Genomic DNA, 72,089 nt, shown 5'->3' with positions numbered 1-72,089 from the left:
ATGAAGGAAATGATACTAATCAATCTGAATATATTCTTATTTCTGCCTTATCTAGTTCATCTTCTATTGATTCTTGGGATAGTTGGTTGGTTGATAGTTGGGCCTCTCATCACTTCTCTAGATATAAGGAGGTTCTCTCTAATTTGGTAGAGAGGGAGATCAATTTGAACAATAATCTTAGTGACAATACCACTCATTCCGTAAAGGGCTTTGGGTCTATCAAATTTCATTTGAACTCTGGGGAATCTGTCTTGCTTCAAAATGTATTATATGTGTCGGGATTAAAGAAGAATTTGGTATTTTCTTTGGAAGATAAAGGAATGAGGGTTTCATTCATTAAATAAAAAGTACTTACTTTCCCTATTGAATCCTACATGAGAAATGCCTTCACATTGGGAACTAGGTTTGAAGGACTCTATAGATTTACGGGAAGACCCCTTCTAGCTATGGTCTATACTACAAATCTTCAAAGTGAATTATGGCACGGAAGGTTGGCCATCTACATTATGATGCTCTTCCAAAATTAAAGAAGTTGGTCTCCAGGATCCCTGATGTTCAAGCTCATCATGATGGAGTATGCCCTAGGTGTGCTAGTGGAAAGAAGATAAGGGGACCATTCCCCTCTAGCGAAAACAAGATGGAAGACATCCTTCATCTTATTCATTATGATATATGTGGTCCAAGGCTTTTCCAAAAGGGAAGTTCTTGGTCTTCATAGAGCAGCTTGGACTAGTTGAGATGACCCTTTCAAATAAGGGTTTGAGTTGATCAAGAACATTGAGTAGTGATCTTCCCCCTGGTTGAGCTCTCAGGGTGTGGAATGGAGCTATAGGGATACTAAGGATGAGAGGCCTTTGATCGATATGATGTTGAGACCTCGAATCTCCCCTAGTCAGAGTATGTCGCAGTTAGTGTCTCTCCCACTCTGTGGGACAATCTCTCCCATCTGACCAATGGGTTGAGGCACTTGGGATAGAGTGTGATTCCTACCCCTTGCAGTAGGTTGATCTTGCCTAAGTTGATGGATTCATGTGTTCTACCATCTGACTCTTTAGGGTTAATATGGTTGGTTAGGGACAATAGGGTAGAGTGTGATCCTTACCTCTAGTAAGTCGATCTCACCTATTGTCAGGGACTTTGGGATAGATTGTGATCGCTATGCTTGGGGTAGGTTGGTGTTACCCATTATCTTTGGCTCTAGGTGGTAGATATGGCTCCCTGATGATGATGATGATTATGGGTGGTAGCAGAATCTCCCCATTGGTGATAGAGTTAGGGTGGTAGTTCGAGCTCCCCTGCAACATTTCTTCTTCTTTAGATTCGATAATATTCAACATGAGATGAGGAAAGACGACCAGAGATGGTACATGATGACAGGATAACATGATGATCGATGGACATATATTGACAGGTTGAATTCTCCCTAGTTGAGAGGGAGTGTTAAATTATGAAACTATGGTCAAATTCCACTTTGGACATCTCATTTGATGGAGATAATTATTACATTGAATTCCTCTTTTTGAGAGGACCAAAATTGACCTAAATATCACTCAAATACGACAAGGAGAAGTGTATTTTTGAATTAAAAGCCACTCATATGTAAATTATCAAGGTCGGTTTCAACATCATGTAGGCTCATGAAGCCCAAATGACATGTCTTTTCACCCTCATCGATTCATATAAATACAAGAGACCTTCATCCTCAATTAGCACTTCATCACCTCATCTCACATCTTCTCTCTCCTATTCCTATTGATTTGTCTAGCTCAGATTGGAAGGATTTCTCTCTCATGCAAAGGGCAGGTGGTTGTTTATGATTGGGCTAAGTTGCAGGAAAATTACAGGTTTGTTGCATGGAGTTGACCAATGTTGACCAGGGTGAAATTGGCATCATTTGAGTTCAGTTTTGGGTGGAAATTTTCGATTTTTTCAATCTGCATTGAAGGACACACAAATCGAGGAATTCAGATAAGTTTCATTGATGTTGACTTTCTGGTTTGACCACAAAAAATTGCAGACTGTGACAACAGATTTTCTATCTCCATTGACTGAGTTTTATCGAAGTTTAGGGAGTTATTTTGATTGATCCTTGACCATCAAAAGAGGTCACATTGACTAGGAATTGATCGAATTAAATTGGAATAGATTTTACCTTGATTTGACTATTGTTGACTTGACTTGTTAGGGAAATCAACTGCGGTTGACTTTTTGTAGAATTGACAATTGAAAATATTTGGCTCTTCCTCATCATCTTTGAGATTGGTATATTGATTTGATTGTTAAGATATTGGATATTGACATTGGATATTGGCTAGTCAAAGTTTGAATTTGACTCTTGGATGATGTACTCTCTCTACTGTACATTTGAGGACAATCTAATAGAAGAAGATTTGCAAGGGTTTCCCCCCTAGTGGGGTTTTTCCCTGGTCATTGACCAAATATTGTTTCTCTTGTCTCTTGGTTGTATTTCATTGTGAATTTGTCTAATCGTTATATATATTATTCCTCTATTGTCATTGGATAATTGAAGAAGTGAAATTGTTAGATTGGATGTTATTGGATATTTTTGAAGTAATAGTTGCAACATAGAACAAATTGATGAAAAATTAACACAAAGAACTCAAACAACTTATTCTATTCCATCATGGTTTGGAATTGTGCTCTAAGAGTCCTCCTTCCCTTGGAATGGAGATGGCACTCCCTTTTATACATAAACTTGCTTGAAACTAAAAACCCACTTGAGGATAAGAGATTCTCAAGTGGTTAAAACAATTTGCTAAATATAGATCCACTAGAGAATATCCTCGAATGATTAAAACAAATATCTAAATATAGATCCACTTGAGGATAAAATATTCTCAAATAGTTACAAAAACTAGAATAGTTCCAAGATTCTTGCTAACTTCACACATATTTTGGGATGCCACTAGTCAAATTTGAAATAATTCATGTAACAACATGCTCAAAATATGTTCAAAAATAATTATTAATGGTGTTGGGCTCCCTAGATCCATGGTATATATGGGGGATCTTTAAATTCATAATAAAAGTGGATATGCACACTTAAGAACATAAAAATCTTCCCTTCAATAATTAAATTTATGAAATATGTATTTTATTATCTTCCCTAAGTAGTTGTACTATTGGTGATTCATCTCGCTGTAGCACATTGTTTATGATGCATTTGAACCTCCTCTGAAATTCCTTCAATTGTTGCAATTATTATCCATATGCAAAGGTGAAAATCATATTATGCAATAGGTTGTTATAGGTCTAATTTAACGGCAGGATGCTATAGGTTTGATTCCGCAACAAGCTACTACAGGATTAATTTCATAGCAAGCTGCTACAACTCTGATTACGCAACAACTATTTTAAACATATGAGAACACTATAGTTGTAGTAGCCAACAAAAATAAATCTATGGCAAGGGATATGCAACAATCGTGATGGAAAACATGATTTTGTAGCATGTGAAACAAAATCCTATAACAACTTGTCAACACATGAGTTGTCACTTCAAAATTAAATATATACTATAGTAATTCTTCCTAATGCTAATCAGAAATCAAATGAAATACTAAGAAATGTATTAAAAAACACATTGAGCCTAAATCCCGCATGTTAAGCATTAACTGGGATAATAATGGTTATGGGTAAATTAAAAATGGATAAAAGGAAGGAAATGAAGGTACCACATGATGGTAATTTTGTTACTCACCACAAACCAACCTCAAAGCTCAAAAACATAACATAAGTGCCATAAAATCTCACACATGTAGGAATAAATGCTCCTAAAGTGTGACATCATCCTCCAAATGAGCTCAATAAGCCACTAGAAGGTGTGAAAAGGGATAATGAGTGCTCCATACTCCTAGATGCATCTTAGGGATCATGTACAAGCCATCCAAAGTCACTCGATGCCAACATGTAATGTCCAACGTGCCCTACGTCACCCTTAAAGGAGGAAAAGGGTTGATGTGGCACTAAATAGCTCCAGTATTAGGGCTCAAAGGTGATGTGCAAGCCCTCATCATCTCAAGGATGACCATCATCATCTAGGCTCTAGAACAAGTGATGCGCATCAAACAGTGTCAAGGCTAGCCCCGAGGCATCCTAGGTCCACTAGCCACATCATTAAAATATCCAACACCAAACTTCATGGGTTGAGCATTCCAGCATCTAAGGGTCCCTCAAGGTGTCAAGCATCACATGAAGTCATCAAATAGCCCAACGCTCTACTTTGGGTAGGCAATGTTGCATCATCAAAGTCAATATATCTCTTTGCAATGGATAGTACGACCTTTTTTGCTCTGTTGAAGAGGTTGGACAATCACCTCAAGAAGCCATCTGCTAATGTGATGCAAACCACCTACTAAAACACTCTCAATATCAAGTGTAAATCAACAATCATTAGGTAACAAAAACCATATATGCATCATAGTGGAAAATACTTAATGTTTGGGGCACAACCAATACTTCACACAAAGATCACATTCAAATATCTAACCAGACCAAGTTCCATATAAGTGTTCTCTCTCTTATCTTGGGGATGGCTAGATGGATAACCCTAGTAGGTGTTTCCAACTCCCAATGGGAATTGACAAGTTTCAAGTTAACCCATCAATCCATAGGTGCAAGTGAAGATGGTGGCAATGGAGTGGACATGACTTCAGGGCTAGGTGCGATAGCCAAGTGACCAACTAATGGTGGTACAACGTCCTAAGTGTATAAATGTAAGGAGGGAATAATCATGGAGGCATGAGTTACCCCTTTCATCAGCCTACTTTTTCCACCCCTATGGTGTGCGTTTTACTTATTTATGATAATGCTTTGAATTGGGTGCAGAGCTCACGAGCCCAAGCTTGCATTTGAGAGATTTAACATTCATGACCCTTTAATGATGAGGCAATTTATCGCTCATCAAGGTTGATAAAATTGAAGGGTTCATTTTTATGGATGGAGCATCGAGTGCTCTAGGAATCAGGTGATGGATAATGAGGGTGGTAGAGCTCATGCTTGGATTTTTTCCATCTTTTGCATTTTATCTTTCTCTTTCATTGTGGATTTCTTTTGCTTTTACCTTTCTTTTAGTTGCACCAACATCCATAGCAAAAGTACCATGTAAAACTTCATATTGATTGTACTTGTTTGACAACTATTGGATATGTATTATGTGATGATAGGTTAAAAATATGGGTTTAAAGGATAAGTTATGTCCAATCTTCATAGTTGCTCCACTTGAAATTCAATATCCCATTAAGTGCATGTGCAAGGGAGCAATTGAAAAGATTAACTACCTTGTTTGTTGTTCCCCTTTTTTAATTAATCATAAGGTGAAATTGTTGTAGCTAGGATTCCCATTTCATATGGCAATGTTCTTGGATTTTTAATTGGAAGTTGAGGAACTGCAAAGGTTGGTGATTTGTATGCAGGTCGACTTCTTTATCAAGAAGGAAGTGTCATTAGTTTCTGAGTACTTAAACGAGTGTGTACACTTCATAATCATAGTTTTTTTATTTAACTTGGTGTGTGACAAAGTCTCTGAGCGATATGTGACTCGAGGATCTTACTGCATAGAAGACTGCTTATGAAAATTGAAAAGTGTTTGTATCTAATTCAAAAAGTAGTTGCATATCAAGGAGGGAAAAGTCATGCTGAGAGCGGATAACATCTTTGAAATGTCCAAATCATTCTTTTGCTTTGATCGCCCGTTAGAATGCTAATGACTTTTCTAAGCTAATTGATCTGGAATTTATCCAGTGTAAAGAATTAAAGGTATTATAGATTCATGTGCATGGATGTGCCTATGTTACTTTATGCAATTGATCGATAAGATTGCAAGCATACATAGACACTGAGGCCATTAGAGAAAAACATAACAGTCAAACATGTAGACACAACAAGTGTAATAAGGAGTTCACCTAATGCTCCTGGGCTACGTATCCTGTTCTAGCCGTCAGTGGTGGCCTCTCTATTATGTTTTCAAGCAGAGCTTTACAACAGTGAGCGCCATTCGAGTCTCACTAAACAGATAAACACCAGTAGGAATGGAGTGCACAGATTCTCCTTACTAAAACTCGACCTCTGATGGTCACAGTAGTATGATAGGCCTATGTCGAGGAGTTTGCTTGAACCTCTCAAGCCTTCTATGGAGTACACAGACTCTCTGACTCTCTCTGGCACTATCTGGCTCGATGTCGCCTTCAGGTTAGCTCGGCTCTAATCTCTATTTTCTGCTTTTATCTTTCTGCGTCTAGCTAACTCTTGTCACTGCCTCTTTGTGTTTCCCCCTATGTGTTCTGTCAGGTCATGGCTTTAAATCCAGTCTGTTCTTTGACTATTCATTTTCGCTTCCCGGCCTTCTGGTTTCCCTACCTCTGTCCATTCGAATTCCTCTGCTTTGTGTCATCATCACTGGGTAATGCCTTGTAGGGAGGTGGCCACCTGTTTCCTCACGAACTGGGTGTCAGATTCCTTGAATCATATTTGAATGGCTGTTAATTCCGTTTGCTTCAAGATTGCCCATGAAACACGAATCATTTGCCAACTCATCATCCACGACGAACTTCAAATCCCCTGTCATCTTGCTTTTTGACTTGTCAAATTCGGTCAGTCATCGAGATGCATCTCCACTGTTGATATGGGCCCCCTAGATCCTACGGTCGTCCTTCATATCGGGTAGACAAGTTGCCTGATGTTTACCAGTCCAATGCGGGCAGTTTTCTCTCTCATCCATAAGACGCATGTCGCTTGATGTGTGGCATCAGGTGGGACTCAGTCAAAACTTCTTACCACCTCGAGGCCTTCCGATATACTGTCGATTTGTGGAATCCCATGCTACAGAACCAAATGCATTACTTTTCTGAATTTTATAGCGATTCCGAGTCTGGGCGCTTCAGGGATTTCCTTCACTGAGGGGGACACCTTGCGATACGCGATTAGCGCTTTAGTGCTAATCACATATCAGAAATCACCCCTGTTTCTTGATTTGGCGTCTGGTTTTGCCAGTTTGCGCCAGCGTGCATTACCATGGGCCAACAGTTTGCGCGCTTGACCGAGGGTCCTCGTTGCTCCGCACTGACCACAACTGCAACTTTTATGAGGATTCCTTCTGATAGCTTGATATTTCTAAGACTTGAAATTTTTTTTGGCATAATTTGAAATAGTCATGAAAACTGAGAGTGTGTTTTAGGATCTAATTCAAATCACAGCCTTCCCACTAAAAAAACTTTTGGACCACCAAAAGTTGGTTTTATTTTAAGCATCAATCAAGTGAGGGTATAGCTTCCTCGCTTGCTCAATTTCTATCCATTTTTCACTGCTTGGCTTTGAACCTTTGAGTCCAATCCTGAGGTACTCAATATTCCCTCTGTGTGTGGTTCTCACCTTCCTGTCCAGAACTGTATCTTTCTGCAATTCATTAAGACACTCAGGTAACATATCATCAATAGAAGGCAATTGACTCTTCTCTTCAGGATCTTCAATTAATGAAGGTTCAAATAGTCTCAAGTTGTTTGCATTAACAACTGAGTAGATGTGTATGTAGGCTGGTAGATCAAGGCGAAAAGCATTCTCAGCACTTTTCTCAAGTATCTTGAAAGGTCCATGCCTTATTGGCTTTAGCATCTCACCTTCACCTTGCATTCTGTCTTTCCTGATATACAGCCAGACTTGATCACCAACTTGAAAACTATGCTCCATCTGATGCTTGTCATGCCTTGTCTTATACTTGGCTTGGCTCTTTTCCAGTTGTTCCTGTACTGCTTGGTGAATCTCTTAGATTTTTTCAATGAACTTGGTTGCCTTGTCCACATCATTGTGTCCATCAACTGCTATGTCTTTAACAAAGACAAAATCTAAGGGAGACCTTGGTGTGAAACCAAAACAGGTCTCAAAAGGAGATCTTTGTGTAGAATAATGTTTATATCGATTGTAAGCATGCTGCACATAACATAAGTGTTCATATCAAAGCTTGGGATGCTTGCTGAAATAGCCTCTGAGCAACTGGACCATTTTCCTGTTGACCACTTCTGTTTGGCCATCTATTTGAGGATGAAAAACTGTACTCTTTTTCAGTTTGGTGTCCATCAATTCCCATAGACTTGACCAAAATTTCCCAACAAATCGGGTATCTCAGTCAAATATAATGGAAGTGGGTAATCCAAAATGAACCCATACATGCTGAAAGAACAACTTTGCAGTTTGTTCAGCTGTAATCTGTTTGTTACAAGGTATTAAAATACAAATTTTGCTGAACCTATCCATAACAACATATAAATAGTCATGACCTTTCCTAGATTTAGGCAGTCCTCCAATAAATTCCATGGAGACACTTTCCTAAGGATGAGAAGGAACTGGTAGTGGAGTGTACAAGCCTAGTTTTCTATTGCTGGGCTTGCTTTTAGCACACATGGTACACCCTCTTACATATCTAGAAACTGTCTCATTCATTTTTGGCCAATAACAAAATCTTTGCAGCTATGAAACTGTTTCACTTACACCAAAGTGACCTGATATTAGAGAAGTGTGTGCTTCTCAAATTATCTTTACTCTTTTCAGTTTTTGGAATGCATAGCTTCCCAAAATGATACAAGAGTTGGTCCTTAACATGATAATCTAATTCTCCTACTTGTTTGCCTTGACTTGAAGTTGCATATACATCTTTAAAATCTATATCTTGAGCATATTGTTCAATGCATCTTTCATGCAATACTGAATTATGCTTAAGTATAGTAGATGCATTTATAATTGGTTTGGACAACATGTCTGCAACTTTATTATGTATGCCCTTTTCATATCTGATGACAAGATGAAACTGTTGTAGAAAAACCATCCACCTATAGTGTATTGATTGCTGCAACTTAGTTTGGGAGTGTAAATATTGAAGTGGCTGATGGTCAGTGTCTATAACTGTCTCTTTACCCAATAAGTAATGTTTCCACTTTTTCACACTCTATACTAATGCATACAATTATTTATCATATGTGGGAGAGTTAACTACTGCCGAATTAAATGTCTCAAAATGATAGCATATGGGTTTACCGTGCTGCATCAACACTACTCCCATGGCATAGTCACTGGCATCGGTTTCAATCTCAAATGGTCTTTGAAGATTGGTCAGTGCTAGTACTGGTGTTGTACTAATATTTTCTTTCAAGGTGTTGAAGGCCTTCTGCTGTTTGCCTCCCCACTGAAACACCTTTTTCAATCTTGTTAAAGCATGTAAGGGAGCTACAATTAAGGAAAAGTTAGAAATAAACTTTTTCCAATATTGTGCTGCTCCTGAGAAGATTCTAACTTCTGTAGCAGATTTGGGCTTAGGCCAGTTCATAATGACTGCAACCTTAGAGGGATCTATCTTCAATTCACCACCCCCTACTATGTGACCCAAATAATTCAAATATGTTTTTCCAAATTCACATTTTGAGAGTTTAACATAAAGGTTTTCTCTTTTCAAAACATCTAGAGTCTGCTTAACATGCTTTAAATGTTTTTCCCACATCTTGCTAAATATAAGAATGTCATCCAAATATAAAATAACAAAATCACCAAGAAAAGGTCTGAGTACATCATTCATTACTCTCATGAAAGAAGCAGGAGCATTAGTTAAGCCAGAAGGCATAACCAACCACTCATACAATCCCTGCTTTATTTTGAAAGCAGTCTTCCATGCATCTTGCTCTGCAACTCTGACCTGAAGATATCCACTATGCAAGTCTAACTTGGAAAAATAAACAACTTCTTTCAATTGATCTAATAGATCATCTATGCGAGGAAGAGGATAACGATTTTTTATCGTTATTTTATTTAGTGCTCGATAATCAATGCACATTCTCCATGAGCCATCTTTCTTTCTCACCAAGACGATTGGAGGCCCACATGGTGATGTGCTAGGTCTTATGAACCCTTTCTTGAGCAGCTCCTGTACCTGCTTGTTGATTTCTGCATTCTTTAGAGAGGACAACCTATACATTCCGATTTAAGGCAATGGATCATCTTGCTACAAATTAATATCATGTAATATTTCTTTTTTGGGTGGTAGACCTTTAGGTTCTTGAAATAATATATCATATTCTGAAACAACTTTTTCTAAATCAGCTTGTTGTTTAGCATCACAGCCCTCAAATACATCGATTTTATCAGGTTTATTTTCCTTTACAACCATTAGTAAAAATTGTTTGCATGAATTTACAATCCTCTTCATTTGCCCTGAGTTTATGAGAGTGTAATTATTCTTGAGTTTATGAGCCCTTACAATATATTCGATTCCATATTTAACAAGTAGATACTTGTTCTCAGCTCTATAGAAAATAGCTTTTCTATCATATGAGTAAGGACTTCCTAAAACAATTCCACATATATCCAAAGGAAATATATCTAACTCAACATCATCTACAAATTCTAACCCAAAAGAAAACTTAAGTTTACATTGTCTAGTCACTTGTAGCTTTGATTTATCACATAACCAACCTAATGGATATGGTTTCTTATGAGGTGTGGTCAGTAATCCCAACTTCTTTACAATTGCTTCAGAAATTAAATTTACTTGTGAGCCACTATCAAACAAAGTATCAATCTTTTGATGATTGGAAATAACTCGAATATGAAAAAGCTCATGTCTTTTCCTCTCATTTTCTTCATTATTAGTAGCAGAATTACTAATAAATGCTTTAGAATTTTTACCTCTTATACCTGTGATTGCAATCGTTGTTTCATCCCCCGAGTCTGACCCCAAATACTTTTGAATAGCTACAACAGTCTTCTTCTTTTTGCCCTCGTTTTTCTTGGGTTTCAGCTCCAGATGCAGAATCCAGCAGTGTTCATCATCATGCCCATCCTTCTTACAATGAGTGCATGAAGACTTGCTCTTCTGTACAGTATTTGTCTTCCTCTCTTTCCATTTCTATTTTCTTTTCACCTTATTCTTGCTTGCAGTGGGTTTGGAAGATCCTCCAACTTCTGGGTTTCCATTCTTACCTTTGGCTTCCAGATGTGTAGCCTGAATGGATACCTCATCTATACTAGTGGGATTAAACATGAGGATAGGTTGCCTCATGTAGCTGTGTAGACCACCTATATACTTCAACAGAGTTTTAGGTGAGTCTAAAGAAATTCCTAGAATCAACGCTCTTTTCCTAAATTCTTGGGTGTAACCTTGTACACTTTGCCTTTTCAATTGGCGAAGAGTTTGCCAGCTTATCATGGCTTGCTGCATATAGGCTAGTGGATAGAATTTCTTTTTAATTGCAGAAACAAATTCACTCCAGACAGAAAGAATCTTACCATGTTTCTTCATGTCAGTTTGTGTCCTGCCTTCCCACCATACCAAGGCAGTGCCCCGAAGGCGTAGGCTGGCTAGCTGAATCTTACTCTTGTCTGAATCAATGCTCTGCACTCTACAATAAACATCAATCTGTTTGATCCAATTATCCAGTTTCTCTGCATTCAACTCTCCATCATATATTGGCAAATCAAATTTAACATCTAATTTAATCAAAGATGCTTTCTTTTTATTTTTAGGGCTATTAGGAGGTGTGAGAAAATTTTCTTCTTTCCCTTTTCCTTTAGAATGGTCATGGAGGAGAGATTCTTCTACTCATTTGTCTTGTTTGGAGTTTGATGAATCTTCATCCTTGCTTTTCCTAAATTCTCTATACATTTCCTCAACCATGGATTTCATCGTCATAAAACTATCCATGAACTGAGAGTATGATTCCAAGGGACTTTCTTCTGACATTTTCCTCTTAGGATAGATTCTTCCAATTTCTGGGTTAGCTTCAACCAACTCTCCTTCTCCTAATTTAAGCTTTGATCTAGTTAGCATTCAACAACAAAATCTAGCACAAGCTTGTCTAACCTTAATAACCTTAAGCTCTGATACCACTTGATCTGGAATTTATCCAGTGTAAAGAATTAAAGGTATTACAGACTCATGTGCATGGATGTGCCTATGTTACTTTATGCAATGGATCGATAAGATTGTGAGCATACATAGACACTGAGGCTATTAGAGGAAAACATAATAGTCAAACATGTAGACACAACAAGTTTAATAAGGAGTTCACCCAGTGCTCCTGGGCTATGTCTCCTGGTCCGGCCTTCAGTGGTGGCCTCTCTATTATGTTTTCAAGTAGAGTTTTACAACAATGAGCTCCATTCGAGTCTCACTAAACAGATAAACATCAGTAGGAATGGAGTGCACAAACTCTCCTTATTGAAACTCGACCTCTGATGGTCACAATAGTATGACAGGCTTATGCCGAGAAGTTTGCTTGAACCTCTCAAGCCTTCTATGGAGTACACAAACTCTCTGATTCTCTCTGGCTCTGTCTAGCTCGATGTTGCCTTCAGGTCAGCTTGGCTCTACTCTCTATTTTCTGCTTTTAGCTTTCTGTGTCTAGCTAACTCTTGTTACTGCCTCTCTATGTTGCCCACTCTGTGTTCTATCAGGTCATGGCTTTAAAGCCAGTTTGTTCTTTGACTGTTCATTTCCACTTCTCGCCCTTCTGGTTTCCCTGCCTCTGTCCATTCAAATTCCTCTGCTCTACGTCATCATCACTGGGTAACGCCTTGCAGGGAGGTGGCCACCTATTTCCTCACGAACTGGGTGTCAAATTCCTTGAATCATATTTGAATGGCCGTTAATTCCGTTTGCTTCAAGATTGCCCGCGAAACACAAATCATTTGCCAACTCATCATCTACGTCGAACTTCAAATCCCCTGTCATCTTGCTTTTTGACTTGTCAAATCTAGTCAGTCATTGGGACGCATCTTCGCCATTGATCTAGGCCCCCCAGATCCTACGGTTGTCCTTCATATCGAGCAAACAAGTTGCCTGATGTTTACCCGTTCGATGCAGGCGGTTTTCTCTATCATCCGCAGGACGCATGTCGCTCGATGTGTGGCATCGGGCAGGACTCAGTCAAAACTGCTTACCGCCTTGAGGCCTTCCGATATACTGTCGGTTTGTGGAATCCCGCGCTACGGAACCGAATGCGTTACTTTTCCGAATTTTATAGCGATTTCGGGTCCGAGTGCTTTGGGGCTTTCCTTCACTAAGGGGGACGCCCTGCGATACACGATTACCACTTTAGCGCTAATCGCATATCAAAAACCACCCCCGTTTCTTGATTTGGCCTTCGGTTTTGCCAGTTTGCGCCAGCGCGCATTACCATGGGGCCAACGGTCTGTGCAATTGACCGAGGGTCCTTGTTTCTCCGCACTGACTACAACTGCAACTGTTACAAGGATTCCTTTTGATAGCTTGATTTTTCTAAGACTTGAATTTTTTTTGGCATAATTTGAAACAGTCATGAAAACTGAGAGAGTGTTTTAGGATCCAATTCGGATCACTAATTAAGAAGAGGATGAAACATATCTTGCTCCAATCCATTATTTTTAAGAGTCAACCAGCTTAAAAACAAATCACAAGAAAATAATGAAACAATCATGGCTTTTGAAATATTTGACTTTAGTCACAAGATGATAAAAAATGTTTAGAAGGGTTAAAGCTTACACAAGCAGGAAATTGGGAGTGAACCTCAAGTATGGACTTTGTACAATGTTTCCCAAAATACCAGCTCAAACAGATAGTATAGCGTCTTTCTTTGTAAGTGAATTTTAGCTTGATTTGTAGGTTAATTGTTTATGTTCATGTACTTAACAACAATCCTTTTAGATTGTGGGACCTGTTGGTTGTCTTGGCCTTACTATACAATCTATGTGGTTAGACTCTTTGTGGACATATGTGTTCCACGACAACAATCCCAAATACACTATGTCTCTCTTTGAGAAGTTAGAACTAACGACTATAATTTATCGTATAGAAGTTCAAACATTTGGATGGCAATAATCTCATTAAACACTTCTTCTTCGTCTTCGATGTTAGAAAAAATTAAGTTTGACACCTTTGCTGGTTATAGGCTTCTTCCTTGTTTGACACAAGATAGAATGAGACACATAGATAGATGGTCGAGGAAAGTCTTCCTTCCTACTGTAACAAAATTTATGGCAACTTTTAATATTATAGTGGTGTTTTTGTCACTGTTATGCTACTACATGATGTATAATTTCATGGGCATCTCTTATCATATATAGTTTCCTTGTGGCCTTTCAATTTTTCGAATAAAACAATTAATATAACAAATATAAAGGCCAAAAAATCTAAATGGAGAAATGAGTAATAAAGAACAAATTCTTAAAAAACTCAAAACAATATCGATCCACAAATCTCAATAAAATCCCAATATTGTGATAATGCAAAATGTTAAGTAAACCCAAAAAAAACTCAAAAAATTATGATAACTAAAAAACAGTAATGGAAATTGGACAAACACTCAAATAAAAAGCTATAAAAAAAACTAGTAGAAAAAAACAACCAAATACCTTTTTAGTGTTTATGAGAAACAAATATACCTCTAAAGTGTTTATAAACAAAAATGTAGAGAAAAACATACCGAGAAAACCTGCCTAACAATTTGATATAATTTGGTTACTTATAAATTGAAAATACCATAAAACAATTTACTTAAAAAAAATGAAAACAACCCATTAACCTTCCAAAATAAATAAAATTAATTTATACTAACGACTAGAAATAAAATATTTGTCAAAACCAGACCATTCAAAAACAATAAAAGTCTTGTTTGAAATCTTGTTGATGCGTAATATCTGAATAACACAACATAATAAAAATAAAAGTTTTACTACAACATAACAAATTTAACACACTGGTTTTGTATGTATGTTTCTTATTTGAGAGGAAATTTTGAGACCGCAAAATGGGGCCAGCCCCTTTGAATTTTGAATTTTCATATGGTTATACGCTCACCAATGACCAGACAACAATATATGGTTATCGATTGTTAATTGAGTTCGAAACACGTGATTCCATTGGGATAATGTGAATAGTTAAGAAATGTAAATTAGTAAAGGATGAAAAAGTATTAACGAGGTTAAAGTTGTTTTTATTTTTTATTAATTAAATGTTGGTAAAGTTGTATTTTTATTGGATAGGGATAAAGTTATATTAATTTAGATTATTATTAGTTAAAACATTAAGTTGGAATATTAATTAGAAAAAGGATAATACTAAATAAGAAAGGGGATATAAAAACCATTCAAAAACCAATATTTAAAAGTAAAGATTATGTCTCTTTATATATAGAGAGTGTTTTGGTATATATTAATGAGCCAAAAGATAATTATAAATTTTGCATTTGGTATACATTTTACATTAAAGAATTTTTTCCCCTTAGGAATTGTATTGTATTGCCTTTTTGTGATAGTGAAAATGATCAGTAATTTTATCACTTAAATATTTATTTTATATTTTATACTTTTTGTAGGTTGCGTGCGTGAAGATAGAAGGACCGAAGCCATACACAAATTACTCAGAAATTCAGAAAAGGCATTTAAAGAACTTATGTACTTAGATAAACAAATATGGGCAAGCATTAAATCAACAACCTTGCCCACACTCCAAGAACACCTGCGCGACTCTGATCACACTCAACAACAACATCAAAATGAATTTCGCTGTCATGAATTAAATGTAAAAATTGTGTGTTGATCTATATATGAATGTAAAATTCATTTTGAAACAAGAGCGTAGAAGAGTAAGATGATGTGGAGAGGTTAAAGAGCAAGTAGAAAAAGAACACAAGTCTCTGTGGAGAAAATTGTGGAGCATTTTTTGGTGGGAGCATAAAACAATAGTTTTATTGTGTAGTGTTGCGCGTAAGTTTAAATCACTGTAATTTTTATTTTACTTGATGAATGAGCGACAGTCTCATGTAAATGTATTTCATGTTTTAGAATTCAATACTAAGTTTATTGTATTGCTCCAAAACCTACTTCCTCATTTTGTCATGAGCAAATATTATTCATAAGTCTCTGAAATAGCTGCGCGGTTGTGCGATATTCAACCCTGGAAAATAGTCTCGCGGTGCGCGAAGGTAGCTCCGCGAAATCAGCCTCACGGTGCGCGAACCTAGTTTCGCGAAAATAGCTTCGCGAAAGTCACAACTCTCTGCCTCTCCCCTCCGCAAAAACGAAAATCAAATTCGCGAAATATATTTTTAACACGATACATTTCTCATTATGTTGAATACAACAACTGTTTAGTAGATAAGTGTTGTTTTAATTTTGAAGCATCCTCTCAGATAGACTATTTCTTTTTAGAAAATTCATTACCATTATCAGAGTCTCGGGCGCGTGTCGAGAGGAGATGAAGATTGATCTGCGACCAACCAGAGCTTCTCTGCATTGCCAGCCACTTGAAGCTTACCAATCCACGACTTTCAGGTATTTTCAGCTTCCTATGCATGAGGAGCATTAGTTTTCCATGCACGCCATCTCGTCACGACATCTCTTTCCTTTTTCGTTGCCATCTCTGTTTACCATTTGGCAATCATGCGCTCCACTATCACCTATCCCTTGATAAATCTAGTTTCTGTGAAGCGTGATGGTCTTTTAACCATCTCCTGGTTCTCTTGACCCCTCAAGAGAGCCTCTCTCCCTATTTTTTACTCCTATCTCCTTTTCGAAGCTTTAAACGTCCATTCTCCTTTTGTTATGCGGGTCGTGTTGCTGGTGTACTAACGCTCTCCTTTTGACATGCGCCTGGAGCAAGGTTAGTAATCTATTTCCTTTACAATTTTTCTTTTGGGTTATCTCTGTAATTCTACCTTTCTTTTTCTGGATGTAGTTGTAAGCTATAATTTGTAGAGATTTCGCGATAAGCGTGATTCTGTTGTTTTTCAACTCTTTCCTATGTAGTTAAGGATATAACTTATTTTTGTTATCACCAGTATGCTTCCCTAAGTTTTCATAAAAAAATTTCTGGTTATTTCAAAATGGTCTGGGCTATCTTCCATATGGTGAAGAGGTTTATAGTCATACAAAAGCCTTGCTCTGATATCTGTTTTAAAATTGGAGGGTGGTGGTGTATCATGGAAATATACTGCTGCTGCCTGGTTTGCTGTGAATCCTCTTCCAGCTAACTACCCTCAGAAAACTCCCTCTCCATCTCTTGTCACCATCTGAAAGAACACACATTATCCTTATCCTCCACTGTGAACTTCCGACTTCCAGGTTTCTGCAACCAGGCAGCCTCCTTCCCTCTTGCTGGTTTTCTCCCTTTCCCGGGACCGGAATTTACCCTCGGGATCGCTTTCTTCCTGCCTAGGCTGGATAGATTTTTCAAAATTTCATTGGGATTGGAAGAGTGTCCTTGGGGTGATGTGTTTTCTGTCCTTGAGCTATCAATCTCTACAAGAACATCCTTTCTGAGTTATTTCACTCTTTGCAGTGGCGGCTCCCTTCAGTTATTACCTTCTCGATCATGCCTCGATAGCTGGCATCCTCCTTCTCGAGCCTTCTGGCTTTCATATCCCATGTCAGAATTGTTCAATCTCCAGGCTTTACATCCTGAATTTGGTCAGATTTCCATAAATAGCTGGTATTTATCATAAGCTGAAAATCTTTTTTAGGATAGCCAATCCTGATAAGTTCTGGGGCATTTACTGAGGTCAGAAAGCGGGTGGTGCATGGCTGGTGACTCGGATGCCTCGGCCATGGAGGCCATGGTCGAGGCCACGATTCAGGCCACGATTCAGGCCGAGAAAGCATGGAAAACCACGCCGTTTCCTACTGAATGGCAATCGACTCTCGATGACGTAGTAGTTAGACCATCATGCTATGATGCTAACAGGGAAGGGATAAGATTCCATAGAGCACAGTCATCCCGAGAGGCTTATAGAAAAGAGGCTTCTATCTGACCGGAAAAGCTATAAGATGAACACGCTAATAGCTATAACAAGCTTCGGAACCCCATTAAAACGTCTCCCCCGCCAGCTGCCTTAAAGCTTGAAAGCTCTCACTTGTCGGATAGAATAGATAGCTTGTAGAACCTCGCTTTGGTGGGTAAGTGGCGCTTCCCAGAAATGGAGGACGCCGAGATGAGAAGGTGGATCAAGTCACAGTGGAAACAAGTGATTGGATATACTCCCATCATATCTAATCTTATGAAAGGGTGGTACTTCTTTCATTTTCTAAAGTCCAGCGATGTTGAGTCTATCCTGAAATGCCCATGGGTCCATAATAGGAGTTTTCTTGCTCTCTATAGATGGTACATTGGATACGATCCTCTTAAGAATACTCCTTCAAATAATTTAATTTGGGTGAAGCTCCCAAATCTCCCCCTGGAGATGTGGTCTAAAGAAACCCTAGCAGAGATTGGCAATTCTATCGATCGCTTTGTCTATGTTGACACATGGTGCCTTGGTGCAAAGGACAAGAGAATAGCTTGGATTCTCATTGAAAAAGCCTATAGGGGGGTTTTCCATAACATATTGAGATTGCTTGGTGTGATTTGAAAATTAAGCAACGACTGGATTTTTGGGGCATCCCCTTCCGATGCTCTGCATGACATCGAATAGGTCACCTGATTAAAAATTGCCACCGACTCTCAAAGCCTAAAGCCAGAAATGCACATCGGAAAATCAGGATTTGCCCGCCTCATTGCAAAGGAAGGGAGATTCCACCTCATTCAGATAGCCTCTCCCCAACAGATCTGGTGGATGACTAGAATAACAATGTTATATTATCTCCGCAATTTTTATCACAGGATTTCTCCTGCAAGCTGGAATCCAAGCCCGAAAGCTCTGATAAGCTTGCAATCTCGGCAAATGTCACATCCTCCTTTATGCATTGCTCGCCTATTCCCGAACCGATCGATGACACTGTTGTTCCGTCCCCTCTTCCCGTCCAACTCAAAGATATTATAGTGGGCTCCCACCCCATCCTCATATCCTCGTCATCGCTGACGCCAAAAAGGCCCTCGTCCCCCCTCTCGAAAGGTAAGGAGCCATTGGCAGCTATCACCCCTCTAAATTCTCTGTATTCATCTCCGCAAACCCATATGATTGTGATTTAGATTTCCTCTTAAGCAGAAAATCCCTGGAGCTCGAGCCGCTGACCATTCACAAACCTGCAAATCCACCCATGCCTTTCATTAGCCCGAACTCAGCGAAGAACATTACAGTGAGGAAGAAGCACGAAGGTGGTAGCAGACACTTCAGAGGGAGAACAACGGTTGATAACAGCGGGATAAGGAACCTATCCCTGATCGATATTCCCATCTATGAAATTCCTGAATCTCAGCCCCTTAGAGCATGTTTGGCTGGCGAATATTCCAAATGACCTTCATGATCTCCATGAACATCCGAGGTCTGGGCGCAGACCTCAAAGGCGTTGAAGGATCTCTTTTCCTCAACTCAGCCAAAAATCATTTTAATTCAAGAAACCATGCATAGTAATCAAGTGTCTATAGCTTATTTTAGGAAAATGTTTCCTTCATGGTTCCTCGTAGCATCAGAAGCAAAGGGTCTTTCGGGTGGTCTGGCAGTATGTTGGGACCCAAACTGGATTAGAGCAAAAGCGTACAAATGCTTTGCTGACATCCTCATTTCGGCCTATATCAGAGGGACGGAATGCCCTATCTACATATTGAACACCTATGCACCTTATAAGAATAGGTCCCTCTTTTGGGAAAAAAAAATTGTTTCAAAAATTCTTGATATAGAATCTTTGATTATTGCAGGGGATCTAAATCTTACTCTAAGCTCTGAGGAGCAATGGGGAAATTGCAGGAGACATGATCCGCTAGCTGATCACATAAAAAATGAATTCTTGCTCAGAAATCTTGTTGATATACTTCCATCGAAAATGCTTCCGACCTGGGACAATGGAAGATCTGGGGAGGCGTATATTGCAAAAAGAATCGACCGTTTCATTGTACGGGGCTGCATTATTGATAAGCTGGGTATGCCATAGTTTTCCATTGGGCAGGCTTTCATTTCCGATCATAGACCTATATATCTCAGCTGGAAGCAAGGCAGATTCAGAAAAGGTTACTCTTTTAAATTCAATAGGGCATGCCTGGAAGATTCGGAATTCAACGAAGTCATCAACAAAACCTGGAACGAACTGTCTGCAAATGATAAGATCCCCCATTTTTTGACTTTCAGGGATAAGCTATCAGCTACGAGGAAAGTGGTCAAGGACTGGAAAATTAAAAAGAGACAGAGGGATAGAGCCTCCTATCAAGAAATTTAGATGGAGATTGACAGGATCACAAGGGATCTGGATGCAAATTCCCTCTCCTTTAGCACAAGATGCCGAATCAAATACTTGGAAAGGAAAAAACAAAGCATCCTTAAGCAAGAGGAAGCCTTCTGGAAGCTCAAAAGCAGGATAACCTGGTTGCACGAAGGTGACAGGAATACCAAGTTTTTCCATAAATTTGCAAATTCTAGGCGAGAGAAAAATACAATATGGAAAATAAGCGATGGTCAAGGGGGTTTCTTTACCTCACAGCAAGACATATCTAAAGAAGCTGTACGATATTTTAAAAATCAATACAACAGAAAAGAAGGATGCAGCTTCCTGGACATTCTTTGGGGTATCGACCTATTTCCTAAAATTTTTGATGATGAAAAGAATGCAAGTTTTCTTCAGCCTATAACAGAAAATGAACTCCTGGATGTCATAAGGGCTTTTAAAAAAGACAAATGTCCTGGCCCTGACGGCTGGACAATTGAATTCTTCCTTCACTTCTTTGATATTATCAAACAAGACTTGCTAAGGATGGTAGAGGCCTCCAGAATCTCGAGGAGCATACACCAGATTACAACTTCAACTCAAATTGCGCTAATCCCAAAGAAAGTAGAGGCAGATTCTTTTCAGGACTTCAGGCCAATTTCCTTATGCAACATCTCCTTTAAAATCATCACAAAGATCATTGCTGAAAGGATTAAAGGGACTTTAGCCACCTTTATTACAAAGGACCAACATGCTTTTCTGAAGGGCAAAAATATCCTGGATGCCATCGCCAATACTCAGGAATGTCTTTTCTCTATGCTCTCATATAAGTCCAATGCCGCCATTCTTAAAATTGACTTGCAGAAAGCTTTCGATTGCTTAGACTGGGGCTTTGTAAGGTGCTTACTAGCAAAGATTGGAGATCTATTAGCTAGATCATGGCATGCGTGGAAAACGTGAATTATGTTGTCATTATCAATGGTATGCTTACTCCTTTTTTCCTGGCTGAAAGAGGACTTCGCGAGAGCTTCCCCCTCTCACCTCTTATGTTCATCTTGGCTATGAATTCTCTAAGCCTTCACATTAACAAGGCGGTCTCAGAAAATAGATGCATGTCAGTAAAGATCTGTATGAATAACTTCATCTCTCACAATCTCTTTGTAGATGATGTTTTAGTTTTTGCAATGCTTTGCAGAATGTCGTGGATCTGCTTTCAAGACATTTTATTCAGATTCCAAAAAGCCACAGGGTTATATATTAATAAGGCAAAATCCACCCTTTATCACAATGACAACAATTTGGAAACGATGCTTTGGATTTTTTCCATTTTTGGAATCGAGCCGAAACCGATCTCAGATGGTTTTAAGTACTTGGGATTTCAGTTGAAAGCAAATAATTACTCCAGAGCTGACTGGCAGTGTTTGACGGACAGATATTATAAAAAAGTCTTGTCTTGGGAATTCAAGTTTTTATCCTTAGCAGGAAGGGTTATCTTAACGCAAGCTGTGCTAACACAGATGGCCGTTTACTGGGCTCATATTTTTCACCTCCCTGCAAGTATCATCCTCAAAATGAATCAGATTTCGGCTAACTTTATTTGGGGTGGCAGATCTAAACAACAAAAATATCACCTTGTCAAACTGGAAATGCTCTCCTTGCCCAAGCACATGGGAGGATGGGGATTGCTGGACATGAGAACTTTTGGAAAAGCTCTCCTCTGCAAATCTCAGTGGAGAGGAGTTTTTGGGGAAGGCCCGTGGAGCTCCACCATCAAACTCAAATACATGAAAGGGCGAGGCATAAAATATTGGTATAGAAGAGGCAGGATTGGAGCCAAATATGGCTCGGCCATTTGGCTCAGTTTTCGCAAGATTGAGAATTATTTCTTAAAGCATTTGATGTGGAGTTTACAATCAGGTAACAGTATCCTTATAGGTATTGATCCTATTATGGGTGGCCAGCAAGGCATAGCTATGCCACGGGAGCTCATTATGTTTTTCCACAGACTTGGCTTTTTTACCTGGGACAAGATCATTTCTGAGTGGCATGGTCCTATCCCTATCTGGAAAGAATCCTCCGATTTTGGCATGCCTGCGTCCTTGGCTAATCTGTGGCTTTCATTTAAGGCGTCGCTGTCTGCACACGGCTTTCACCGTTCCTCCACGGCTGACTATTTTTCATTGGCTATTCCAAATTCTTGTATGCCAGTCCAAGTGAAAGATATTTACAAGGATATGATGGTTTTACAGCATCCTTCCGCTGGATCAATTTTTCCTCTGCTGTTATGGAAGTCAGGGTGCCCTCCAAAGCTCATTTTGTTCTCACGGTTGGTGTTTCAGAATAAAAACTTAACATGGGGCAATCTGAAGAAAAGGAGTTGGCACGGCCCGAGTAGATGTGCTATGTGCGAGTTCATGAAGAATCCAATCTCCATATGTTTTTTAAATACAAATCCTCGCTGCTAATTTGGAGAGCCTTGACAAACATATACGGTTTCCCCCTCACTGATTTCGATTCAACACAGGAAGCTTATTTTTGGTAGAGCGGTCAAAAGGACAAATGGAGATCTATGATTATTCTTGTCCCATGATTATTTTTGTCCCATGGTTTTATTAGAATATATTTCTTATATCATACAGAAAATCAGATATTTACAGAGAAGAGAAAAAGATACAATTTTAACATTTTTGGTTACCTTGAAGAGTATAATTGATTATTTATTAGTTGCATCATGTAAAAAAACTGCATCTAATTATCAACCGACGATTTTTTGTTTAGTAGTGCTTCTTCATATTTGCTCAGCTTGTTTAATGCTTATACAAATTAAGAATAATGCCCACTATAGTTTTTTAAAGTTTATTATTTCCAAATCCAAAATTTATCATAAACATGGTATGTTGTTGGGCTTTTTGCTTTTAAGGTATGTTGGAGTTGCTAATAAATTCAAATGTATCCATGGAATATTACGGCAGTGAGATACGCGTTGTGTCCATAATGTTGAGATTTTCTGTTTTAGTCAAATAGGCAAAAATCTCTGAAGGATGACAACAATAGGGATTCAGTTCCTAGATTAGCTCCAGGTTGTTGGGAGGGAGTTAATGCCTCCTATATTTGATGTGAGGGAGTTAATGCCTCCTATATTTGATGTGAGGGAGTTATGAGGCTGTTAGATTGTCTATGCTATATAACAGGCAGTCATTCAGATGATTTGCCAAGAGAGAGTGTGAGGATTTCATGATGTAATCTCCAAATTTGATTAATATATTCATGATGCCTATGTTTGGTGGACGTAGCCCAGATTGGTTGGGTGAACCACGTTAAAAGCTGTGTCTTATGTGTTTGTTGATTTTATTCTGATGTGTGTTTAATAAATTGTTGTGCACCTGATCCAACAATTGGTATCAGAGCAAGTTGGAGGAGCGGCTGGAAATGCTGGAGGTGGAGCGCGGAGTTGGTTGCTGGAGCTGATCAAAACCTGCGTGGAGAGATACAGTCACCTGGTGAATTTTCGGCGTGAAGAGCTGTTGCGTGGATATTTTTTTTTCATGGATTGAGCACGCTGTCTTACGTTACAGAAATTGGAACACGTTGCTGAGCGCTGGAACTGATGGTGAGTATTACATAAAACCCGCAGTCTCTGCTATCAAAACGCAGTGTGGTTTGATAACAACGGATTTGAATTGTTGTGGTGCGTATTTTGAATTTTTTTTTTTGACTGGTGCGGGAGCAACCATGGAAAAACCGTCAATTCAGCAAAAACCAAACAGCGTGGGTATTGTTTTTTAAAAAACCAGCATGCTGAATATATACCATAATGCATTGTGTTTACAAAGGAAAAAGGTTGAAACAAATGTGGCAATGGTGGATGTGTTTTATAAAAAACCATGGTGGATAGAGTAAATTCAAAACACTTGCGTGGGTATATATATATATTTCCAACGTGTGGGAATATATATTAAAAAACAGCATGTATATATGTTTTTTGAAAACGGTGTGTACAGATTTTATAACCGGCGTGGATATATATGGTTTTACCTTGATACCTGCGTGGCTGTTAAGTTCTACTTTGCTGTGCGTGGATATGGGTTTTGCCAAACAGCATGTATATGTATTTTAATAAACAACATGGAACTGTAACCGGACAGCGTAACCTGTGTGGGAATATTTTGCAAACAGCGTAAATAGTTTTTGGCAACGGCGTTGATATAAAACTGTGGTGTGGTTTAATATATGCGCTGTGTAAATATGTGAAGTTTTTGTTTGGTTTGCTGTGAGCGCCGGTTTCCGGAGGAGCTATATATATAAATTTTTTATATATATTTGCTGGCTGTTTAAACAGTTAAAAATAAAGGCAAATTGAATAAAGACAGTTCTAATATAAATGCAACGGGCAGTTTTTTTTTTAAGAAGAGGCACAGGTATAAAGGCATAGGCAGTTTTTTTTTTTGTGTAAAAACAAAGGCATAGGCAATTTTGTTTTTTAAATTGCTGGTATTTCAAATTGAAATTGGAGATTTTTTGACAAGATGGCCAAAACTAAAAGTGCCCGTTTTGAAATTGAGAAATTTAATGGCAAGAATAATTTTGAGATCTGGAAGGTGAAGATGCACGATCTGCTGGTTCAACACGGTGTGGCGAAAGCATTGTTGGGGAAAAACAAAAGACCTGCTTCCATGACGGAGGATGAATGGGATGAGATGGACGATAGAGCTCTGAGCGCAATTCGGTTATGTCTGGCGGACGATGTTCTGTTTAACATTGTGTCAGAGAAAACCGCCGCAGGCTTGTGGTCGAAGCTTGAGAAGCTCTATATGACGAAATCTTTGACAAACCGAATTCTCCTGAAACGGCAACTTTACAGTTTGCGGATGAAAGAAGGTACCTCAATTGCTGATCACCTGACTGTTTTTAATACCTTGTTGGTGCAATTAAACAGTCTAGATGTGAAATTTGATTCAGAGGATAATGCGATAACTTTATTATGTTCTTTGCCTGAATCCTGGGATCACTTTGTTACTTCCATAAGTTTTAGTACATCAGAAATTCTTGAATTTGACGATGTTGTTGGAGCCTTGTTGGCTGAGGAGACGAGGAAGAGGTCGAATGCAAACACCTCTACATCAGAGGTAATGATGGCCAGAGGTCGCTCACGAGAGAGACACTCCGGGGGAAAGCATAGCGACTCTCGTTCAAAATCCAAAGGAAAGAAGCCCAAGGTGAAGTGCTGGCATTGTGGCAAGGCTGGACATCTGAAAAAGGATTGCTGGAAGCGAAAGCAGGCTGCTAAAGAAGGCTCTTCGACAGAAAAGAAGGAAGCCAACACCACGGATACAGGTTCAGTATCAGGTTCAGGTATGAGTGATGAGGTATTGTCAGTTAATGTTTCAAAACATGATCAACATTGGTTGTTAGATTCTGGGGCATCTAATCACATGTGTATACATAGAGATTGATTTAAAACATATAGATCAATTGATGATGGTGTTGTGTACATGGGTAATGATGTAACATGTAATATTGTTGGGATTGGAAGCATACAACTACAAATGTTTGATGGCACAACCAAAATATTAACCGATGTAAGGCATGTACCAGATTTAAGAAAAAAATTGATTTCATTAGGAGCACTTGATTCAAATGGATATAAAACTGTAATTCAAGGTGGCGTTATGAAAATCTATAAAGGTATCTTACTAGTGATGAAAGCTAAGAAAGTAGGAAATCTATTTCAGTTAGAAGGTAGAACTGGGTCAGATCATGTGTCTGTGTCTGAACATGACAGTAGTTCCATTCACTTATGGCATCAAAGATTGGGGCATATGAGTGAAAGAGGATTGAAAATTTTGGCTGACCGAAAGTTACTTCCTAATCTAAGATCTGGAAAATTGGATTTCTGTAAACATTGTCTGTTTTGTAAACAAAGTAAACAAAAGTTTAAAACAGACAAACATACTAGTAAAGGCATACTTGATTATATCCATTCAGATGTTTGGGGACCAGCCCCTACAGCGTCATATGGTGGTTCGTCTTATTTTGTATCATTCATTGATGATTTTTCTCGGAAAGTTTGGGTCTTCATGTTGAAAAAGAAGTCTGATGTTTTTACAGTTTTCAAGTAGTTTAGAGCATTGGTAGAAAACAGCACTGGTAGAACAATAAAATGTTTAAGAACTGACAATGGTGGTGAGTTTTCCTCCAAGGAGTTTGACAGCTATTGCAAGGATGCAGGGATCGAAAGACATAAGACCACGGTTTATACTCCTCAGCAGAATGGAGTTGCTGAACGCATGAACAGGACTCTTCTAGAGAGAGCAAGGTGTATGCTGAGTAACGCCGGGTTGCCGAAGGAGTTGTGGACAGAAGCGGTAGCAACAGCTTGTTATGTGATAAACCGATCTCCATCAACGACAATAGACTGCAAGGTTCCGCAAGAGGTATGGACAGGACACCCTTGTGACTATTCTAAACTCAGAGTGTTTGGTTGTGATGCATATGCTCTAGTGCCTAAACATCAGCGAACTAAATTAGATCCAAAGTCTAAAAGGTATATCTTTGTTGGGTATGGTGATGGAACAAAGGGATTTAGATTGTGGGATCCTACTACCCGCAAAATCATCATCAACAGAGATGTAAGGTTTAATGAATCCTCTCTTGTACAGTTAGATGTAGATAGAAGATTGAAACAAGATGATGTATCTGATTTCCAGCATATTCAGTTTGACAACATTTCTAATGATAGTCATAACGACCATAGTTCAGATTCTAGTCATGAACAGGTTTCAGAATTAGATTATGAACAGGGTTCAGATGGAGGACATGAACAGGTCTCAGATGGCGATCATGAAGAAGTTCCTTCAGTTGATAGACAACCAGTTGTGGAAGCACCAGAAACATTCTTAAGGAGATCTACAAGGATCAAACGTCGTCCGAGAAGGTATGATGATCATGTTACTTCAGTTGCTTTGATCGCTAATGATGATGAACCTTTGTGTTATCAGGAATATGTAGAAGGTTCAAATAGTGACAAATGGAAAGCAGCCATGAAGGAAGAAATGATGGCCTTAGGTAAGAATGGCACGTGGGATCTGGTTGAACTTCCCAAAGGCAGGAAAACTGTGGGATGCAAGTGGGTCTTCAAGCTGAAACGGGGTGTGAATGATACGGAAGACAGGTACAAAGCTCTGTTGGTTGCAAAAGGGTTTTCTCAGAAAGCTGGCATAGACTTTCATGAGATATTTTCACCAGTGGTTAAAATTGTTTCAATTAGAATTGTGTTAGCATTAGTGGCTTTGTTTGATTTGGAGTTGCAGCAGTTAGATGTTAAGACTGCATTTCTACATGGTGATTTAGATGAGGAAATATATATGGAACAACCGGAAGGGTTTGTTCAGCATCGCAATGCGAAATTTGTCTGCAGGCTCAAGAAGCCATTATATGGCCTGAAGCAATCGCCTCGGCAGTGGTATAAGAAGTTTGATTCTTTCATGTTGAGTCAGAAATATGTAAGAAGTGAATATGATCATTGTGTTTATTTTAAGCAGTTAAATAATGGCATGTTCATTATCTTAGTATTGTATGTTGATGATATGCTTTTAGCAAGCAAAAGCATTGAAGAAATCAACAGGTTGAAGACTCAGATGGCAAGGACGTTTGATATGAAAGATCTAGGAGCCGCAAGACAGATTTTGGGCATGGAGATTTTCAGAGACAGGGGCAATGGTAAGCTGTGGCTATCACAACAGAAATATGTTGAGAAAATACTTTTGAGGTTTGGTATGAACAATGTGAAGCCTGTTTCGATCCCTTTAGCTTCCCATTTTAAGCTTTCTTCGAGTTTATGTCCTAATACAGATGAAGAAAAGGGTTATATGTCTCGAATTCCTTATGCCAATGTAGTAGGATGTTTGATGTATGCGATGGTGTGTACGCGACCAGATATTTCTCATGCAGTTGGGGTTGTCAGCAGGTACATGGAAAATCCGGGTAAAGAACACTGGTCAGCAGTAAAATGGGTGCTTCGGTACTTGAGAGGCACAAGTAGTTATTGTATTTCTTACAATAAGAGTAGTGAATTTGTTTGCGGGTATGTTGATTCCGATTTTGCAGGTGATTTGGATAAGAGAAGATCAACTTCAGGGTACGTCTTTACTCTTGCAGGTGGAGCTATAAGCTGGATGTCAAAGCTACAGAACATTGTTGCTTTGTCCACTACTGAAGCAGAATACATTGTTGCTTCTCATGCTTGCAAAGAGGCAATTTGGTTGAAAGGTTTGCTTGGTGAGTTTGGTAGGTTACAGGATAACATCAGGTTACTTTGTGACAGTCAAAGTGCAATACATTTGGCTAAGAATCCGGCCTATCATAGTAAGTCAAAGCATATTCCAATCAAATATCATTTTGTAAGACAGGTTATCACTGAAATGGGAGTTTCTCTTGAAAAGGTGCATACAAAGGAGAACTGTGCAGACATGTTCACGAAACCAGTTTTGTTGGAGAAGCTACGCTGGTGTTTGGCTTCTCTTGGCTTGCAGAAAAGATAAAATAATAATAACAGGGCATCAGGCGAATTGTTGTCAAGGTGGAGATTGTTGAGATTTTCTGTTTTAGTCAAATAGGCAAAAATCTCTGAAGGATGACAACAATAGGGATTCAGTTCCTAGATTAGCTCCAGGTTGTTGGGAGGGAGTTAATGCCTCCTATATTTGATGTGAGGGAGTTAATGCCTCCTATATTTGATGTGAGGGAGTTATGAGGCTGTTAGATTGTCTATGCTATATAACAGGCAATCATTCGGATGATTTGCCAAGAGAGAATGTGAGGATTTCATGATGTAATCTCCAAATTTGATTAATATATTCCTGATGCCTATGTTTGGTGGACGTAGCCCAGATTGGTTGGGTGAACCACGTTAAAAGCTGTGTCTTATATGTTTGTTGATTTTATTCTGCTGTGTGTTTAATAAATTACTGTGCACCTGATCCAACACATAATCAGTGTCAATGACTAAGACAATATTGTTGAGACTATATGTAAGCCATTAAATAATTTCTGTTATTTTCCATGATAATTAATCATTCTGGCTTTTCAGGTATCCAATAATTATACTTTAAAATATATTTATCGTTTTAGTTAAATAGGATCCTTCTCTTATCCCGTAGCTTTGCGTGGTAGGCATGTCGGTTTATGTGGGTAATTAATATTTACTAGTTTATACATTTATTATTTCCGGTTGCAGCAAGGTAATAACACATACAAAAAGTGTTTGATTTAAGAAAAATAAAATACATTTTTTAATGTAAATATTAAAAAAATTTAGTTAAAAGACATCATATAAATTATTAAACAATGTAAATATTAAAAAAAATTCGTTAAAAGACATTATATAAATCATTAAAAAATTTGAAATATTTAACAAACACATTGGAATTTTTGGTTGTTGGAGTAATAATGACTTTGAGTTGATGAATACAACTAATGGAAAAATTTACGAATGCTAGCTATTTGCTTTTGATTGGGTTCACAGTATAAGAAACAATGAATGTGACCGTAGTATTAGCTCTGCCATTGTAGCAAATTTATAAACGAGCATGCCTTCATTAATTTTTCATTTATGGGCGAGGTTCTCTGCATGAACTGTATCATGAAAATTCAAATTAAAAATCAGTATACATTGAAGTTTATGCTAAACCTCTTTCCAAGCAACTTTCTTTGAAGTGAGGGTCACGTTGATATTAATATATTTTTCATATAAGTATACTGCTCATTTTCAGAAAACACAGGATCACCAAAAGCTTTTTGAAATATGACAAGAGTTGCCCCGTGCTTTATTTCGAACAGTCCTTTCGTCCTGATCCTGTTGGTAATTTTAGCAACTTTCGAAATCTGAACAGTAAAAACCGTGTTGAGTAAAAATGGGAGTGAGTGAGGTCTCAAAAAGCTGGCGGCGTTCAATGAATCTGGTAAGCTGGACTCAAATTTATAGGAGTTGTTTAAAGAGGGGAAGAATTGTTCGGACAACAAAAATTTCAAAAAATCTTGTACAGACAGTTTTGAATCGTGTTTTTATGGTGGAAATGGATTCAACGCCATCAAAAATGTTTAGGACACCTAAAATTTTGAAGTTTAACAATTATAACTTGGATTTACAAAAATCTTTGCCTGAAATATAATAAAAATTTCCATAACTTTCCTAACCACTCCTCCTCTGTCTTATTAGACTACGCGAAATTTATATCTTGCAAGGATTAAAACACCAAATCTATTTATCGATAAACGAAGTATATTAGTTGACATGCCGCGTGTGTAACAATAGAGCTTTCGTCTTTTCGCTGTGTAAAGGGTTTAAGAATGGGAGCACTGCCTTTGTCAAATAATGGCTATTTTTTTTATAATTTTGTTTATTATTTCAATGTAGTTTTTTTTATAATTTTGTTTATTATTTCAATGTAGTTTGATTGTTGTTGGTCATTTTTAAGTATATTTAATTTTTTATAATTTTGTTTATTATTTCGATGTAATTTGATTGTTGTTTTAGGTTTGTATTTTTGTTTAATAAAAATGTATTTTTTAATTATTAAATTATATTTTTAATATATAAACTAATTTAATATATTAGATATCAGTTTTGGGATTCACTTTGTTAAGTAAGTTATTCATTTATGATTATTTGGTCACTAATTTCTCATGATTTTTGAATAGTCCATTTAGCACTCATTGCATCGAGTGATGCTCACAGGGATGAAGAAGTGAGATTGGAACTAGTGAAATGAATCACATAGTGTCAATCCTCATGATTTTTGAATAGTCCACTTAACACTCATTGCATCACGTGATGCTCACAGGGGTGAAGAAGTGGGATTGAAACTAGTGAAATGAATCACATAGCGCCAATCCTTACGATTTTTGAATAGTCCACTTAACACTCATTTTGAAACTAGTGAAATGAATCACATAGCGTCAATCCTCAGGATTTTTGAATAGTCCACTTAGTGATCATTGCATCGGGTGATGCTCATAGGGGTGAAGAAGTGGGATTGAAACTAGTGAAATGAATCACATAGGGTCAATCCTCATGATTTTTGAATATTCCACTTAGCACTCATTGCATCGGGTGATACTCACAGGGGCGAAGAAGTGGGATTGAAGCTAGTGAAATGAATCAGATAGCGTCAATCCTCGTGATTTTTGAATAGTCCACTTAACACTCATTGCATCGGGTGTGAGCTAGCACTCATTGCATCATGAATCACATAGCGTCAATCCTCATGATTTTTGAATAGTCCACTTAACACTCATTGCATTGGGTGTGAGTTAGCACTCATTGCATCAGCACAGGGGTGAAGAAGTGGGATTGAAACTAGTGAAATGAATCAAATAGCGTCAATCCTCATGATTTTTGAATAGTCCACTTAACACTCATTGCATCGGGTGTGAGCTAGCACTCATTGCATCAAGTGATGCTCACAGGGGTGAAGAAGTGGGATTGAAACTAGTGAAATGAATCACATAACATCAATCCTCATGATTTTTCAATAGTCCACTTAACACTCATACTAGTGAAATGAATCACATAGTGTCAATCCTCATGATTTTTCAATAGTCCACTTAACACTCATTGCATCGGGTGATGCTCACATGGGTGAAGAAGTGGGATTGAAACTAGTGAAATGAATCACATAGCGTCAATCCTCATGATTTTTGAATAAGTAGGGGGTGAAGAAGTGAAATGAATCACATAGCGTCAATCATCACTTCCGGGGCTTGCACCTGGCACCCAGGACTTCCCAGGTTGTCACCCATCTCAGATCACCTCTGGCTAAAGCGCACTTAACTATGGAGTTTTCCCATAATCAAATCCACTTAGCTTACTACCCATTTTGCAAAACCTTAGCAAGTATTGTGCCTCATGAACCATTCAAGTAAAGTTCTCTTCACTCTTTTGAGTTAAGTATTGGGGGTTTCCACAATGCATTATATTAAATATCATTTTTGGGATTCAACTGCGTTAAGTAAGTCATTCATCTATGACCATTTCCATGATAGGTAGTCGTAATTAACAAGGGGCTAGGCCTTAGCCCGACCCATGGCCATAGCATCGAAGCTAACACATAATTAGAGCCCAAGTCAAAATCAAAGGCAGAAGTAAGGGGGCCAACCCCAGGTCACAAGGTGGCCATGCGACCAAGAGCGTGGAGGAATGTGGAGGGGCCATCCCCAAGTCCATATGAGGGCCACAGAAGTGGGAGTGAACAAGTAAAGGGGGCCATCCCAAGGTCACTAGGACCCTATATGACTAGGAGCGTGCACCAACCAGAAGACTAAAATTGTTAGCACATAGGCCCTAGAATCTCGGCCCTAAACCCGATCATATGCATGCCACATGACCAAGATTTTCGGAACTATGGGTTTAGTGAGCAGACTAACCGTTCTAAAATTTCATACATTGGGTGGGATTGTAAGCCATAATTCTGCGTTGGTTTCGGGTTTGGGGTGCTCAAGCCAAGTTTAGGCTGAATTGGAGGACGATTAGCTGTAAAATTGAGAAAAAAACTTGAAATAGGCATAACTTACTCAATTTTTGGCCAAATGAGGTGGAAAAATAACCAAAATGGGGGTTTTTGACAATGATGGATCCATTTGAAATATCCGTTTTGTTTTTTCGGCTCTGTGAAATTATGTAAACGCACTTTTGAACGCTTAATGAAAGAGACCCTACATTGGAAGCTGGACCAAGAGATGTAGCCCACGAGAGGGGTGAAATCCTTTATCATTTTTTGTATTGAGTGTTTCAGTTATGATTATTTTGTCTCTATTTGGCTGTAAAATTTGGTTAAATTCACCTATTTTATCTATTTAGTAAAATTGATCCTCTACCCAAGACACATATAATTTTCACTTGAAAATTTTTAAAAATATTCAAGTTTACATATTCAGATCATTATCACTTAGTTTATCTTTAGACATACCACGATAGAGGCCCTTATCATGAACCCAATTATTTGATTTCTCAACATCTACCTCTCCATTGTACATAGACAATTCAAACTTAATATCAAACTTGAACAAAGGAGTTTTACCATGACCCCTTGGGGAATTTGGAGGTGCTTACAAAAGGGTATAAGAGGTTGAAGATGATGATGAGGATGGAGGTGAAGGTGGTGGTTTGTCACCATTCCCTCAATTCCCTTTTGGAGGCTTGCCTCCTTTTCCTCCATCTCCTTTTGGAGGCTTTGAGCTCTCTCCATACAATATGGAATTCCTCTCCTCATAAAGAACCTTAACCATCTTAGACATCTCAAAGAATGTTTTTCTAAAAGTTTTCTCATCCTCAGATGTCCCTTTAGGACCTTCTTCATGTGCCATGACCATTGAAGGTTGAGACGTGTTTGTTCTCCTTGAAACTATTTGAGATCTTGGCTCCACAAGTTATCATTCTCCTCTTTTGAGCTTCAACCTTGTAAGCATCATAAAAACACTTGCAAACAAATAAAATCTTCACAATACCCTGTGCTCTAGTACCAACATGATCCGAATATGTAAAATTGAAGATTTTTAACAATTTTCAAGTGAAAATTACATGTTTTTTGGGTAGAGGATCAATTTACTAAACACATAAAACAAGTGAATTTTAACCAAATTTGACTGTTAAACATAGACAAATAACCATATGTGAAACACAACACAAAAAAATGATAAAGGATTTCACCCCTCTCCTAGGCTACATCTCTTAATCCAACTTCCAATTCAGGGCCTCTTTCATTAAGTGCTCAAAAGTGTGTTTACATGGATCTACAAATCTCAAACAACAAAACTAATGTCTCCAATGGATCCAACACTGTTATTTTGGTTCTTTCTGAATTTAAATAGCCAAATGAATAAAGGATTCAGACGAAGAGAGGTAAATTTTGAAGTTGGGGATCTAGTTTTAGCACATTTGAGGAAGGAAAGATTCCCCCAGTGTAAATACAATAAGTTGAAGTTGAAAAAGATTGGACATGGTAAACTCTTGAGGATGTTTTTAGTGAACGCTTATGAGATCGAATTGCCTCTAAATATAGGGATTTCTCCTATATTTAGTGTTACAGACCTGTGTTTGTATTGGGAACCTGGAGAAGAGACGCAAAATGAAGAAAAACAGAGTCAGTGCAAGACACAATTACCTATTGCACGGAATTTATATATGGAAGTGATTCTTGACTAAAATCTCATTAAAACAATCAAAAATAAAATTTATTATGAGTATTTGGTCAAGTGGAAAGGTCTTCCCGCTGAAGAGGCAGTTTGAATAAGTGAAGCAAAAATTCTGCAACATGGAAACATTGTTGCAGATTTCATGGACACGAGTCTATGAAATCTTTTGTTCCAAGGGAGTTTGAGACAGGAGTATCACTACACTGTGTTGGCACCAAACTCTGTAAATATCTCATAGTTAGTTTTGCTTATGTGTCTCTAGAGGGACGACTATGCTAGTTTTCTTTCTTTACTCTTAGTCGACATGTTCTTTGTATGGGACATCTGTGTGTTTATTAATATTTGGTTTCTAGAAAAATCTCGTTAGCTTCGTTAGCGAGCAGTTGGAAATTTAGTGTATAGTGGACGACAGGCAGAGAAGGCAAGTCGACTCCATGTCGGTTTGACTCACCGACCTGTGCTGTCATATAACACCTCCCAATGGTTGAGCAGTCGGTGAAAGTACAGACTCCTAACTGGTCACGGTGAGTGGTCGTTCCTTTAAAAAGCGAAGTCAAATCCTTGAGAGAATAAGAAGGGATTGTAAATAACATTTCATAAGGTAGGGAAAAAAATTACTTGGGTATCTACTATTAACTGGTGTTCCAGTCCCGTAAAGGATGGAAAAAGGATCACATAACATGATTTCCATGCAGGAATCGTAGGGCGAGAATGTTGAGAGGAATATAGTGGAATTTGGTTTATGTGTTTAATTTTTCAAGAATGAAAGAAATACCACATGCATTAGAAAAATGAGGATTTCCCCAACCCCGGGTCTGAGCGTCTTTGGACACTTCACTAAATTTTCTGGATAATATCTCTAGATGGAAGAGTCACGAAGGAGCAATTTTCTATTTCGATGTCCAATAATGATTTTTCACCTCCTGTATCGAGGCATCCTTGGACTTTTGTGTAAATTTCAATAAACAAAAAAACATGTGGAAGAGATTTTGTATAGATATAAACTACAAAATTTAACATGAAATCAAGGACATCAAAGCTTAATCCATACTATTATGCATAAACAATTCAAGGTGAAAAAAATAAAAGGGCCCCTTTTTTTATAATGTATTGCTTGAATGGAAAGGGAAATGGGGCGCTTGGCTATCAAGTATAGTGAAAGAAAGACACGGGAAGAGAGAACTCACACAGATCTTTATCACTATCCAGTTAAGGTAGACAGTGGTTTTTCTTTGAATTTTTTTTTCATTAAATTTATTCAAATTTTAATATAAATTTATTAGAATTATAAATTTGAATTGGAAACTTTTTATAAATTTCGTAACATATAATAATTAGACAACACCAAAAACAACATCATTTATGACCTCACTGCATAATATCATTCATGTCCTCGCCACATAAATCCTAGTACAGACCTCTTGAATAAGACATTAGATAAATTAGCATGATACTCTACATCAAATGAATATTGTTCTTTAATTATAAATTAAGAAAATGTTCTCTATGAAAATGAACATTGTTATAACTTATAAATGTACATTCATGATGCATTTTGAACCTTTCTAAATTTATCTCCCTAAAGCTAATTTGTACAACGACTCTAAACATGGTTATCCGATGGTTATATATTTTACTCTATGGTTATCAAAGTCATCCTAAGAATATTTTGGAATTGAATATGAACACTAGTTTTTTTTACCTCATTTATGTACATTCTATTCTGAAATATAAGTTGAGCATGATACATTATCCAAATAATGCCTATGTTCAAGAATTTATCTAAAATATAATAAGGGTTTATCTAAAATATAATATTTTTTAATTTAAAATATAATATTTTTTAATTATAAATATATAGAGTTTGATTTAGTTTTTGTTATTTTCAAGAACATGATTATATAATTTTAATAATGTTGAAAAATTTAATTATTTAAAGTGTATAAGTAATTAAGTATTTTTGGAAAATCTTTAAATATATCAATTAAAAATTAGATAGGTAAAATTTACTATTCCAAAAAACTTTAGAAAAATTTAAACAAAATTAGTAAGGAGAGAAAAACTTTAAAACACTACTTAAACTAGCCATAAATATTTATGAATTTGTATTTACGTTATTCATATGTGAACCTTAATTTAAGTATCTAATAACTATTCCACTGCTGGTTTGTTTAGATAAATTCGAATCAATATTTCACTTCAAATATATGTATTTGATTAGATTAACCCCACATAATCATAGTCAACAATTTTATGGCTTTGTCACTTAGTCATGTGGTTCCAAATTCAAGCAATTGACCTAGTGTGGTCAATTATGATGTTAGGATCAGAATTCCACATCAATCAACAAGGAATTGGTCACTTCTGCTGGAATTTTTCGTTGTTGTTGTTAGTATTTGAGGATCAAAATTTCACATCTATCAACAAGGAATGGGCAACTTCTTCTTTTTGTTGTTGTTATTAGTATTTGAAGATCTTATTTAAGATTAAGGTATTTGTAAATTTGCAAGTATGTAATAACTTACTAATTGGTTTATTATCTTTTTATTTTTCTTTATATGAGAATAATACTAAATTTACTGAGTAAAATTAAAGTTATCATAATACTAAATTTAATGAACAAAATTAAAAAGAAAAATATTAAAGTTATCCTTGGATTATTCCACTGTGCTTAACATCCTAAATCGAAATGTTCTTGGATTTGTGGCTAAATTTTCTAGTTGATAGAAAAATCTGCTGAAAAGAAATGTTTGCAAAAACATCGACTCCTCAATTTAATAGACAATGATGTCCTCAAATTTGAATCTCAGCCTTCACTAATTGTTGTATCATTGGAATACATCAAGTGGACTAACCACCACCCTAGGAATATGGGATTGATTGTCTTAGGGTTTGGAAATTTATTAATTAGTGTATTTTTTGGTATAATGGGAAACCTCAATTTGGTATAATAGGTTGGGGTGTTGTACTAACTTAACATTTATGGAGAATCAATCAGTTGAATTAATAGCCACCCTGGAAACATGGAACTAATAGCCCACTTAAAGATTTGGAAATGGCTTTGTTTACCAAGATGATAATGCCTCACAATTTTTCAGTCACAATTTTAATTCTAAAAATAAATTCAGCATCATCAAAAAAACCTGATAAAAAAACTTGAAACACCTATAACATGTTGATTGGTTTTGTTTTTGTTTTTTTTTTCCTAATTCCCACTGACCAAAAATCTGCCATTATCCAAGAAAGATTTAACCGACATTATCCAAGAAAAATTTCGGCTATTAAACTAGGCTTTTGGGAATTTATTAATTCCTACCAATTTTGGTATTACGGCCCACCTCAACTAGTACTGCTATTATGGCACAAACAGTTCTAGGTGAAAAGCAGACACACCTCAACTATTCCTGCTTCCTGCTATCATGACACAAACAATTCGAGGTAAAAAGAAGAAAAACATCGAACATAGCATATTCCTTGAAGCTTAATTAACGAAAGAAGAAATATTGCATATTTACTGAAGTTTAGTTGATAATAGATTATGTACTATGAGCCTGCAAATCGTCCACTGCTCTAGTTGGAAGAACACGAGAATTAGTGAAGCATAATTATGCAGCACTTGTTCTCGGCCATTTGATCTGCCTTTTCTTTTCCTGGAGCAAAGGATAGGCTTTTTGATATTCCACAATGGCCCTCAACAAATGACAGAATCTGAACTCAGGCCACATAATGGGTGTCACATACAGCAACGTGAAGGTATATTGCCACAACAGAAAGTTTCTCAACCTTATCTCCCCAGATGTCCTGATCAACAGTTGGGGTTCTCGAACGTTTTCCGTGTACAGATGGCGCTCAATCTCCTCTGCTGTAATTGATGACTCAAGCTCATGAATTTCTTCAGAGGCCGCGCCCTCACAATTATTAGAAAATTGGCAATTTTCAGTAACTTGAAGTTTCTTTGCAGTTATGACTTCATCGCAGACGTCTTCCACGGCTCTGAAAATTTCGCGAGTAGAAGTGTTTGGAGCGCAAATTTTCAGAAAGACTGTGTCGTTTTCTTTGGTTACAGCCCTGGCTTCCTCTGTCGCTCTCCTCACGCGCTCAGGTAGAAAAGGTTTAGCTCTCCCAGTATCTGCACCGGAATTCAATATTGTCGAACCATATTTCCCTTCTCTATCAAGGCTTCCAGTTTCTCCAACATCAGATTCATCAGTGTCGCCACTTCTTCCTCCGAGCGCTTGAAATTCTCCACGCAGAAGGCGTACACGCTGATGCGCTTGACTCCCTGAGAGATGGGGCTTCTCCCTTCCCCTAAGCCGCTGCACTTTAAGACTCTACCGACCCATTCATGAAAGTCCTGTCAAATTCTGTCGACCCTATCTCAATAACTTTTTCACCCATCTCTTTGACTTCATGTATAGGGTTTCTCACTCAAGGCACCACAATCCTTATTTGATAAGCTCAAATCATCTATTCAGATTCCTTAAATAATACATACCTAATAAGGTCATAACAATCTCTGCGGTGGCCAAAATCAATGGAGTACTCACCAATTTTATTTTACTTTAATCTTAAATTATATAATTAATCATTAATTTTAATGAATTTTGGAATAGGGTTTATAGAATTTTAATTTAATTATCAATAATTATTAAGTAGATGATAGGGATTTAACCTCCACTAAATGTTACATATTATTCTTAGTAGTATACCCAAATCAAAAGTTGAGACTTGTCTCCAAAGTAATTATGCAATTTTTTTTTTTTTTATTAAATTGATTAGTTAAAAAAAATGTTATATGAATAAGTGTGATATGAAGTAGATTATGGTTTTCTGGACATGCGGTATTGATGAGCCATGATATTGTAACTAAGTCTATTTACATAGTAAGAATCAACATGCTAAAGTGGGAGTAAACCTCCATGAAATCTTATTCCATGTTTTTTTAAATATATATATCTTATTATTATTATTATTATTTTAACAATTATTTTAGCACTTTTTTTAACTAGTTTTTATGACTTTTTTATTTTAGCAATGTATATATCATGAAGTAAGTGTTTTGATGTTTTGATGTTTATTATGGATTAGTGGCTATGGGCATTTTACCAATCATTTGATTTATATGATTGCACTGCTCGGGATGTACAAACTTTTGAGAGATCACATGTTTCAAGATACAAACCTCTTTTTGTGTGTAAAATATGCGAAAACTTGTGTACCTAAAAAGATTTGATTTGTAAGTTTGGTAGATTCAGAGCTAAGATAAATGTATGCTCATTGTTAATAATATTATTTTTCTCCCTTTATTAGCTTCTCGTTCTTTGGCCAAATCTAACCTTCTTTATTTTTTTTATGTTTTGATGTTTATTATGGATTAGTGGCTATGGGCATTTTACCAATCATTTGATTTATATGATTGCACTACTCGAGATGTACAAACTTTTGAGAGATCACATGTTTCAAGATACAAACCTCTTTTCGTGTGTAAAATATGCGAAAACTTGTGTACCTAAAAAGATTTGATTTGTAAGTTTGGTAGATTCAGAGCTAAGATAAATGTATGCTCATTCTTAATAATATTATTTTTCTCCCTTTATAACCTTCTCGTTTAAGTTTGGTAGATTCAGAGCTAAGATAAATGTATGCTCATTCTTAATAATATTATTTTTCTCCCTTTATAACCTTCTCGTTCTTTGGCCAAATCTAACCTTCTTTATTTTTTTATTTTTTTCACACAATGAAATCGGCAAAGAAACCACCCCGCTCCTCTCCACAGGGCTTGGTTAGTCTGGGGAATTGAACTCGTGACCTTCAGTACGCAGCCCGCCTTTCTAAGGAACTTCACTGCAGTGTGATTACCAACTTGCCTACCCCGTGGGGCTGGCCAAATCTAACCTAAAAGATACCTTCATCTAATTTAATTTTTAAGTACGAGTATAACCAATAGCCGAAATGAGTTTTTTAGCGTAAATTTAACAATACAATTTTGAGTAAGATTGTTTTGGGTAAACTTGAAGCCACTTCTTCTATTAATTAAAATATGTACTATTAAAATATTCCATAAATAAAAATAAATTCCTAAGATTTATCTATTAATTATTGATAATTAAATTAAAATTCTAAAATAGATAAAATTATCCATTTAAATACTTCGTTAGGCATCCCCCTATTGGAATTGACCACTTTAATCTTTTTGTTAATTAATTTTTTTGATCCGATGTCTAAATTGAAAGATGCTAGTATATTCTCGGCATCCCCCTATTAGAATTGGCCACTTTAATCTTTTTGCTAATTAATTTTTTTGATGTGATGGTCTAAATTGAAAGATGCCACTCTATCAATGAATGAAATTGAAACTGATAACTTCCTTGCATATCTAAATCATGTGTTTAAACCTTGTTTAAATTAATTTTTTACCAAATCATGATTAAAAATTTACTCTTCCTCTTATTTATCTCCATGTATTGGGATTAGAGAAAATGAAATTAAAAATTTAGTTTGAAATATCACTATGAAACAAATGTCCGTTTACATTCTCATATGTTTGCATGCTAAAACGTGGAGTGTCACGCCCCTACACCTGCGGTAATCTTCCAACCGCTTATAGCGAGGTGCGACACCACCGAACACTTCCTTTTCACCAATACTTATGTTCGTGGACTACGCCTACTTTCACTTTAACATTACTTAGCTTCTGTTTCGCAACCAAGTAAACATACATTTATCCTTTATACTAATGAAGCCCATACTCATTCATTATCCATAGCAATTATAACAAGAACAACAACAATTGCAACAGTATAAAGGGGAGGGGCAACTCCCCGTAATGTGAGTCTGCCCGAATCAATATATTATATAATCATCATTTTTACAATATACAGACTAAGTCCTTGGGAAACCCCAAATTTACACTTAGCCAAATTTTCACAACTTCGGCAAGCTCGGTTGCCCAGCTCGTCAGCACCTCCGCACGACTCTCCAACCCATCGTTCACCTCGTCGCACGTCTTCATCGGTTCGCTCTTCGTTTGGTCGCAAATGCCCAAACCGTGTATCCCTGCCCACACTCAGTCCCGCTTGCCAACTCTTAACAAATGCCCAAATCATGTGCACAACAAGTAGTACCGCCTGCCCAACTCAACGACCTCCGGTTCCAACCTCCGTCTCACCTTCATGCACACTTGCACGGTGGGCGGGCGCTCACTCGAGTCACCAAGACACCCACGCCAAGTCGCCGCACAAACGCCTCCGCACAATCACCTCGGGCACGCCTTGCCCAACACATCCACCTCTCACCAAGAGCGCCTTTCACCAAGTGCGAACCCACTAGAGGAGCGCATGAGCTATGCGCTCATCCTCCTCAAAACTGCGCACTAAGGACTCTCTTCCAAGAGCGTAGATGAAGTGCGAAGTTGGATGGATGCTTTGAACACTCTACGCTCAAGCATATATATGAATCTTAGTGCGTGGGTGGGCTGCCCAGCCGACCGCCCATACACCCCTACGCACACCCCTTCGCAATGTTTCAACGCCCACTTCCAAGTCGGCCTGCCCGTCATCGCAAGTCGGCTTTAAGCCAAGCGCTCCATGCTCCAATCGTCATATAAGTGCTATCACACTTCTATTATCATCGCAAGGTTTCGTCGCATTTTCTCCGCACGCCCGGTTCGTCGCACCCACCCGTCGCACCATCGCACGCCCGTCGCGCGCTCGTGCACGGTCACCCGACGCCCAACCGCACCGCAGCTCCAAGGACCTTACATCCTCCTCCACCTGAAATCGTTGTCGTCCTCGACAACATACCATCCTGGTAGCCATCCACCAAGATCATCCATGATGTCAACTCCTCCACATACTGCAACTATCACTGCATCATATGTAGAACCACCGTCTCCACCATGTCTCGCCCCGGCAACCATCTGTCACCAAGATCACCATACCAAGGTATACACCTCATCGGTATGTCATCCATCAGAGATCATCTCAATCCATGATCATCGACCCCTCTGCCACAATCTCCACTGCAACATCTCGTGTCGACCTCATCATGTGTCACCATGTGAACCTCTGTCATGATACTCCAACAAAATGCCAACACATCTCTGCACACTTCGCGACCCCATGTCTGAACTAGTCGGATGGCCAGTCCAACTGTCACGCTCAAACCATGAGAGTGAACATCCTCATGCCACCATCAGTTGTTTCTCAAAACATCCTGCCACATCCTCAACTCGATCAAGAATCCATCTCCATATAAGTAAGCCATGCTCAGGTCCATGAAGTAATCTTCATCTCATCTGCAACATGTTTTCAAAGTAGTTGAGTCTCGGCTCAACCCATGCCCAAGTGTTGCAACCAAGGCATCATCATCGTCGTAACTCCATCACTCCAAAGTGTCTCATATCGATCATCCACATCAAGTCACTTTTCCAAGCCATGCCCATACATGTACTTTGGAAGTATGCATCCCATACTGCATCAAAGTCTCTGACCTCAGCTCCTTAATGCATCGGATCCTGTAAGTCCACCATATATGAAGTCCCTAAAAGTCACAACATTCTCATGTCATCATGAGCTCCATAATCATCTCACAAATCCAACCAAGTCCATGGCCTTGTTGTACAAGAGTGCACAACCTCTCCATCGGCTCATAAGTAAAACATCTTTAAGTCACATCAGCAAATCCATCTGCACAACATCTCTACCTTGGCAGTCCTCATTAGATGCCCATAAGTGACACCTCTATAAGTGCTCCCACATAATGTCCCTGCATAAGACTGCCATGCTCCATGCCTCCAACCTGATGTCCATGACTAAGTTGTCCATGTAGTCCAACCAAGTAGACCCATCACAACAATCAGTCATCCTCATCCAAGCTGCAATCTTCGGTCTAGTGAACTCGGTCACCCAACCATATCATCATGTCATGAGTCCCTCCATCATAGCTCCTCCACCAAAGTGTCCACCAAGACTATCTCTTGGTCTCGGCCATGAGAAGTCCACCCAAGCATCATCATCATACCTCAAGTGTGTGCCCTCCTCAATATGTCCATGAGTCATGCCGGGCACTTAGCCAATCTTCCATATGGCTAAAGCATGACCCATTCCTCCACAACGATCATCATGTTCCTCCCTTGTCAAGGGCCTTTGTACCTTCTACCATAAGGTCACAAACAACCCCAACAAGCCCTGCAATAATCAGCAATCCTTGCTTCTCCATACAAGGTCTCATCCTAGTCATCCATGGCAAGATCCTCCATAGCATAGGCAAACTGGCTTTACCTCTTCCTGCATACGGTCCATCCACCAAATGCCCAAATGAAACACAAGTATCAATACTTACTTCATCATCATGAGGCTCTTCCTCATTCATCCATGTTTGTAAACTGCACGATCCTGGTCCAACTTGATCATCCTCAAGTTCATCCTCCATCATGATCATGTTTGCAACATCTTCAATCATCACGGCTTCCTCTTCTTAGTCAGCACAATCTGCAACTTCATCTTGCTCCATTGTCCAACCAAGTTGAAGAAGTTCATCTTCAACAGTCTTCTCCAAGACTTCAAGTTCCTTTCGGATCCGGGGCTTCTCTTCCTTCAACCTCTTCAACCTGTATAAGGTAAGCAAGAGCTTCCCTTCACCTTCTCCCAAACTTGCCATGTCTTGTAGTTCAGCTTGGTCCAAGCACTAAGCTTCACCTCTGCTAAACCTGCTTCCACTATCACGAGCAACCTTGCTCAAACCAAGTCTTGAAACTACCTTCAAATGCTTCAACACCTGAACCTTGTTCAAGCCTCAATATCACCTATCATCAACTTCCAAGTGTGTGCACACTTGCTTCACCCAGCTTCTTGCAAGACTTCACCAAGTCTTTAGACCTGCTCTGATACCACCTGTCACGCCCCTACACCTGCGGCAGTCTTCCAACCGCTTATAGCGAGGTGCGGCACCACTGAACACTTTCTTTTCACCAATACTTATGTTCGTGGACTACGCCTACTTTCACTTTAACATTACTTAGCTTGTGTTTCGCAACAAAGTAAACATACATTTATCCTTTATACCAATGAAGCTCATACTCATTCATTATCCATAGCAATTATAACAAGAAAAATAACAATTGCAACAGTATAAAGGGGAGGGGCAACTCCCCGTAATGTGAGTCTGCCTGAATCAATATATTATATAATCATCATTTTTACAATGTACAAACTAAGTCCTTGGGAAACCCCAAATTTACACTTAGCCAAATTTTCACAACTTCGTCAAACTCAGTTGCCCAGCTTGTCGGCACCTCCGCACGGTCGCCGCATGACTCTCCAACCCGTCGTTCACCTCGTCGCACGTCTTCGCCAGTTCGCTCTTCGTTTGGTCGCAAACGCCCAAACCGTGTATCCCTGCCCACACGAAGTCCCGCTTGCCAACTCTTGACAAACGCCCAAATCGTGTGCACAACACGTAGTACCGCATGCCCAACTCAACGACCTCCGGTTCCAACCTCCGTCTCACCTTCGTGGGCACTTGCAAGGTGGGCGGGCGCTCACCCGAGTCGCCAAGACACCCACGCTAAGTCGCCGCACAAACGCCTCCGCAGAATCACCTCGGGCACGCCTTGCCCAACACATCCACCTCTCACTAAGAGCGCCTTTCACCAAGTGCGAACCCACTAGAGGAGTGCATGAGCTATGTGCTCATCCTCCTCAAAACTGCGCACTAGGGACTCTCTTCCAAGAGCGTAGATGAAGTGCGAAGTTGGATGGATGCTTTGAACGCTCTACGTTCAAGCATATATATGAATTTTAGTGCGTGGGTGGGCTGCCCAGCCGACTGCCCATACACCCCTACGCACACCCCTTCGCAACGTTTCAACGCCCACTTCCAAGTCGGCCTGCCCGCCATCGCAAGTCGGCTTTAAGCCAAGCGCTCCATGCTCCAAGTGTCATATAAGTGTTATCGCACTTCTATTACCGTCGCAAGGTTTCGTCGCATTTTCTCCGCACGCCCTGTTCGTCGCACCCGCTCGTCGCACCATCGCACGCCCGTCGCGTGCTTGTGCATGGTCACCCGGCGCCCAACCGCACCGCAGCTCCAAGGACCTTACATGGAGGGATAAAGGCAAGATTTCTTCGGTGAGCGTTTCAAATTGTTATTAAATATTTATTGTACCTATTACTCATCACCACGTCGTTGTCAAATTGTGATTAAAAGTTAAAACTTTGCACATTCTCAAACAGTGTTGTCTAGTTCATTAAGTAAGTGTTGTGTAATCACTTTGGCTCCCAAGGTATGCCCACTTGGCAAAACATCTAAGTAAAATGAATTAAAAGTTTATTGTTGTTGGTAGACACATATGTTAATTAATGAGAAAAAAAACAACAATATAGATTGTAACCTGAATTGTAACATTGTCCACTCTCTTTAATTATATATAATTATATAATTTGGCCTATCGATTATCCATGAAAAAAAACCTTTAATCCCAAAGTTGGACACCAAAATATTCTTCAACATGGATAATCATATATTTGAGTCATTGATCTTATTCAACACATTTAACACCCCAAATTGTGTTAGAACAATGAAAAATAATATATTATATTAAGAACAAACAAATATTGAAAAAAATAAAATTGTCATCAACTCAGAAAAAATAAGATTATGATATTGGGTGTTCTCTATTCTAAAAATTATAAGAACATGATGAAATTTAAACATATGTTTTAAAAATTTTAGACTACTAAATTTTATCCAATAAAATATTTTAAATTTATAATTTTCACAAATATCAAATAAATTTTCGATAAAAACACATAAATAATTAAGACTCCAGCAAATAAAAAATACAAGACCCGGAGGTAAGCAATCCCTGCGGAAGAGAACTGCTCGACTTCGGGACTGTTGAGGAGGCCGTTGCCACGCAAAAAATGTGGGTTGCGTGGGCATTCCGGGGAGCTTACTGTACGATGGTAGAATTTCCTCACTTTTCGTTGTTATAAGTGTATAACTAAGAAAATTCAACTGCGTAAATTTTTTTCATGTTTTTTTGTTTTTTTAATAATGGATATTGGTTTATTTTTAGTTTATGTTTTGAATCTTTTTAATATATATATTTTTAGTGTATTATAGTTTATAGTTAGTTATATATTTAAATTTAATTTTTAATTTGTGGTTTTTGTTTGTTTGTTTATTTTTTTTTCCATTTTAAGGGATATTTGTTTATTTTTAATTTATGTTTTGAATTTTTTAATATATATTTTTAGTATATTATAGTTTATAGTTAGTTATATATTTAAATTTAATTTTTAATCTGTGGTTTTGGTTTTTTTTTTTTTTCATTTTAATGGATATTTGTTTATTTTTAGTTTATCTGTTATAGATTTTGAATTTTTTTAATATATTTTTTTAGTATATTATAGTTTATAGTTAGTTATATATTTAAATTTAATTTTTAATTTGTTTTTCTAATAAATGTTAAATAAAATTAATTATATATATATTTTAACATAAATTTATATAAAATAAAAAAAATTATTTTAAATAACAAAAGAAATATAATAATTTAATTAAAAAACATTTTTCATTATTAAATTTATGATTATTTTTTAACATAAATAATCATATATTTGAATCACATTTGAAAGTGCAAATTGTGTTCGAAGGATGAAGAATAATACATTATATTAAGAACATACAAATATTGAAAAATGAGGTAGAATTGTCTTCAACCCTAAAACAAAATTGTTAGAAGTTGATGTATAAAATATATATTCTAATTGTAGGACTATATAATATAAGGATAAATAGAATATTAATATATTTAAAAAAAATAATTAAATATTTAAAGTATAAAATTTGAGGAATAATTATTTTTATGGAAATTTTAAGAATAATAATTTTTTTTTTCTAAATAAATTTTTTTATATGGATGGATTATATATAGAATTTTTCTCAAAATTGAATGTATGGAAAAGATTTCTGAATAGATTTTAAGCATTGAATAGATTTTTATAATTTTACTAGAAATATACAATATGTAAGTGATCTGTTGTGACACAAATGTAAGAGAAATGTATTAATTCCTTATTTTATTTCTTCTAATCTCTTTCATAAAATTTTGTTTTTTTTATTCAATTTTTATTTTATTTTATTTATTGGTGTTGTTTTTGCATCATAAATAAATAGTTGAATTTTTGTTTTTCATTGATTTTTTAATTGAATAGTGTCATTTTTGCACAATAAACAAATAGTTCAATTGATATTTTAATTGAATTTTTTATGGATTGAATAGATTTTAATCAATAATTCTAATGCATTAATATATGAATGTAATAAATCTAATTAAATCTAAGTGAATGAATATAAAGTAAATCTAAATGAACCAAATTTTATTGTAATCTAATGCACTTAAATCTATTGCAATCTATTGAAATACACTCAAGCTAGGCATTCAATCTATACAATTTATTGTTTCATTCAAATCTATTGAAAACATTGATTGCAATCAATTGAATAAAATCAAATTTGTAATCAATGCATTCAACAAATTTTAAATGCATCCAACAGATATGAATTTATCAATAGATTATATAGACTAAATACATTAGATTACAATAGAATTAGGTTCATTGAATAGAATTTTTAGATTTATTACATTCAATTTATTTAATGCATTAGATTTTATGGCCTTAGATTTTATTAAATAGATTTTGTTTTATTCAATTGATAGATTTTTTTAATGGTGGTTTATTAGCACTTTATATGTACAATGTGATAATTCAAAATGTGAAATAAATGATATTGCATAAATTTTATATAAAATCTTTTATATACAATATATAAATCTACCATATAAAAATATATAAATTATATTAGGTATTTTTGTAAGGTACATTTATAAATTCTATATAAAATGTGTTTTTCTATTGAATTGAAATTATTGAGTGAGTAGAATCTACTTAGAAATGTATATAATATATTTTGATTCATTTAGATTTTATCACTAACTTTGTATGCATTGAATAGATTTTATTTTTAGCAATAGAATAAATTTTATGCATTGAATAGTTCTTTATTTTATTTTTATGCAATCAATAGATTTTTAAGCATTGAATAGATTTTAATCAATAAATCTAATGCATTCACTATATGCAATTTATTGATGCATTGAAATTTATTGAAAGCATTAATTGCAATCAATTGAATAAAATAAAATTTGTAATTAATGCATCCAACATATGTTAAATGCTTCCAATAGATTGCAAAAAATGCTTTGAATAGATTTGAATGCATCAATAGATTGTATAGATTGAATGTTGAACAATATAAGTTGACTAAGCATCTTAGTATTAATTTTTAAGTGATGATTTTTGTACAATGTTATTGTTCAAACCATCAATGATAAGACAACTTAATTATTTTTCTTTTTAAGTTTCAAGAATGATTTGCCATCCATCTTTCCCACCAATTTCACTCCCCAATTTATAAAGAAAATTCCATACAATAATTTACTCTGTATAAACTATCATAGACTTTAATTATAATTTACATTTATGTATAAAATATATTTTTTAATTGTAAATAGAATATATATATATATATATATATATATATATATATATATATATATATATATATATTTAAAAAAAACAAATTTAAATATTTGAAATTGAAAATTTGGGGCAAAATTATTTTTATTGAAATTTGAGGAATAATAGTTTTCGTGCTAGATAAACTTTTTTTATATGGATGGAGTATATATAACATTGAATAGATCTTTATTTTATTTTTATTTTTATTTATGCAATCAATAAATTTTTAAGCATTGGATAGATTTTTAAGCATTTTATCAATCTTTTTTTTTATGCATTGAATAGATTTTGTTTTAATCAATGCATTTGTATGCATTCAATGTATTTTAATCAGTGAATCTAATGCATTTAATCTATTCCCTTGGTGGAGTGTTTTAATATTTTGGAATTGGACACATGACATTTCAATAGTGTGGATATTAGGTGTTTTGAAACTTAAAAATAGTTGAAAATCCTTGAAACAATGTTACAGGCACTAGGGGAAAAAAATAAGAATGTTTTATTACACACAATAAATATGTATATAATGAAACCCTATTGTTAACTACAACATTCAATAAACCAAATTTTAACCTAAGCGTTTGATTACAACATCAACTGTAATTTTGTTTATTTAAAAATAACTTGATATATTTAAAAATATTTTATATAATAATAATAATTTAAATTAATTTATAATTAATAATAAATTGCAAAGTCAAATTATGTTAATACAATTGTATTTTAGAAATAAATTATGTTATAGATTTATTTTATGCAATTATCAATGTCATCTATTATATGTATTAGATTTATGTAATTTTTTTTATAGATTTTAAATAATAAAACCTATTTTATAGATTTATGTTAAATATATTTTTATAGATTTTACATAATAAAATATCTTTTATAGATTTATGTTAAATTTAAGCGATAGACTTATTTTATGTAATCAAAAAATTAGAACAATTCAAGAATCAGAACAACAAAAAACATAAAAAAACATTTAGAATTTAGTTTATTTATATTTAAATACAAATATTAAGAATGCATGTAAAAACTGCGTTGATAATAAAACATATAAAATTTCTTATTGATTGAATTTTGTGTTTTGAATATAAACTCTATTATGTAATAGATTTATAAAATACATTTAGTTCATTTTGATTTGATATAAAATATTTATATATTTAAATTTTGTTCATTTAGATTTAAATAAATAAATTGAAAATCTATGCAAAAATCGTTTGGTATACTAAATTATATTAATTTCTCATTAATTGAATTTATTGTATTCGATAAAAAATATGTAGAATTTATTAAGCATCAATATATTAATATATGTTTTATATTAATACTAAACATCAATATCTATATTAATGTTAATTAATATTAATATTATTAATATTAATTAACATTAATATAGATATTGATGTTTAGTATTAATAAGTTTCTCTTTGAAACTTTAGTCACTCCTGTTATCTTATATGGCTGTGAGGTTTGGGGTTGCAGCATCTCCAGAGAATCATGGAGAAAGATTGAGCAAATCTAGAAGCGTTTTATAACTTATAACCTGAAAATTAAAAGTAATACACCCTATCCTATTCTCCTTATAGAAGCAGGTATTTCCCCTATTGAGAGCCTAGCTATGCTTAGGTTTCTGTTGTACAAGCACAAAATCGGTAACATAGACGATCATAGACTTCCTAAGCTAGCTTTAAATTCTAGCCAAAACCACCTAAGGCTCAATCGAGGGTGGCATAAAGACACAAGGGCTTGGTTAAACTATTGGGAGATCAACGAAAATGATGCATTGCAAAACATAAATAACATTAAAGATATTGTTACTTCTAAGTTCAAAGAAAAAATGTTGTGTGAGAAAGACTTAGTGGCTAAAAGAAATTTAAGTTATTATAAGAAGGTCATCAACCCCACCCTAGAAGATCAAAAGTATCTCTCTATTTTAACTAGCTCAAAGAAGAAAATTAATATAGCAAAGATTAGAACGAATTCTCATGAGCTCCATAGTGAAACAGGTCGTTGGGCAGTTCCTAAAACGCCATGGACGGAAAGGATCTGCCATATATGTGAGAATAAGAACATCGAGGATGAAAACCACTTCCTCTTAGAGTGGCCCGCGTATAACCACATTAGATCTCAGTTTCACAATCTTTGTTACAATACTGACCTTCCTAGCCTTTTACAATGTCAAAATTATAGTGAGCTCGGGAGGCTTCTCTCCAAGATTTTTGAGCATAGGAATAAAATCCTAAATCAAAATAGATAATTTGTTTCTTTAGGTCCGATAGACCATTATTTGGTCTCAGCGGACGTTAACCATCATCATCATCATCATCATCATCATCATCATCATCATCATCATCATCATCATCATTTACACATTATTATTATTATGAAATACAGATATTAATATTAAACATAGAAATCTCTATAAAAACATATTTTGCATCTATACATTAATGTGAATAAATTTGTATGTAAATATATTTTTAAAACATTACACTTAATAACTTTAGGTTTATTTAGGTTCAGTGATGTTAGGATTAAAATATTTGGTATTTTTATATCATTTGGTTCATGTAACATTGTGTTAATTTATCATGATAGGTTTTGAAGTTTAGATTTTTTAAAATTAAAAAAAATAATATTAACATTTACACTAAAAAAAATAAAATAAAAAAAATTGATAATATTTAATGTTAATATTTATATTGAAAATAAAATATTATTGAGGCTTATAATATTATTGTTGGACCTTCATGTTCTTGATGTTTATATCAATATTCTTGAGATTTATATTATTAATATATTAATGTATCGATATTAATGTATTTATACTTTAAAATGTATTTAATGTTTATAATGTAGTGATATAAATGTGTTATTATTAATGTATTGATGATTTATCATGTTTTAATGCTTTATATTGTATTATTATTAATGTATTCATATTACTTTTTTGTATTGATGTCTTAATGGTTTACAATGTGGTTCTTATATTTATTGTGGTTTATGTTTACTATTATAGTTTTGTATTATAGCATTGTTTAAGTTTATAATATTGATGACAACGATTTAGGGCTTGGGGGGCTTAAAATATTTAATATGACATATATTCTCTCATTTTCAAAACCAATCATCATGAGCTTGGTCAAAGTTGTGTTATAATGAAGATTGTATTTAGATGAAAACCATAATCAACCATGGTGAATCATGGTCAACCATGGTTCAACATTGCATTGTAACAAAGATTGTCTCACTATGAAAATCAACGATGGTTAAGCATGATTATTGATGTTTAATTTTCGATTTACAATATTTATCTTGGGGTTTAAACAACTTGGGTTTATATTATTAATCCATTGGGGTTTAAATATCAATCCTCTTCATTTTTAATATTGATCCCTTGCATTTATCTATCCCTTAGGTTTATAATATTTTTCTCTTGATTTTATAATATTAAAAGCTTGGGTTTATTTGTTCTTTGAGTTTATAATATTAATAATTCCTTTGATTTATCATTTTATCCCTTGGGTCTATTAATCCCTTGGCTTTAAAATATTAATTGCTAGGGTTTATTAATCATTTAGGTTTTCAATATTAGTTTGTTGGATTTGTGTATTCCTTCAGTTTATTGCTTGCTTGCGTTTATTAATCATTTGTTTTTATAATATTAATGCCTTGGGTTTATAATATTAATAATGCATTGGGTTTATTTATCACTTGTATTTATAATATTAATAAACCCTTGTATTTATAATAATAATAATCCATTCGGTTTATTAAACCCCAATATTAAGGGTTTAATCCGTTAGGTTTATAATGTTCATCCCTTTATTTTATTTCTTCTTCGGGTTAATAATACTACCAATCTCTAAGATTTATTGATCGCTTGGGTTTATAATATTAATAATCATGCAATTTTATCAATCCTTGTGTTTAGAATAGTAATTCCCTAGATTTATTAATCTCTTCTGTTTGTAATATCGATCCCTTGTGCTTCTTGACCCCTTAGGTTTTTAATATTTATCCGTTGGGTTCACTAATTCCTAGGGTTTATAATATTAATAATCCATTTCATTTATTATTCCCTTGAGTTTTAAATATTAATTCTTAGGTTTATTAATCTCTTGGGTTTTTATATTAGTTTGTTGAGTTTATTGATTCCTCGAGTTTAGTAATCCTTCGTGTTTATTAATCCTTTGTGTTTATAATACTATTTGGTTGGGTTTTCTATTTCCCTTGGGTTTACTATTTCCTTGGGTTTATAATATTAAACTCCTAGGTTTATTTGTTCTTTAAGTTTATAATATTAATAATTCCTTGGGTTTATTAATCCCCAATATTAAGAGTTAAATAATACTCCTAAGGTTTAATATTAATCCCTTAGGTTTACAATGTTTATCCCTCTAGTTTATTAACATGTTGACTTGATAATATTAACGGTCCCTAGGGATTATTAATCCCTTGGGTTTATAATATTCATAGTCATGTGGGTTTATCAATCCTTTGTTTTAAAATATTAATTCCTAGGTTCTATTAATCCCTTCTATTTTTAATATTGATCCCTTCCATTTTTGGATCCCTTGGGTTTCTAATATTTTTCCCTTGGGTTTACTAATTCTTTGGGTTTATAATATTAAATGCTTATGTTTTTTCCTTCTTCAAGTTTATATATATATATATATATATATATATATATATATATATTGTGTAAGCTTGGTAGTTCCTTTTCCTATTGAAATTTCATGAAAATAAGTATGTCTTTAACAAAACTTGCAAGTGGCCTCAACCTACCCGCAGGAAACCAGGTCTATTGGCCACCTGTCTACATCGAACGTTGTCCAGAATTTAAAAAGAGTTTTCCTTACCATCTAAGCTACATTGGAAACTTTATCTACTATATAATTCTTATTAAAACAGTAAATGATAACCGTCATATAGACAAAATTCTACTGAAAGGGCTACTTCAATCATCTAATGAGTCCATCGAGGCTGGGGCTTTCATGCTTGAACCCAAGATTTCACTTTTCTTCATATCCTGAAGGCTTTGTTCAATCCTGTTAATCATGAGGTTGTTGTGATACAATAGCAATGTAACAACACTGGTGAAAATTCCATGTAAAAATATATAAATATCACGGATGATGGGACACATATTCCAAGCTAAATGTTAGGCAAGACATCCTAGGGGGTGTTCATTTGGTTGTTTATGGATAAGGAAATTGGCAAAGGCAATGGATAAGGCATTAAAGAGGAAAAAAGGTATTTTGGCACATTTATTTATGAAAATAATGGAAATTAGGAGAAAAGGAAGGTGAAAGGTCACATTTTGCATGTGAGGAGGAAATTGAAGGAAAATAATGGAAAATGAAGAAAATAGAGGCCTCATTAATAAGAATGCTTATGAGGATTAGTGGGCAAGACTTGATCAATTCAGTTTTGGAGCTCTCTCATTATTCTCTCTCTCTCTCTCTCTCATACTCTTAATTACTTAGAGTTTTCTTGGAGCACTCTTGGAGGGTGTGGTATACTTGGATTCTTGGAGAAAGAGGGAAAAGGAATAGCAAGAAAGCACAAGAAGGCATTGACATCAACAACTACATCATATTTTATTGCAAGTACTGAGTTTCATGTATGATGTCTTCACTAGTTTTGGCATGCATGGCACATGCATGTGGTTTCTTGGTTATGATCTGTCATTGGCATGTAGGATGACCGAGATTGACAATGGATTGCCTAACCTTGCCATTTCGTGCATATCCATGGTGATTGTGGGTTTAATTTCATTGCTTTGTTTTGGTTGGTTCTCATTTTTCCATATATTGGGTTCAGTTACTAGTTGTAGAAGCCCTAGTTGAACAAACGCTCTGGAAACCCTGTAACAGCTTGGGTTGAGTTACTAGTCCTGGAAGCCCTGGTTGAACAGACGCTTTGGAAGCCCTGTAACAGCTTGGGTTGAGTTACTAGACTTGGAATCCCTGGCTGGAAAAATGCTCTAGAAGCCCTTGGTGGGTTGAGTTACCAGTCCTAGAAGCCTTGGTTGGAAAAACGCTCTTGAAGCCTTGTATAAGCTATCAGTTGAGTTACTAGTTCTAGAAGCCTTGGTTGGACAAACACTCTGGAAGCCTTGGAAGGCTTGGATGGAGACCAATCTGATGATGGTTTTTTGGTGATGTCCAATCGTGAGGTGGAATCACTATTTGATGGGTTGAGGTGGGTGGCCTCTAGAAGCCCTAGATGAGTTTTGATTGATGTGTTCAATGAGATCCCACATACATGCTTGTAATATGGCACGGGGGTGATTGGCTGAAGAGAGACTTGGATTAGCCAATCTATGGTCAGGTGGAACGTGGTAGTTCCATCTTCGGTTGGTTCATTGCATTTATTAATGAAAAAAATTCATTCCCTTGATTTTCATGTGCAAATGTATTGATGTATATATGGATTTTGATGGCTGATATGTTTATTGTATATTTGTTCCTATTATGCCTTTTATATGAACATTTACCCCAGAGGTTGTTACATAGTGGTATCAGAGCATGGTTCAAACACTTGGACTGGATGGGCTCTATCATAAGTAAAATGAAGAACAAAGGTTAATTTTTAGACCTTTCTATCATATATGTTATAACTTTTCTTCTGTGGAATATTAGAAGTCGAAAATTTGTCCATAATAAAGGTAAATCCCACTCATAATGTGGTAAAATTTCAGATATTGGTTCACAATACTTTAGGAATTATGATCTAAGGAAGATGACCTTCCTAAATGCACCTTTAAACAGGTCACATTGGCATTTTTGCAATAACTTTTCTTTTGTAGGCTTTTAGAAGCTGAAAAGTCATTCACATTGAGGAGAAATACCAATTATTATGTGGTAGAAATTTAAGATATTGGGTCGCAATATTTTAGAAGATATGAGCAGAGGGAATCTAGCCTTCTGAATGCTCCTAAAATTAGGTCTCAAACAGGTCACACTGACATTTTTGTTATAACGTTTATTCTAGGAACTCTCAGGAGCTGAAAGTTTTTCCAAAATGAGAGGAAATCCCACTTATATTGTGATAAAAATTTCAGACATTTATTCGCTATATTTTAAGAGATATGACCAGTGGAAGTCGAGATTTCTGGATACTCCTACAATTGTGCACCAAATATGATTTTGTTGGTATTTTGTTATAACTTTTCATATGTGAAATCTTAGAACTTGAAACTTGAACCATAGTGAGGTAAAATACCACTGATCATATGGTGCAGTTTCCATAGCTTTTTCTACTACAGTTCAAGATATATGCATTGAATCACTCACTATATTAGTTGCATGAAAAGTGTTTGATGAAATGCTTAAATGGTTCAATGATTAATTGCATAGAAACTATTTGATAAAATGCCCCAATGAGTATGTTGTTTGTGGTTGGGGATAGTATTGATATGTAGCAGTATTTCTGTAGTTTATATATGCTTATTTGTATGCAAATAGTTTGCTATATTAGTTTGCAGGTAAAGTATTTGAAGAAATGCTTACATGCAAATGTAATAGTATAGTAGTTGTTTGAAGAAAATGTAAAAGTATGGTAATTGTTTGAATAGAATGTTATTTTTTATTTTTTGGATGGGATAATATTGGAGTATGATAATGTGGATGTAGCTAATCTATGCCTATTTTCATGCAAATAATTTGAAGAGTTGCATGTAGGGAATTTGAAAGGTTGCATGCAAGGAATTTGAAAGGTTGCATGTAAGGAAATGGAAAAGTGGCATGTTTTTAGTTATTATGTTACAAGTGGAATAAGTGCAATTTTTTTGACTTAGTCTCATGCAAATTTATGATAAATAAAAATCAATTTCTTTTCAAGTGTGGTTAAAGTTAGTAGAGATTTGAAGATCCCATTTCCATAATTGGACATTGGAAATTGGGCCATTATAGTAGATTCATCCTTCTATCTTAGTGTGGACCATGGATAGTAAGGGGGTATGCTTATAGGTTGTTAGTATTGGTGAAAGTTGATTTCAAATTAATAGACATGATGTCTTGATTTTTGGAACTTGTGATTGACTGTATATGAATTATATGTCACTTGCATGTTGATTTCATGACACCTACTTACATCCTTGTATGTTAGGTTACATTTTTGAATATTTTTATTAAATGTATCAGTCTTGTAGGTTGATTACAAGAATTGATCGCTTATGTTCGACTACATGCATTTATGCGTCGGTGTAGTTGATTTTACATTACTTATGCATATTGTTGGTTGCATGTGGCAATGTGTACAATGGAGTAATGGTTGTTGTCATGCATGAGGTCATGGTTTGTGTAGTTAATATAGTCATGCATTAATGACTAGACTTTAGCTAGAATGATGTGTGTATGGTTTGGTACTCATTTGTTATGTCTATATACAATTGTTATGCATGTATGGTCTTGGTTATAGTTTGAATAATAGGTCAAACATACCTTGTGAAGTCATGGTATACAATTTAGGTCATCATGATGCTATTGGTTGTTATGATGCTAATGAGCTAGTTGATATAGAGCAAGGGATGCAGATCATCATAGTGAGGTTGCAGCATTAGACTTTGGGATAAGAGCATATCGCCATACAAGTAGTTTATGTTTGGCATGCAGGTATGTAAGTTAAGGATTATTATATGCATTAGAGTTATATACATTAGTTTTATGAACATGTATTTGATGATATGGTTACATTTATGATAGATGTTGGTTGATTATTGTAGTTATATGCACATGTGTCAGATAGTCAAGAATGATAGTAACTTGTAGTTGTATGCATTTATATTATTGTTTTACATTAGATAACCTGATGATTATGTTGTATGTTGCCGATGAGTATGATATATAGCTTATTGTTGTTATATGCTATTAGTTTGATGATAAGGTTCATTTCATTGAGATATTGATGTTATAATTTGGATTGGTCATATGCGTGATGGTTATGTTCATTTCCTTGAAGATATTAATGTTATATGTATTGTGTTAACCTTGTTTGACCTATGCATATGGTTATGGTTGCAATATTTAGGTATGAGCCAACATATTTGTGATATGGTGTCGTACTAGTCTAGATTGATCATACATATGTGATTATTATGCATGAATGACAGATGCTTATGAGCTTGTAATATGAACATGTTAGTTAGTTACTTTTATGGATATCATGATTTATGTCGACATGTTGTAAAGTTACATCTCACTAACTAGATTGATTATGCAGACAAGATAGCCTCCCTTGAGGTACACTAAGGTATGATTTTGCTTATGTATTATACTTGGTGTTTCATAGTTGATTATGTCGTCTATTTGGTATTTGAATGTTTGGTCCCTATTATTTCATCTAATTGATTTATTAACATGGTATGTTTGCAAGTTGGTTGAATGTTTGATGAATTGCATAATATGAGTATGTGCTCCAATGATAGTGTTTTAAGATGATTGTACTAAAATATATGTGTTGAGACAGATGATATGTACTTGAGTATATTAGGTGATAGTTGTAGTATTATGACTGATGACTATGAGTTGACTATGGAGTATGACATGATTGTTAGTCTTAGTAACGGTTGATTTCAAATTGATAAATATGATTGTCTTGATATTTGGAAAATGTGGTTGACATGTGTGAGCATGATGCAGGGAGTTTCATGGCAAGAGATGTTTCCTTGAAATCTTGAAGAAGGTTCGGTTTGAGGTTTCCTTGGGAATCATGGGGATTGAGTCATGGTGTCAGTCTTGTGCTTCTGGTCTTTTGAACTTGATTTGCGGTTTTTTATGTCTAGTGCAAGGCCTTGCCACTTTGTTGTAGTGTCATATCGTTATGGGTTTTCGTGGTCTTCTTCTTGGTTTTTCTTGTCTTCTCTTTTATTGTTTTGAGCCTTGGGAATTGGTTGGGAAAGAGAAAAGTTGATGGAGCTCAGAGAGATTTTTGTGGTACTAGAAAGGTAATGTAAGATTCAGATGAAGCTCTGTGCACGAGTAAGTGCAACAGAAGGTAAGACTATGATAGTTGATTGGACTGGTTGGGTCCATTGTGGTAAATGGAGAGTAGCAGTGTAGACACAAGAAAGGTAACCAAAAAAGGTAAAGTAAATGGATCTGAGGCGGAAAATGCCTTGGCTATGTTGGGAATTATTATTCTTAATATCGTGCATGTTGTGCATGAATAAAGGAATTTCTCTTAACCTTGACCTTGATATATGGTAATTATTTTATGATCATGATTATGTTTAAGTTTATATATGTATGTATGTATGTCATTGTCTGACAAGATCATGATTGTTTTATGTATCCATGTATCTATGTTACTATCTGACAAGGTTGTCAGGGATCATTCTTGTGGAGGAATGATTGCTTATGTAGGAGAATGACATGAAGAGGTTCCTAGTCTTACGAGGAATCAATTGGGAAGAATAGTCACGACAAATATATGAGGTCAGTATCATGTGGATATGATTTGGTATTGTATACTTGTATTATGCCTATGTCTATGTTATAACAGGTAATGTTGAAGGATACATCAAAGTGAAAGCAGTGTGGTCTGCAGCATGCTAGGATAAGCATGGATGGGATACCAGAAGCAAGGTTTCTTGGTAGCGACAGTGTGGTTTTGGATGTGTGGTACTATTGTTGAGCATACATTGTATATGTTGTACATGTTGCATCTATGATGTGTGCACTTGTGGTGTTGTGTATACATAGCATGTGTACATGTTATTTATGCAATGTTATGTACAGGATGGTACAAATAGGGTTGTGCAAATATTGCATATGGGGTGTGTCCCACGGAATGAGTCGATCTTGAGGATAAGATAGACCTTCCTAGAATCTAACAATATCTAGTGACAAGAAATCCAATCAAAAACTATCTTTCTCTAAATATGCAATTATAAACAAAGGCAAACAAGCGTTTAGGCCTACCTTGGGTCCAATGCAAGTTTGTAGAAGCCTCGCTCCTTTGATCCAAATGAGCTCCCTTGTTGCGAATCTGCAAACACAAACAAGCAAACAAATTAAATAGCACCTGAAAATCCAATATCAGAAAGCATACTTAACATGATGATCAAGGAATTCATGAAACAAATGACATAAGACAATTTGTTGAGAAAAATGAATCTGATTGTATTAATTCAAATCAAAGAAGAACTTTACAACTTGTGCCTTGATGTTGTACAAGATCCTCCCAGGGTCCAACAAGAAGTCTCCTCTACTTTGACAAGTTTCACTCTCTTCCCAATGTTACACTAAAAAATGTCACCATGACTATTTACAGTTAGGATGACTCTATCAACAGTCATGCTACCCTCTTAGGCAAGTCTTATGCCTCTGCTCTCCATGTCAAACTCCAAAAAAGAGAGAAAGTCTTTCTAAATGTATTTATCTCTGGGGACGCAGGTTCTCTCAACCTTACCTGCGGGGACGCACCCAATGTTCACAAAAGCTGCGTCTTTGGACGCTCTGTATGTAAAGGTGCAGGTGCGTCCCCCTGAAAAGGTTAAAATGCGCAAGTTTCATCTTTAAAAAGTCACTTGTGGTCATTTCTAGAGCGTTCTAGAAGGTTGTTCGATGTGTATTGAGCGCCTCCAGATGGTTCATGCACTCCTACCAAAGAGGAACTTATCCCATCAATAGGGGAGCTATCCCATCCGAAGAGGGGATTATCCCATTGATGGTGGACCTGATTAACTTCCTCTTGAGCACTATAAATACAGGCATTGGGCCAGAAGGAGAAGAGGTTGAAAGCTATACATTTCTAAGGGTAAATGCTGCAGGAATTAGGACTCCCATTTAGAAGCTTGTGAGGAGAGATTGTCATCTTTGCTTGTTCTATTTGGAAGTGGGTGAGCTTTGTCAAAGTAAAGGATAACTCTTGATGGACCCTGGGAGGGACTTGCACAACACCAAGGCTCAGGTTGTATTTGTTCCTTTTGTTACCTATTAATGCAAATGAGCCCATTCTTCTCAATAACTTGTTATTTATGAGTTGTTTCATGTACTCCTTGGTCTATGTGTTAAATATGTTTTATTCTATGAGATTATCAAGTGCTATTTAATCGTTTGATTGTTAGTGTATGCAGGTTTCAAAGTGAAGGAGGAGCTCATCCGGATCAGTGGAGCTGGACTGCTACAACAGCGTTGGATTACAGGTAGGATCTAAACACTTGATTTCCCGTATAGTAAATGCATGTTTAGAGAAGGATTGCTCTTGTTTGTCTTGTTTGTCACTAGAGAGTCTTAGGCTCCTAGGGAGGTTGGTTGTGTCCGCACAAATAACTCTTTCCGCCTGACACCCAATGAAGCCAAAAAGGTATGTGATCTCTCCTCTCAAGCTTAACTAGGAAGTCTCAATTCCACCAGCATTTACCCTAAAAAATGTTCAGCTTCTAACCTCTCTAGCAACTAGCCCAATGCCTTAATTTATAGTGAAATGGAGGGAAGTTACTAGGTCCTCCTTCAAAGGGATAAAGCCCTCCTTCAAAGGGATAGCTCCTCTCATCAAGGGATTAGCTCCTTCTCTTTTGGGATGCATGAACCACCTAAGAGCGACCAATCCACGTCAAAATTCCTTCTAGAATCATCTAGAATTAACCCAAAGTGAGTTTTTTAGAATAAACTTGCGCCTTTTTGACTTTCACAGGGGTCCACACCCACTCCTTTAGTGAGAGAGTGGGAAGGTCCGCAGTTTTTGTGAACAGGGGGTGCGGGACCGCAGGCAACAGTGAGAGAAAGTGCGGAACCAGAGCTTTGTTGATTTTCAATGTCTTTCTCTCATTTTCAAAGCTTGACTTGAAGAGCTGAGGTCTGAGACTTGCTTAGGAGGACAGTACAAGTGATGATAGACCCATACTGACTGCAAATAGTCATGGCGACGATATTTTTGTGTAACAGATTTCCCCCTAGAGTGCGAAGTCTGTAGTAGATGAGGATTTCATTTATCATTTAGGAAGAGTGAAGTACTTTATCATTTCGAGGATCATCTTGTGGAGAGCCTGGTTGGAACCTGTAAAAACATTCAATGCAAAATATATATATGAGATCATATCATCACTGAGGTAGGCATTCCCATACTCAGATCAAAACTGACTAGAAAACTAACTATTGCTCTGATATAGGAATGATCTTGTAATACATCACAAGTATAGACACATGTAGATATAGTATGGACGCAACCATCTGTTTATGAATAGTCCACAATATAATGAATACAAAATTCCTCGTAGCCTGGATTGTAGAAACTAGATCTAGGGTCTTCAATTCCACTTCCCGAAATAGTACGATTCTAACCATGCGAATGAAATGTGTTGAAGTTGAACATGGTAGAAACCACTTGATTACCAGTCAATGATGTAAACTGTTAACAAGTGTGAGAGAAACCACCAGTGATGTCAATGGCTCTCAAAGTACCCAGTACAATCCATGAGATGTGAATAGATGTGTTGATCTCGAACATGTCTTAGAATCCTTTGATCGAAGGTCAATGATGCAACCCGTTGTCAAAGGCAAGAAACCTGCCATTGAGGCATGCAGATCCCAAGGTACTAACGATTTCTAGATCATCTTTCTAGATAATGAGCTGAAGTCGATAGAAAGCGATCTGTCGTAGGCAAGCCCACAACACGAAATCATAGATCAAGTCGAAGAAATTTAGTTGCAAGGACTAACTCAGGGATGGTCAAGATGGATGACAGATATTTTGCAGATGAATTGCTTTTTGGCACTGACCTCTTGAACACATAACAACACAACAGATGGTTTGGTGACAATTGACCCAAAGTTAATACCAAGAAACTGGCTGAAGACTTTCAATGTGGTTTGATCAACTGTTAGGCAAAGGATTTCCCAACCCAGGTGAATAAAAGGGTCGTGTTCAAGAGTGGTTACAAAGTATGACAAACAGGCTCATTTTTCTCTCTTTTCCCCCACCATTTCTGGCAATTACCTCTTTATTTTTGACAAGCTTGAGGAGGATAGCATTCGCTTGATTATAAGCTCATCCTTCGGATGAGTCCAACTTAGTTTAAATTCGAACCCTAAGAAGGAGTGGTTCATTCCTGTTTGTAGTTGAACAGGTCCTTTACTGTTAAATTTTAACGAGTCCAGTATAGGAGAAACTCGGCGTTTTCAATTTTAGAGAGTCTGAAAAAACTTAAGAAGACTCCAGGGTTGACCTTTTTCGTAAATTTGTGTCTCCCAAGCCCGAAAAAGTATAAAATAATACTTGAGAGAACCGCTTGATCTTTATGACCAAGGAGTACTTTTCGTAATTAGTGCCCCTGATCCGAAAAAGTAAAAAAGCGATCAATGAAACGACATTTTATAACCAATATCGAATTTGAAACGATAAAAATCCGGTAATCTTTTCATGTTTTTACGGTCAGAAAAAGAGCTGTAAGTGGACCATATTTTTAGTTCCGTTTTAACGAGTTTAAGAAGAAAAACTCGGCGATCTTTTCATGTTTTAGGAGTCAGAAAAGAGCTTAAAGGTGACTCTAAATGTTTTTTCCCGTCGAAAATGATCGATTTCGCCTGAAAAATCCATTATCCTGAACAAAAATGCAAACATTACTCATACCTGTTTGAGATGGATAAAAATGTTGCAAAAGTTACCTTTCTAAAGTGAAACATAAACAAATTTACAATTCATTTATTCAAAAAACTTATAAAAAGGGCTTTCGTCAATTCATTTTTACCATTTGAGATTTGGGTGAGAAAATAATGCTTTTGGTCAGAAACTTCCCGTGAAGATTGCGGAAAATCCATCTGTCGGAATCGAGCGCCGTCTCCTCCAGGTAATCCACATCATCCTACTCTTCAATTTTATCCGTTTCAAATCGTTTTTTAGGGTTTTATTTCAATTTTTAGAGGGTTTTTAGGCTAGAAACCCGTGCGCGGGGGCCCGCAGGCATAACACTAGCAGCCCACGGACCCCGACTTTTTCTCAATGGGGAAAAAGTCAGGGGTTCGCACCTTTCGTGAAGGCAAGGTGTGGACCCACGCACTGTCTCTAATAGAGAGGGTGCGGTCCCTGCAGCAAGGGTTTTTAACCCAAAAATTCTCAAAATTGACCCAAACAATTTAATTTTTTACATTCTGATTTGCCTTTTTGTTGGATGTAGAGTGTACATCATACTTGATTGGCGAGAACGGGAGCATGAGGATGTAGATATTTCCACGTTAAATCACCAACCTTCGATCGATGCATTGAAGGCATGCAGTTTGTACAAATTTTGGGCCATACCTGGCATGAGGGCCCAGGTGGACTTCTTGCAGTGGCTGGTAGACAAGTGGAGCATACAGGACCAGTGCTTCTTCATTGGTGGCCACCAGCTCGAAATTGAGCCGGCAGACATATACTTTTTGACTGGTTTTCCCAAGAGAGGTGAAGACTTGACTCTATTCAGGACTAGGCCAGGTGGCCAGTCTGTCGATAGCCTCCGGCTAGAGTTCTGCAACAACCAGGCTAGAGACAAAGGGATAGACATTAAAACCATATCCCGTCCTAAACTCATGGTGATCGCGTTTACTGTTACCAGGCTTTGCGGGAGCGCCGCACTACATATTTCCACTGGATCCCAGATGCAGATGGCAGTTGACTGCTTTCGAGGCACCATCTTCAACTGGTGTGATGTTGTGTTGGCTAATGTAAAAGGCCAACTGACCAGAGCCAAGAACAGACAACTGAAGACCTTTGGTTATGGTGCTTTGGTTGTGAGCTTTGGTCTGGAGAGGGTCCCAATGTTGGTCCCGCAACACCTCACTGTTGGAGCTGGGCTTCCTCGAGAGCCCAAGCTGATGCGATGGGATGCAGTTATGGCCCGTCATCCTGACGAGGGGATAGAGGTCGTTCGCTTCAAACCTGAGTATTTCCATTGGTTGGAAAACCAGGTTTTTGCTATTCAGGACTTCCCTTACGCTGGGGTAGATTTTGGCGGTGCCCAGACATGGCTCTTCCACCAGGAGAGAAATGGGATGACTCAGGTAAAATCATTTTCAACATTTTCCTATTTTAATTTTTTTGTTTTGTTTTTTATCTCGTCCCAAAACTGACAGTAAAAGTTTCAAATGCAGATGTGGGTCCATAGCGACCAGCCGCTCTCCAGCCTTACGAGAGGAAACAACCAGCTACAGCGGCACCAGCCCCACAGGACAAATCAGCAGAGACTTGGCCGAGTTGGAGAGTCATCTAGAGCGCTTGACAGGGGACATTCCAGAGGCCGACATAGATGACATTCCTCGTCAACTACAACGCTATGTGATTGGGGTCCCAGGACCTTTTAGGAGGTTCCTTTGTAAGGTGGCCCATATAATGGTTTCTTATCGAGATCATCACCAGTGATAGGATGGTCGCCTATTGTAGACACATATGACATTTTTGCTTTTTGTACTTATCATTTTTGCCGATCATAATGTGTTTTTCAACCTATGATCGAGGACGATGTATATTTTGACACACTCCTATATATATCACTATTACCGGCTTATCTTGTAAAACATGTTATGGAATGCTTTTAAATTTACATGTATGATTATTGCAAATGTCTACTTAACATTCAGGAAGCAATTTCATCTGCTAATGTATTTAAAGATCTTGGAATATGCTGATATTCAATATAATCAAATTCACGTTCCAAGAGACGCACTCTCAAAAATAATCTCAATAACGCTGGATTTCTAATGGCATACACTCTATTAAGCTGTAATACAATAAGTTCAGAATCTAACCTCACTATCAAACTCCGAATCCAAAATGAAATAGATTCAGATAATAACTCAATCACTGCACTATACTCTGCAATGTTTTTCGTTGTTTGACCGAGGCTTACCCCATGCATAGATACCAAATCGTTAGAGGGCGAATAGATAACCCAAGATGCGGAAGAAATGTTCCGTGTATTACGACAAGCACCATTAGTGAAACCAATGCATGTTTGGAGAGGCATTGACATCTGCAATATCAAGAGTAAAACCAAGATAAGCAGGAATAATGACGAAAAACACTCTCTAAGCTAAGCACACTTTTTAAACTAAAACAGACTAGCTATAAAGAAAACTATCATAACTAAAAATCTCCACACCCATCTTTAAGCATAATACCTCTTCAGGTAAAGACCATTTCTGGGTTTACCTAAAGAGTCCCTGTCAAAGTTTACCAATTCATAGGCCCCTTTTGCTAGCTTTCGCTTGACAACATAGGGACCATGCCACATAGGAATGAATTTTCCAGTGCCTAATTTATCATTAGCTTGATCGTACAATAAGACTAGGTCTCCTTCCGAAAAATTTCGAGGGGTCACATTTCGATCATACTGAGCTTTAATACGTTTTGCGTGAGTTTCGATCGCCAATGCAGCATCACGTCGATTCTCATCTAATTGAGCCAAGTATAACAAACTTTTTTCCTCTTCAGAAGTGGCTGGAAGTAACTCGATGGCCATTTGCAATGACGAGATTTCGCATTCAATGGGTAACACAGCTTCCAGACCATAAACTAGTTGGAAAGGAGTGAACCCTGTTGACGTTTTTACTGAGGTTCAATACGCCCAAAGCGCTGAAAATAGCATGTTATGCCAATTCGACCGATGAATCCCAATGATTCGTCGGATCATGATAACTAAAACTTTGTTGATGGATTCAACCAGACCATTAGCTTGTGGATAATAAGGAGTTGAACTATCGTGACGCAAGCCAAGCTGGCCTGTAAGTTCGGTCATCATAACGTTTCAAAAATGACGCCCATGATCAGTGATAATCGCTTGTGGGACACCAAACCTAGAAATTATATGATTGAACACGAAAATCGCAGCTATTTTGCTGTCTGCCTCAAATGTAGGCATCGCCTCGGCCCACTTGGTAAAATAATCTACCACAAGGATGATATATGCATGCCCCCCGACCGAGTGAGGGTTACATGTAATAAAATCGATACCCCATTTGGCAAAAGGACCAACGGCAATTATAGGGTGGAGAAGAGCAGGTGGAGCACGCATCTTTCAATAAAAAATTTGGCAGTTGTGGCATTTCTAGACCGCGTTAATACAATCTTTAAATAAAGACGGCCAGAAGTAGCCAGCGCGCAATATCTTTTGGGCTGTGGCATACCCAGACATATGACCGCCACACGCTCTAGAGTGACAATCATTTAGAACCCTTTCAGCTTCCTCGTGAGTTAAACAACGTCAAAAAACAGAGTCCGCCCCACGACGATAAAGAGTATCTCCAATAATTCTGAATTGTTGGGACTGGAATCGTATTTTTCGACGTTCTGACCTTGAAATTTCTGGCCGAAAGGATTGGGTCTGGAGATAAACGATGATATCCCCATACCATGGATCTAAAGTGCTGATTAGAAACAAGGATTCATCCGCAATGGGCTCCTCCGCCACAGTTTCCGTGTCAGCACGCGGGAAGTCACACATTAACTCCGCAAAAACTAAAGATTTCTTAGACTTAGACTTTTCAAATTCCAAGTCGAACTCCTGCAGGATCACAATCCATTTGGAGTACTTGCCCCCTAGCAATTGCTTGGTCAAAATATAGATCATAGGGTTGCAATCAAAAATTACTGTAGTTTTATGTAGTAAAATGTAATGACGAAAACGTTGGACAGCTTGAACAACTGCCAATACCAATTTCTCCACATGTGAGTATTTTAGATCAGTTGGATTTAAAGTTCGACTAAGGTAATATATCACATGTTCAGTACCAATTTCATCTTCCTGAACTAACACCATTCCAATGGTGGAATGGGAGGCAGTGAGATACAAGAAGTAGTCCTGGTTGTAGTTGGGAGGATGCAATAACGGTGCATGGGTCAACGCGTGTTTTAGTGCATCAAAATATTTCTGAGCTATCTCATCCCAATAGAATGGAGTGTTATGTTTCAAAAACCGAGTAAAACCCTTTGTAACCTTGGTGTAGTTAGGAATGAATTGTCATAAAATGTTTGCTTTCCCTTGCAAACTTTGGAGTTGGCGAAGACTCGAAGGAGGAGGCAATTTGACAATAGCTTCAACCTTCGAGGGATCGATGCGAATGCCGGCTTTCGAAACAACAAACCCCAACAACCGACCTGTTTCTATACAGAAAACACACTTGTGTGGATTCAACCTAATCCGATAATGCCTACACCTCATAAATATTGCTCGTAAATGGATGAGATGATCAGCTCGATGTAATGAATGAGCAGGCAAATCATCGAGATAGGGTTGCACAATGTGCTTGATGTCATGAAACGCATAAGACATGGCGCTTTGAAAAGTTTCCCCGGAATTCTTGAGCCCAAAAAGTAATTTGCAATAAGTAAATGTCCCCCATGGACAAATGAAAGCCGTTTTTGGTTGATCGGCAGGTAGAATATTGATTTCATTGTATCTGGAAAAACCATCCATGAAGGAGAATATTCCGCTGCTGGCACAATCATCAATGATTTGATCGATATAGGGAGTTGGGTAATTATCCTTTGGACAGGTTCAATTAATGTCCCTATAATCGATACATATTCTTATTGTTCCTTGCTTTTTTTTAACCAGAACAATATTCGATACCCAATCTGTTAACAGAATCGGATAAATGAAACTTGCTTTGAGTAATTTTTCAACTTTTGCTTTAATAGCAGCAGCTTTTCTTGGGTGAATCTGATGCAAATGTTTCCAGACGGGTTTAGCATCTGGGTAAGTTTTGATTTCATGAACAACAATTGCGGGGTCAATTCTTAGAATTTCCTCATATGACCAGGAAAACACGTCGTGGAATTCTTGAAATAGGGCCTTATATATTTGAATTTCATCTTCTGTACACGAGGCACCTATATGAATGTTCTCAACAATTCCAGGATTAACCGAAATGTCAATAGGAATAGTTCGAGAAATGTTTCCCAAATTTAACTCTGAATCAGGATTTTTCATTGGATTCTGAGGTTCCTTGACATATTCATTTGTAAAAATTGATGAAAAATCATTTTCAAAACGATCATTCTCGGGTAAGAACGAAGATCTGTGATGGAGATCTTCCCATGGTAAATCATCGACACATAGGATTTCACGAATTTGCTCATCGGAGTGAACAATTTCAGAAAACGTTGTTGAATCTGAGTTTGATGTGAAAAGTGATTCCTCATGGACCACATTCATTAAGTCAATTTTGGTTGAAGATGGGTTGGAAAACGATTGCATGGCCTGATATGCAATTTCATATGGACTCAAAGGCATAACATCACCAAATGAGTCTATCTCAGATTCAGAAGGTACGATCCAAGGATCAGCATAAACAATGGTTTCTGACGAAATCATATGAATGGTTGCAAAAGAAGACGATGCGTTGATCGGAGGAAAAGGAAAAGTTCCCAGTAAACCAACATCTTTAACTAGTCCTACTCCAACATCCTTATACGGGATAGTCATTTTACCTACATGCTGAATGCTTTCAGAAGAGGCTAGGTCGGATGAAAAGTAAGCCAGCTGGTCTATTGTTACGATCTTTCCATTATGAGGAAACTTTATAACCCGAAAGACCGATGAAACGACAGCTGTCATAGCGTAAGACCAACTACGACCTAAGAGAAAGTTGTAATCTAGAGGGGCATCAACCACCTCCACATCTAGATTAACAGTTTTGCCTTCAACCCCTATAGGTAAATCCTATAGAATGCCAAAAGGATGAAACCCACGGCCATCAAAGACCTTTAGAATCATCGGGGATTGGTTTAGTGAAGGAGAACCAAGCGATCTCCAACACTGTATCGACATAATACACGTTGAGGTAAACATGGTGTACTATTTTCTAGATCAAAAATTATAAGGTTCGAGTCCTGAACGTCAACAGCTCCTATAGCCGACAAAAGTAATTTATGTTGTGCTGGACATGATTGCAGCACTTCCAAAGCTGACATTGCTGAAGGTGAAATAGCTAAATCCTCAACAATGTTATAGTTCTGAGCCACTCTCGCATGTGGATTGAAAGCTGACTTTCGAAGTATACCCTTGGTAGGCGGTTTGACTACTAAGTCTGGATTAGGTTTCTCAATCTGTAGTGGATCGGAACCGGGAGCTGAGGTTGATGGGTTAGAATGAGAAGATTCTGCTTCTTTACCATCAACAGGACTTTTACTACCATAATCATGCGATCGAGTCGCAATCCTGACACGGGACATCATCAGTATGGGTTCTTCATTGGCATTTGAGGAAGAACCTATCATCTTACTATCTTGACTTGGAAAAGGATCCTTCAAAACAGCAGGCGTTTGGGAACCTTTGACAATATTCGCAACCTCTACACGATGAGGGTAGTCTCTTGTAAAATGCTCTTCATCACAAATGAGACAAGGATAACGAGGTTTGCGTTTCTCATCATTTGATTCCGCTTTTTCTGGTTTCTCTTTCGAATTTTTATCTGTTTTATTTTTCTTCTTCCCTTTCTTCTTACCACTGGATTTTGATTTGGCTGTAGATGACTCTACAACATGAATATCAGCAGAAATTTCCGCGGAAGAATCTCCTGTCAGGGAATCTGGCAAGGTTATGATAGGAGAAGAATTCTTGGAAGACTTCTTCTTACTTTTGGTATTAACCGTACCAATCATACCGTCAGCGGCATGAGACCCTAAAGGAGTTGCAGCGATTTGATTTTGTTTAGGAAGATCAGGGATTTTCTCGTGTAACGTACCTGACTGAGTATAAACTAAGTCAAGGTACTGTGCTTGAGCAATTACTTGCTCCTCAGTAATGACTCCGACCTTAGCTACATCCTCAGGGATCTTTGGCAATAAAGATTTTAAAAACCATTCAGCTAAGATCTGATCCAGAATAAAAACCTTCACTAAACGCCGTCGACGTCTCCATTCATGAATGTGATCTGAAATGTAAGTGGACGTCGATTGCTTTAATGAAGTTAGTAATTCCGTGCCATTGTCATATTTGACTGGCAACTGAAAATGAGTAAAAAATGAGGTAGCTAACTGACTAAAGTTATAAAAAGTAGCTCGCGGTAACTCAATGTACCACTTCGCCACAAGACCAATTAGAGTGCGCTGGAAAAGTCTTAGATGGATCGAATCATCTGAAATGGAATTAGACGCACACCATAGGTGATAAGTCATCACATGGTTCGATGGATCCTCTCCTGATTTGCCTTCAAACTTAGGAATATCACTAGGCAACTTATTCAGCATTTGCGGTCAAAACGAAAGATAGTTAATGGGATCGTTAGTTAGGCGTGACAAGTTAGGCAAGTCCAAAGTTGCGATAAACGACAATTGACGATTAGGGTCCCTAAAACTCTAGGTCATGAGACCAGCCCCAGGAGGAGGATATCCAGGATAACTAGGAATTGGAATTGCATTTGGGATATTGTACCCTCCCGGAAAACCAGGATTAACCGGACTGTACTGGGGTTGTTGAGGTTGTTGATATGTATACCCAGGGTACGGTTGATACTGATAGACTGGCTGCTGCACAACAAGACCAAATTGGTACTGTCCCTGGTACGGTTGATAAGTAAATTGTGGTTGACTTGTTACAACTGTACTTGAACCGGGTTGTCCTACAGGCATCTGAACCGAAGTTTGAATTGTGGATCCAGACTGAGGTAAAGATGTCTGAGGAGTTGATACAGGAACAGTAGAAACCAGAGATGTCGATACTCCAGAAGTAGGTGGGGTTGATTAAACACATGTTGCAGCAGTTGCAACAGCCGTTTGAGGCGGAGTACGAGGCATACTAGGCCCAGGCTGAGAAACTACTGAAGGTACAGAAGTTTGAATAGTGGACTGGACAGGTTGCTGGGGTGAACCAGAAACTAAGGGTTGTCCAGTTTGAGATGACAACTGTACATTCGATTGCAAGACCTGTTGAGTTTGCGATGGATCCCACACTAAGTTCATTCCGGGGTACAGACCCATAACAGGTTGAGAATATTGAGGACCATAACCGGGTTGAGGGTAGGGTTGATAATTCAAAGGTACATTTCCTGTTCCTTGAACATATGATTGATCGGAGGGTGGTTGGAAACCTTGGTTCGAGTACTGACCTTGGGGTTGATACCCTTGAGGCACGTACTGATACTGGGGTTGACCTTGAGGTACATATTAATACTGGGGTTGACCTTGAGGTACATATTGAGTCTGGGGTTGACCTTGAGGTACATATTGAGTCTGGGGTTGACCTTGAGGAATGTACTGTCCCGTAGGTATGTA

At 36.9% G+C, this 72,089-nt stretch overlaps 1 pseudogene; it reads right to left on the bottom strand.

Annotated features, from left to right (window-relative positions):
* Positions 1 to 37,901: 37,901 nt before the first annotated feature.
* LOC149143331 (dehydrodolichyl diphosphate synthase CPT3-like) lies at positions 37,902 to 44,921 on the bottom strand (annotated as a pseudogene).
* Positions 44,922 to 72,089: the final 27,168 nt, after the last annotated feature.

Source organism: Pinus tabuliformis, chromosome X (genome assembly GCF_031772625.1).
Source record: "Pinus tabuliformis cultivar Carrire ecotype Pingquan chromosome X, CPIR1, whole genome shotgun sequence".
In the NCBI taxonomy this organism is placed as follows: domain Eukaryota; kingdom Viridiplantae; phylum Streptophyta; class Pinopsida; order Pinales; family Pinaceae; genus Pinus; species Pinus tabuliformis.
This window is presented reverse-complemented; position numbering and strand designations above follow the sequence as displayed.